This window comes from Arvicola amphibius, chromosome 6 (genome assembly GCF_903992535.2).
Source record: "Arvicola amphibius chromosome 6, mArvAmp1.2, whole genome shotgun sequence".
In the NCBI taxonomy this organism is placed as follows: domain Eukaryota; kingdom Metazoa; phylum Chordata; class Mammalia; order Rodentia; family Cricetidae; genus Arvicola; species Arvicola amphibius.
In genome coordinates this window covers 81,397,053-81,469,141 of record NC_052052.2, presented here as the reverse complement: position 1 = coordinate 81,469,141, position 72,089 = coordinate 81,397,053, and the positions used below count along the sequence as shown (strand labels likewise).

Below are 72,089 nucleotides of genomic sequence, written 5' to 3'. Positions count from 1 at the left end.
TCACATCCTAGGGTTGTCGTAACATATGCTGTAAGGTAATGATGGTAAGGATCACAGAAAGGTTGCATAAAGCTTAAACGACTTCAACTTAAGTTAGCTTCCTCAGTTTTCAAATCAAACCTCCCACAGGTCCCCAGTATTTTCTTTACTTCTGACAAAGAATCTCCATAAGCACAGATGATTATGTATTTTCTAAAAGAAACTATACTGAAACATGCAGAATAAACAGCATAAATCAAACATGCTTTATCTTTACAGAACATCTTGGAACTTTGAGTAACTTATACAATTTGTCATTAACCAACAAACATTTTGAAGGATCTAGAGATTTCTAGATGCATTATCCAAATATATGATATCTACAGACTTTAATGTTTTGTAGAATAAAGAGAAATGCTGCATTAACACATTAACCTAGGTTCACTAGGTTATTTTAAAAAATAGGTATTGAGTGCCTTTTATATGCCATCTTATGTGCTGGATGGTGAAGGTAAGGCTCTATGCTCATTTAGTTCGTATCTTAAAAACTTAGTCTGCAGTCCATAAGTATTTTAGCAGTAGATATGGAGGTAAATATTTGAAGGATACTTAGGATGTGGAGGATGCAAATGATTGAATTTTCCTTTCCAGTTGCCTGAAGGTACTGGCGTAGAGCCTATTCTATGGTAGACATTCAATAAATGTTGATAAAAGACAAGGGAGTAAGAGGAGAACAAATTGAGGTAATTAGGAAGATACCCATGGCAGTGAGGAAACTGATCAAGATCCTTTTGGGAGATTCAGTAAAATTCATTTCAACCATTATTGAAAACATCTTGAGCATTCCCACAGGAATTAGGCTAGTTCTGTCTAATAAACCCAGCTGGAAATGAAAGTGAAATCTCTTGGTTCATAAGGAGGCTTCAAGCTAGCCCCATTATAACTACATGGTCAGAGAGTTTGTCCAGTAGCTGCTAGAAAGATCTTGTGGAATCTTTTTAGTATAAACCTATTTCTCTGATCTTACCATAAGACCTGGACACTCACGTTTTATGCTGTTGTTTTGGAAGATCATGATTTGGCTAATCTGCCATCTTATCCCTTTTGATGACATCTGGAAACTAAAGTTCAATTTAGTTTAATACTCAATTGTAGCAATGGATATCTATTAGGTTCCAGATATTGCTAAATTTTCCTCTTGGCATTAATTCTAGAATATATATAATTAACTGCATACTATCAGGCTCTGTGTTAGAAATACTTAATTCTTATAAGAGTCTCTATTGATTTGAGGGAATACACTTTATACTAAGGAAAGTCACTGCCTCATGAATTTTTTAAACGTCTATTATGTACTAGGATTGTTATTTAATACACTAGGCAGATAAAAATTAGGAAGCAAAGTTTCTTTGTTATTTTAAGGATGAATTTAACACTTATCTGTTGGTAATAAATTATACCAATATAACAATGATTTCAAAAATTATTTATGGTAGATGCCTAGGAAGATATATCATTTTCACTGCAGGTCCCCTGAAATTCTTGTGGTAACTATAGCTTCATACAAGACTGATTATAAACATACCCAGCTAACATTGTAGAAAATCTATGTGAGAAAAAGACTCTGACCCAAGAGTTTAGAAATTCTTTAAAAGCTATGTTTTTGTCCACTGGCATTACTTAGTCTCCTTAGGGATCTCATTTTTAATGCATGTTTGTGAAATGTGAATGGTAAATCTAACTTTATCTATATAGCATGTTCAGAAAGTGCCTACCAAATGCCAGGTCCTACTTGAGGTAAAATGACAGCGAGATGTTTCTGAGTTTCTTCACAGGACTCTCTTTGAGGTCCCTCTGCCAATCAGTGATATAAATATATTACCTAAGTTCACAGTTTAGGAAACTCACGTTCCAATTTTTCAATTGAGTAACCACCATGACCAATCTCTGGGCAGAACCATCAAGAAATAACTGGTATTTAGCTTTGAGTTTCTTTGTTGAGATGATACCTTCACAATAGAAAGATTATACCAGGAAGTTAGAGATAAACTGACAATGGTAGTATAAACACATTCTTTTCAGAATGAAGCAAATTACCTGAGATGGGATATATGACAAGGGTTTCATGGAAATCAGAAAAGAGGATTTAGGGTGTGGATTTGACATTTTCTAACATTCGTTGTCTTCACTGTGGGAATACTCTATCAACAGCATTTCCTTGATACCTTTTTTGTACACAGGCTTGAGTTTGGCACAGAAGATGGAAAAATTCAAAGAAAATGGTAGCTAGTTTCAGACAGATACTGAGATGACAGCACTCACAAAGTCTGTATACAATCTTTATATGTTAACTGGAGGAAATGCATAGGACAAAAATCTAGGTCATGGACAAAGGCAGTGCTAACCAGAGAAAGTGGTAAACTGTAGAGCTGGGGTTTAAAGGAAGGGAAAGCATAAATGAATTAATGGAAAGTGGTTGAGATGAGTTTTATTTATTATGGAAACAAAGCACAGCATTGGAAGAGAAATAAAAAGGATAAGGGGTTGAAATTTGGCAAAGTCCCCAGTTAAGTAATACTAAAGAAAAATAAATCTATGAAAGGAGAAGGAAGCATTTATCCCTTGGCAAATGCTGTGCCGTGCCATGAAGTAGGTAAACTGCAGTGGTATACCTCATACCTCAAGACTGGATTTCAGAAAAAAAATCTGTTTTGCCTTATAAGGGCAAAAAATATCATTTTTTCACAGATGTCAACCTTTTCCCCAAGATATGCCTCAAGTACATTGGATTCCATCAATAATACTTCTTAGGAAGATGTATTAAAACTTACAGTCTTAGATATCATATTCTTGAAAAAATTTTTTATTAAGTTTATGTTAGATTTCAAGTTGCTTTAATTCAGGGTAAATCGACATCCACCCAACAGTATCCTAAACTCAACAGTCAGGTGAAGATAAGCTAAAGTTCTTTCAATTCAGTAGAGGCTTGAATCTAGTCCTGGCAATATATTGGTGATTGAGAGACTGGTAAAGATAGTGTGCATGTTTACTTTGTAAACTTTAAACTGGAGAATCATCAAAATACAAAAATGTGACAGTAAAGACAATGGGGCCAGAAAGATGATTCTGTTGGTAAAGTGCGTGCTGTACAATCATGGGGACCTGAGTCCAGATTCCCAACACTAAGTCAAAAACGAAGTGGAGTGACCTATGTTTCCAATCCCTGAGTTAGGAGATGGAAACAAGAGGGTCACCCGGGCTTGCTTCGCTGAACAAGCTAGTCAGATAGCTGAACTCCAGGTTCAATATGAGACCTCTCTATTTTTGTGGATTTTTTTTATCCACAAAAACAAATTTTGCTTTAAAATTCTGTAATGACAATTGATGCTATCCATACCAACTAAAAATTAAATTAAATAAATGATGCAGAACATAGAAGAAGACAACTGCCATTGACGTTTGTCCTCTTTAGTGGTATACATAGATTTACATACCACCTCCCACACTGCACAGATACACACAGTGAAATGAGAGATAAAAATTAAAAATAAGGCCCTAAGAAGCAGGCAACTAAAATATGGTAAATACTGAGAACAAACACCCACTCTTCCAAATAATAAGGTAGTACTATTTTGACTGAGTCATGATAGAAAGTTTGAGAGGAGGTGGTATTATATCTAAGATTTAAAAGATGAACCATGCATCTGTCTAATGGGGACGAAACATGATAACTTCAATAAAAAATGAATGGCATAATCACATGTGGAGGGTGAAAAAGACAAGAGACATTTAAGGAACAATAAGCTGATAGTAGAGAAAATAGAAATTGAAGAAAGCCTTAGGGCCAATCTAGGCCTGGTGACCACAGTGGGGTGATCATCACAGTCAGTCAAAAGATACTGTGCAAGTACATTATGGTGCTAGATGGGTGTTGTAGAAGGAAGGGAACACCACCGGCTTGTCTGATTGGTGGTGGAGACACAGACATAGGTGAAACAGGGGCAGCTCCCAAGCTTGCTGTCTGAGAAACAGAGAATGATGTGACCTGCTACTGACAGGAGACAATGAGAAGTGCCAAATACCAGAACCAGAGTCCAGTATTCAACTTTGCTCATTTTGAGTTACTGCTAAACGATGTAGTTGGAGATAGGAACAAGAAAAGTTGGAAACAAAGAACAACTATCATCGTTTGAAGAAAGTTAACAGGGATCTCAATAAGCTGAACAAAGTTGTGCCATAGTCTTTTAACTGAGGCTCCATATTCTTTCAACTGGGACCTTTTTGCTAGTTTGATATTCAGGGTCTCAGGGGAGTTTCTTCTACCACTACCTATATTTATTTCACTCTCTAACTCTACATAGTCTTTTATTCATTTCTACGATTGCAGAATATTTTTTCTTCATTTAAGATAAATGTCAATCTAAACAGATGTTATGGGATAGAAACAACTAGAAAAAGCATTTTTTAATTCAGATACATGAATTATTGACTTACTGCCCAAGGCTGCTGTATTAGGGATGATTCTGAAAAGTAAAATTAAATACTGCTAATCTCTCTCTCTCTCTCTCTCTCTCTCTCTCTCTCTCTCTCTCTCTTGTATGCATGTTTGCATGTATGCACATGCTTTCTTCTAGCAGAAAATTCAGAGTTCTAAGTAGCTAGGGAAGTGATGAAGAGAGGGCCGGATAATGAGTTGCTAAGTGAGAATACTGAACATTCTGACATTCTCAAGGTGTTAGGAAGGCTCTTTGTAGTTACAGAAACAGACTGTGTGAGGAAGACACAAACCTCCAAACCTTACTATCTGAAGTTCCTACAACACACAAGGCTAGCAGCTAACACCGATGGAGTAATCAATATGAAAGACAGAATATTCTTTCTTGTTGTAGAAAATTCCTTTGTACACTGTGAAGATTTGTTGTTGTGACTGGTTTAATAAACCAGCTACCTGGCCAATGTCTCAAAAGGATGAAGTTAGACAGGAAAGTCAAACTGAGAATGATGGGATGAAAAAGAATAGAGTCAGAGGAATCTCCAGCCAGACCTAGAATGAGTCACACATACAAAATGGGATAGAGATAAAGGCCATCACCTTCAGAGAAATACACAGATTAATAGAAAGGGATTACATTGTAAGAGCTACTTAGTAATAAGCTTGAGCTATTGGTCAAGCATTTATAATTCATATTCAATCTCTAAATCAGTTATTTGGGGCCGGGCAGATTAGATAGGAAATGTATGATTACACTTTCTCCAAGAATGTGTGTGATCAAAGAAACACACATTCACAGTAAATTCTAACATTGGAAGCTGTCATTCTCAGAAAGGGTATTAGCTGCTTTCAGAGTGTAAATGGTAGGACAAGAAGCTCTAAGTGTTACTTCAAAGGTCTGTGGATGAAGGTGCACTTTATTTAAATAAAGAATCAAACAGTTCACACTTAGGAAAAATCAAAAAGAAAGAAAGAAAGGTGATCGACCAAGCTGAGAAGGCTCCCACAGAGGGAGTTGGGAGGACCTTGGTCTTAGCATAGAGTGGGGAACCCTGATGGCTCCTTGGCCTTGAGAGGGAGGGAGGGGAGGTATGGGTGGAGGGGAGGGGAGGGAAGGGGGAGAAGGAGGGGAGAGAAAGGGGAGAAGGAGGGGAGGGAGGGGGGAGGAGGAGGGAAGGAGATGGAAATTTTTAAATATAAAAAAAAAATAAACCATGAGAAAAACAAAAAAAAAAAAGAAAGAAAGAAAGAAAGAAAGAAAGAGAAAGAAGAGAGAAAGAAAGAAAGAAAGAAGGAAGAAAGAAAGAAATCTCTAGTAAAGTTGAAAAAGAAGAAAAAAAAATTCCAGATGAAAGACAAGAACAAAATCCCAAAGACTAAGCTACAGAAAACTCAGAATGCAGAGAGACTGCAATCCAAAGTGGGAGATCAATCTAGAAAATAGAGTCCTCCAGGGACAAAATGCATAGATTTCGTTTTCATTGTTTAACCATCTCCATATTTCTGACTGTTAATTTTTTGTGTAAGATTGATTGTTCACACAGTGCTAGAGAATCAATTTCTGATTAAATGTATCCTATTATTACATCTCATTTTCTTATTGAGATACTGGATTTTTTGGTTCATATATGTTAAATGGTAGAAGCAGATATTTTCCTACTGATTTATGAGCAAGCAAACCTTATCTTCAATGAATCAGCCAGTCAATCTTGATTTCTCCCATTGGAACAAAGAACTGTAAAGCTCTGGGATCAGAAGAAAATCAGATAAAAAATAACTAACTTGGTAGTGAGCAGGAAGCTCATCCCTATGAACAAGAAGAGAAAAACTGAGTCCTAGGGACATTTGTTTTTAGCCAACAGATTAAGCCTCATTTGAGAACTGTGCTATTTCTGGACATTTGAATTACATGAGTCAGTAAACTCCCTTATGTTGTGAGCCATTTTGAATCAGATTTGCTATTCCTTGCCATTTAAAGCATTTTAAGTCCTTGAAAGGCACTCAGAGATTTCAGTTGGCAATAAAGTATTTATTAATATTTGTATCCCCCAGAGTGTCATTCTCTGGGAAGGAATTTAGATTATGGTAGCAGGCAATATAGTACAACCCTAAATCAGGGCAGCCCAAAGCAGAGATCACTGGAGTCAGCCAGCTTTTTCATCTGAGATCAGCCTAAGTTCAAGTTCACTCCCTGCTTGGCCATTGACTCCTGCCACTGTCTCCCAGCAGAGAGAAAGAAGTAATTCACTTAAATCTCTCTTTCGGAAGAGCTATCTCACTGAACCTGGGAGGCTGACATTGTGCTTCTCTCTCACACTGAAACCATAAATGTATTCATTTTACTTTAGTTATTTAATATAAACCAGATAAGCTACAAATATATAATAGCTATAGGCCATTTCAATTCAGAGGCAAGTTGAATTTGGGGGGGGGGGCAATGTTTCGAGTTTAGGGTACTATGATTTGCATGATGGAGATACTTGGGGAATTGCTTTCTCAAACATTCTTTCCAGTGTTTAGATTATGGCATATAGTCTACAAGTTTATTATTAACAATCCTCCTGAACCCTGACAGAAAGTTCCAATAAATCACATTCAAGAAGATATGTTTAACTTCCATATATATATATGAAATTCAAGAACTTGAGCAAGTGGCGTGAATTCCAAACTGTCAGCTTACAACAGTAACTTCACTTGTCAATGCAGGAACTGAGATTTGTGGCGAAAGGTTTTAATGGAAAGAACATGTTATTGAGAAACCAGAGGGTCAGCCTGATTCCTAGAATGCCTTGTTTTGGAATTTTGAAATGCCTCGCTTATGGTCCCAGGTGATCATAAAATTGGAATACTTCCAGACAACATGCCTCAGTCTTCCATCCTTCAAAGTGGGTTTACTCTTCCTATCTTATGGTATAGTATAATAAGAAATATTACTGATTATGTATATGATGTTTGAAATTTCTTCTGTTCCACCATATGTCAGATGCTATTTCACAGGCATGGCTAATTATTATTTATTTAGCTCTTCATGTGTCCTTGGGACTAAATAGTAATATGTATTAATATTTAACACACTCAATGCTTATGCCACTAGAAACATAGGACTAGTATGCTGACTATTCTGTAATAACATATTTACATACATAAATGTAAAAGTATTTACCAAAACTCATGTGAGTGAGACAGAGTTGAACATAAACTGTGCCATATTTACTTTTCTGTTACTGAACAACATAAAAAACTGGTCCCATCAATACCATTTTCAAATGAGAAATATGGTTTTCACCCTATTTCATTTCCTACTGCTGTTCCAGAAGATGTAAGACTAGGCAATTATAAAGAGGAGAAATTTATTTTTCTCAAGGTTCTGGAGGCTAAAAGTATCAAGTTCTGATATGGACATCTCAATCTCTATTAACATTATACATGGTTGAAAGACAAAAGAGGGATAAATTAAACCCTCTTCACTGGAGCAAAAGGGGGAGAAAGTGAATTTCTTCTATTATGGTGACATGGGTTTGTAGGTGACTAAACATCTCCCATTTAGGTTCCATCACCCTAGACCAGCATAGCAGGGTGTTTTCAAATTGAGTTTTGGAAACAATGAAGCATTTAGATGGTAGTGTTTTCAGAGTGTATGTCTTTCTTAGGGTCACTCAGCTCAGCTCTGTAGTAAAAACACATAAATTCCAAACGCACTCACTGTTTTAGGTATTGATGATAAGCCATGCTATTTTCTTCATCTCTTGCTGTCTCTAGTGTGCTAGTGCGGAGTGACACAAGAGTGGAATTGTCGATGATCTGTATTAAAAGCAACTTACTAATATTCCTTTCAGGGGATGCACAGCTTCGTGTAAACAAGCTATGCTAACATAATTATATGCAAATTCAAAAAATATAATGGATAATTTCATTTGAAGTTTATTATGTTTTAAAATATTTTATAATACTCATGACTAAATTAATTCTTAAAAATCATTAACTTGTTACCATGTTCCCCTCACAGAGATCATCTTTTGTTTTTATTGAGGCCAAATTTTAGTTTAGTTAGGACTTTGAGTTCTAAATTCACACCATCTGGTATTCATGGATTTCAAAGTCTTGTGTATTCTGTTGGATTTTGTCATTATACTTGGTACTGTTTCCTAAAACTCTTCTCTAAGATGAGAAATGTGTTTAGATTTCTAGATAGAATGTCAGAATGTCTAGAGTTTTATCTGCGGTTGTCACCTCATGTTCCTACCTAGGTTATCTAAAAGGAAAGATGATATGTGATGACATCATGATTTAATTTCAGAGCACAATAAAACTTCTTAGTCATGTGAAATCACCATTAGCACGAAGTGTGAACATATCAGGTCATAATGTGATCAATTGAAGGGGTGAAAGAGCACAATCATCAGCAGGAGAAGGCGTGAACCAGCTTAGCATCAGGAAGTCACATTACTTAACACAAATTTTGTGCTTCTGAGTTTGTAAAGAGTTTTTAGACACATCATTTCACTAGCTCATATTAAGCCACCCTGTGAGACAATCTTTTTTTAATATTCAAAAAATAAGGGCCAAAGACATGGCAGAACTTTTAGGGGTATACAATGAGTAAATAAGACATGGCAGAACTTCTAGGGGTATACAATGAGTAAGTCATGGCAGAACTTCTAGGGGTATACAATGAATAAATAAGACATGGCAGAACTTCTAGGGGTATACAATGAGTAAATAAGACATGGCAGAACTTCTAAGGGTATACAATGAATAAATAAGACATGGCAGAACTTCTAGGGGTATACAATGAATAAATAAGACATGGCAGAACTTCTAGGGGTATACAATGAGTAAATAAGAGGACTGGGGCTATGAACACACTGCTGAATGCAGAAGTCAAGAAACTCTCAGTAGACTGATAGGCAGGCAAGGATATGAGCAGTACAGAAATCGTTAAATCCCCATGAGTTTTCATTCTGATTGTGGAATCTACTGGACCCCAGTCAATGGCTTGGGGTTTCCTTCCTTCCTTCCTTCCTTCCTTCCTTCCTTCCTTCCTTCCTTCCTTCCTTCCTCCCTCCCTCCCTCCCTCCCTCCCTCCCTCCCTCCCTCCCTTCCTTCCTTCCTTCCTTCCTTTCTCCTTTCCTCTTCCCTCCCTCCCTCCCTCCGTCCCTCCCTCCCTCCCTCCCTCCCTCTCTCCCATCCTTCCTTTCTTTTTATAGCTTTCTTGGCCACATTTATGGGAAATGACTCCAAAATCAAACTATGAGGCCAAGACTGGTGAATGTGTCAAGGACTACCAATTCTCTTGAATCTGGACAAAGTTGTGTTTCTTGATAATTTTCTATCTACCTCTATCCTGTCCAGCATTCCTCAGGATGTTCTATTACCAGGGCTTACTTTTTTTTTCATTGTTCTTGGGCATAAAAGAATATAGACATGCCTCTATCTGGGCCAGCATTGCGTGCTTCTTTTACATGAACATTTTAAAAACAGAAAACCATTTCATTTTTTTCAAATACTTCATTCTTTTTCTCTTTCTTGCTTCCCCAGATATGGAGTTTATGTGCAGATCTTTCCTTCTTTTTTGTCTTTTATATTCACAAGTAACATGTTGGATTAGCTAGATCCCAAAACACAAATGGCCTTTGATCTTATATTTTCATTTTCCTTGGGGTCTTAGATCATGAACTTTTGATTATTTGGGACACAACTATGTCTGTTATCTAGTGCCAGTTAGACCTTTTGATTCACTTAACTTATAGGGGGAAATTGCACTTTCTTTACTATACACTGTGAATAATGATATAATTGGTGTGGAATAAACAAAGACTCCATTATGGTTCTCTCTCTCTCCCTCCCTCCCTCCCTCCCTCCCTCCCTCCCTCCCTCCCTCCCTCCCTCTCTCTCTCTCTCTCTCTCTCCTCTCTCTCTCTCCTCTCTCTCTCTCTCTCTCTCTCTGTGTGTGCATGTGTGTATGTGTGTGTCTATGTGAGCTCCAGAATCCCTCTGTGTCATCCTTATTGATTTAAAGAAAGAATCAACTTAACCTTGGTTAGTTTGTGGCCTAAGTTAACATGTTCTGCCACTTTGTAGTCTGGTATTAAAGAAGAGGTTTGAAATATTGTGATCTGAAAGCTTCCAGTGACCTCCTGTTCTTTGTTCTGTTAACCTCACTAGTCAAAACAGAAAACCAAAACATAGAACTCCTAACTCAGAGTTCTATCTTTGGCCCCAGTGTCTACCAACTGAACTACTTTTGACTGCTCTACTCTTAGTAAAACTGAGCTTCACAGTTCAGCTGGAGTACACAGCCTTCTATCTCTAAGATAACATTTACCACCTTTTCCCCTGGTGCAACTGGGAACCATCAAGCCATAGTATTCTGATTTCAGAAGTTTAGTTGTATATAGTAGAAACTTGACCTTAAAGTAAAGAGTTTTCTCTTCATTTCCTTTTTTGATTATTGAAGCAAGATTTAATGCATACTACTATAGAAGCTACTATAGTATATGATATTGAAATATGTATCTGAGAGACGTTGAAGTAAAAAGCTGAAATAATCCTGTATCTCTAACGTAAGAGAGTAGTCATATAAAATTAATATCTCCTCTATAACATGCTTTAAAATGAACAAGAGCTGATCTTTCATGTGTGAGTATAATTAGACTTGTTTCCTTCATATGAAAATGAAACCAATTCCATAGATGTTGTTGGAGGCTGCTTGTTTGTTTCCTCGCCACCCAGACTCCCAAAATAATCACATAGAATCCGTATTAATTAAATCACTGCTTGGCCTATTAGCTCTAGCTTCTTATGGGCTAGCTCTTACATCTTATTTTAACCCATTTCCATTATTTTATATTTTACCATGAGGCTCATGGCCTACCAGCAAGGTTCCAGCCTGCAGCTCGCATCTTTCCCCTCTGGCGGCTATATGGCATCTCACATCTCCACCTTCTTTTTCCCAGAATTCAGTTTAATTTTACCCACCTATCTCTACTCTACCCTATCACAGGCCAAGGCATATTTCTTTATTAACCAATGGTATTCACAGTATAAAGAAGGAAATCCCACATCACCTTCCCATTTCTGTTTAAATAAAAAGAAAATTTCAACTTTAACACAGAAAAATTACATATAACGAAACAGTAATCAAGCAAGAATTACAGTTAAAATATTTATATCTATTGTTTATATTAACTAAGGAAAACTATAATTATAACTATCTATTCTTCAACTCCATCAATGACTTCAGAAGGATATAATATTACCTAGGTAAACAGGAAGTACATTGTAAGCAATTTCCAAAACTTTAGAATTGACAGAGACATCTTGCTGCCTGGACAGTCACCCAAAGTTCTTCTGTACCATTGGGGCATCCATCTTCAGCCTACAACCCCATTGTATCTTGCAAACTTTTCCATGAAGCAGAAAATTTTAAAAATAGTTCCACCTATATTAGCAGTTTTCAGTCACTTTTTTTCTGTTTACTGCATAATGTCTGGCAGACTCTTTCATGAAGCAGAAAACTGAAAGGATCATCTTACCTTTAGGCAAGTTCAGCAGTCATTTCTCCGTGGGTCCTGCATGTCCACCTCACACAGCATAACATCAAGCAGTACAGACAAGAGCAGTTTCTTTCCCAAAAGACTAGCAAACTCCATAAGGAGCCTCTTCGATGCTCATCTTCCTCTTGAACTAATTGGTGCTTCCAGGAGCAGATGTGTCTCATTGTCATAAAGAGTCCTAAGTTATTAAAACATTTTAAATGCCATGTTCTGTAGCTCTTTGAAGTGATTGAATACCTATCTGAAATATATCTCTGCACACCTAGAAAACCTAACTAACATGTCTATAAACTTGATTATTATAGATGGCTCTCTATTAACCTATATTTATTAATGATACATTATATTTTTAAATGATCTGCACAAACACAATACCTTAATCAATAGCAGAAATATACATATGATAAAATTGACCTTAAATTTCTATCAAGCAACTGAGATCCATACCAATGCAAATCTCTATAACATAACCCCCTTTAAATGTAAACAAATGTTTATAAACAGTCATTTAGGGAATTTGGGCAGAGTTCTTTCTCAACTGCTTCCTGCTGTTTACTGGGTGAAGTAATCTTTTTTTGGGGGGGGGGGGTTCACAGTGACCTTCCAGGGAGTCTTGGTCCATGAAACCACATTAGCCTGAAAGGATTCCACAGGTTCTCATCCTCTGTAGAAAGAAAAGCAGAACCTCTTTTCCAAAGCTGCATATCCTTAGACTCAAATTCTGAAGTCAAGATACTTTTATGTTGGTTTAACTTAGCAGCACATACAATGAAATGTCTCTCTGTACTTAACTCCTTCATAGTCAAAAAATTCAAAGAAAACACAATAGTATACATAATCCAGACTTTCTGTGTATATTCCAACTTTACATAGCTTATTTTTCTAATTCTATTACTTTTTATAAACTTAATATTTATTTTATTATCTTTCCTCCTTTAATCTATGACTGTGCTCTTTCATATTACAGCTACTATCTATCTCTTTACACATTTTTATCTCTCCCAAGTCTATGTACATTTTTTAAACATACTGTGTCTCGTTTACAAGTCTTTTATGTCTGAATCCATCCTATTGTGTATCTGAAATCTTTTTCTCTGTAGAAGCACTTCTTTTTTTTCTGTCTAAATAAAAAGGAAGATTTTATTTTTAACAGAGTAAAATTACATATAACAAAACAGGTTCAAACAATAATTACAGTTACAATAGTTAGTCTATTTCTATCTGGCAAAATTGAAAAAAATATACTATCATCTATTTTATCTTTGTGAGTCTAAAGTTTCATATTCAATTCATCTTTTATCATAACCAAGAAAAACTATAACTATCTGTTTTCAACTCTTCAAAGACCCAAGAAGGATATAATATTACCTAAGTAAACAGGAAGTGCATTGTAAGCAACTTCCCAAAACTCTAGAATTGACAGAGACTTCTTGCTGTCTGGATAATCACCCAAAGTTCTTTTATAACATTGGGACATCCATCTTCAGTCAACAGGCTCATAGTATCTGGCAGACTTTTCAGTGAAGCAGTAATTTGAAAGCCTGTTCCACCTGTCTTGGCAGTTTGTCAGCCACTTTCTTCTTAAAATGCTAAGTGTCATTCATTCCTAGAACTAAAGCTGCTTTACCTTTTGACTGTACCTAGTCCAACATGTTAGAAGTCTGTTCAACATAAGCCATGCTGACAGGCCCAATTTCAGGCACACAGCAGGTCTATGTAGATATAGAGATGTAGATATATTATAGAAGGGGAAAAGGTAGGTAGATAAATATATAGATGATTGATAGATAGCTAGACAGACAGACAGATAGACAAACAAACAGAAGATAGGTCTTAGCGAATACAGTTATGATAAAGCAAACGAAATCAACAAGCATGAATTAAACCTAACAGCAGTGTATAATTAGGAATAATTTTTCATAAATATAGACTATTTGGGGATCATTAGATATCTTCACTAAATATAAGAACAATATTTTCTATTGGTGAGAGAGGAGTGTTGAAGTCTCCTACTATTAGTGTGTGTGGTTTGATGGCTGCCTTGAGTTCTAGTAATGTTTCTTTTATATTAGGGGCATAGATATTCAGGATTGAGACTTCATTCTGATGGATTTTTCCTGTTATGAGTATAAAGTGTCCCTTTCCATCTCTTCTGATTGATTTTAGTTTGAAGTCAACTTTGTTAGAAATTAGTATGGCCACACCTGCTTGTTTCTTAGGACCATTTGCTTGATAAACCTTTTCGCAACCCTTTACTCTGAGTAGATGTCTGTCTTTGTGGTTGAGGTGTGCTTCTTGTAAACAGCAGAATGATGGATCCTATTTTCGTATCCAATCTCTTAGCCTGTGCCTTTTTATAGGTGAGTCCATTGGTATTCAGTGATATTAATGACCAGTGGTTGTTAACTCCGGTCATTTTTTTTCTGGTAGTAGAGTTTGTGTGTTACCCTTCTTTGAGTTGTGCTGGTGAAGAGTCGCTAGATGTCTGAGTTATTGTGGGCATTGTTGGACTCCTTGGTTTGTGATTTTCCTTCTATTACTTTCTACAAGGCTGGATTTGTGGCTACATATTGTTTAAATCTGTTTTTGTCCTGGAATATCTTGTTTTCTCCATCGATGTTGAATGCAAGCTTTGCTGAGTATCCAAATGGATTAAAGACCTCAATATTAATCAGAACACACTGAGCCTGATAGAGGAGAAAGTGGGAAGTACTCTACAACAAATGGGCACAGGAGACCGCTTCCTATGTATAACCCCAGCAGCACAGACATTAAGGGCAACATTGAATAAATGGGGCCTCCTGAAGCTGAGCAGCTTCTGTAAAGCATAGGACACTGTCACTAAGACACAAAGGCAGCCCACTGACTGGGAAAAGATCTTCAGCAACCCTGCAACTGACAAAATTCTGATCTCCAAAATATACAAGGAACTCAAGAGACTAGACTTTATTTTTTTTTCTTTGTTTTTTTTTTTCATGGTTTATTTTTTTATATTTAAAAATTTCCATCTCCTCCCCTCCTCCTCCCCCTTCCCTCCCCTCCTTCTCCCCCTTCCCTCCCCTCCTCCTCCCCCTTCCCTCCCCTCCTTCTCTCCCTTCCCTCCCCTCCCCTCCACCCATACCTCCCCTCCCTCCCTCTCAAGGCCAAGGAGCCATCAGGGTTCCCTACTCTATGCTAAGACCAAGGTCCTCCCAGCTCCCCCCATGTCCAGGAAGGTGATCGACCAAGCTGAGAAGGCTCCCACAGAGCCCGTCCATGCAGAAGAATCAGAGCCCAGCGCCATTATCCTTTGCTTCTCAGTCAGCCCCCACTGTTGGCCACATTCAGAGAGACGGGTTTGGTTGCATGATCCATCAGTCCCATTCCAACTGGAGTTGGTGATCTCCCATTAGTTCTGTCCCACCGTCTCCATGAGTGAACGCACCCCTCACGGTCCTGACTTTCTTTCTCATGTTCTCTCTCGTTCTGCTCCTCATCAGGACCTTGGGAGCTCAGTCCAGTGCTCCAATGTGGGGCTCTGTCATTTTCTTCATCTATCGCCAGGTGGAGGTTCTATGGTGATATGCAAGAAATTCATCAGTATGGCTATAGGAACTGGCCTTTTCAGGCTCCCTCTCCTCAGCTGCCCAAGGAACTAACTGGGGGCGTCTCCCTGGAAACCTGGGAACCCCTCTAGGAGAGATGCCCAATCATACTACAAAAGCATTTGCTCATCTATGTTCATAGCAGCATTATTTGTAATAGCCAGATCCTGGAAACAACCTAGATGCCCTTCAGTGGAAGAATGGATGAAGAAACTGTGGAATATATACATGCTAGAATACTACTCAGCGGTAAAAAACAATGACATCTTGAATTTTGCAGGCAAATGGATGGAAATAGAAAACACTATTCTGAGTGAGGTAACCCAGACCCAAAATGATGAACATGGGATGTACTCACTCATAATCGGTTTCTAGCCATAATTAAAGGACATCAAGCCTATAATTTGGGATCCTTGAGAAGATAATAAGAAGGTGAACTCCCAAAAAAGATATAGTAATCCTCCTGGATATTGGAAGTAGACACAATCGCCAGGCAAAAATTGGGAACTTGAGGGTTGGGCGAGACGCGGCCAAGGGAAGATGGGGAGAGAAAAGAGTGAAAGGGAGAATGGGGGGAGCTCGGAGGAATGGGATGCTTGGGATACAGGAAGGGTGGATATGGGAGCAGGGAAGCATATATCTTAATTTAGGGAGCCACCTGAGGGTTGTCAAGAGACTAGACTTTAAAATGCTAATTAACCCAATTAAAAAATGGGGCTCTGAACTGAACAGAGAATTCTCAACAGAAGAAATCCAAATGGCCAAAAGACGCTTAAGGTCATGCTCAACCTCCTTAGCTATCAGGGAAATGCAAATCAAAACAACTTTGAGATACCATCTTACACTTGTCAGATTGGCTAAAATCAAAAACACCAATGATAGCCTGTGCTGGAGAGGTTGTGGGGTAAGGGGTACTCTCATCCATTGCTGGTGGGAATGCACACTTGTGCAACCACTTTGGAAAGCAGTGTGGAGGTTTCTCAGGAAATTCGGGATCAACCTACCTCAGGACCCAGCAATTCCACTCTTGGGAATATACCCAAGAGAAGCCCAATCATACTACAAAAACATTTGTTCAACTATGTTAATAGCAGCATTATTTGTAATAGCCAGAACCTGGAAACAACCTAGATGCCCTTTAGTGGAAGAATGGATGAAGAAACTATGGAATATATACATATTAGAGTACTACTCCACGGTAAAAAACAATGACATCTTGAATTTTACAAGCAAATGGATGGAAATAGAAAACCCTATTCTGAGTGAGGTAACCCAGACCAATAAGTTGTACATGGGATGTACTCATTCATAATCGGTTTTTAGCCATAAATAAAGGACATCGATCCTATAATTTGTGATCCTTGAGAAGACAATAAGAAGGTGAAACCAAAGAAAAACATAGTTAACCTCCTGGATATTGGAAGCAGACAAGTTTGCCGTGCAAAAATTGGGAACTTGGGGGTGGGGTGGGTTGGGGGCAAGGGGAGATGGGGAAAGAAAAGCTTGAAGGGGAGGATAGGGAGATCTTGGGGGAATGGGATGCTTGGGATATAGGAAGGGTGGATATGAGAGCAGGGAAGCATATATCCTAATTAAGGGAGCCATTTTAGGATTATTAAGAGACTTGACTCTATAGGGGTTCCCAGGTATCCAGTGAGACACTCCCAGCTAGTTTCGTGGGCAGCTGAGGAGAGGGAGTCGGAAAAGGCCAGATCCTATAGCCATACTGATGATTATCTTGCATATCACCATAGAATCTTCATCTGGCGATGGATGATGCTAGAGACAGAGCCTCATATTGGAGCACCGGACTGAGCTCCTAAGGTCCTGACGAGGAGCAGAAGGAGGGAGAACATGAGAAAGAAAGTCAGGACCGTGAGGGAACCTTCATCTGGCGATGGATGGAGATAAAGACAGAGCCACACACTGGTGCACCGAACTGAGCGCCCAAGGTCCAAATGAGGAGCAGAAGGAAGGAAAACATGAACAAGGAAGTCTGGACTGTGAGGAGTGCTCCCACCCACTGAGATGGTGGGGCTGATCCATTCGGAGCTTACCAAGCCCAGCTGGACTGGGACTGAAAAAGCATGAGATAAAACCCGTCTCCCTGAACATGGCAGACAATGAGGGCTGCTGAGAAGCCAAGGACAATGATACTAGATTTGGACCCTATTACACATACTGGCTTTGGGGGCCCTGGCCTGTTTGGATCCTCACCTTCCTAGACCTGGATCGAGGGGGGAGGAACTTCGACTTCCCACAGGGCAGGGAACCCTTAACTGCTCTCTGGACTGGAGAGGGAGGGGGAGTTGAGGAGGGAGGGGGTTAATTGGGAGGTGGGGAAGAAGCAGAAATTTCTAATAAAAAAAATCTAAAAAAAAAGAGAAGGAGATTCTTAAGGACATTCTGTTTATGTCTGAGCACTACAAAATATGACCATCTCTTAATTATCAATGTTCATTAATTGTTTTGGTCTTGATTGTGTCTATTAATAGCACATATTGTCTTTAAATATATTTGCTATTGTTCTCATTAAAAAAAGAACAATATTTTCCTGACTGTCTAGTACATCTTGAATTGATAAGGTCTATAATCAAGTCTCTGAAATTCTCACTTGCTGTTTGGCTTTGGATGAGTCCTTTTGTCGCCCAATGTCTCATGTTTAAGTCGTGGAATAAATTTAGCATGTCAATAAGTTATATTAAGCAGACTGTTTTTGTGGTAACTGAAATAAAGAAGGCATCCAAATAGTAAGAATTCCCATAAGCTCAGATATTCTCTTCAGAGCTGGGGACGTGATGTCTGGCTGTCCTGGAAATGGCTCATTGTATCCTGTTGAGAAAGCTGCTTCTACAGTCTAGCTCCATTCCCCCCTTTATTGAACATAAAAGAGGTATATTTTAGCGATTTTGCAAAGATTCTTCTAACATTAAGTGGAGTGCACATGAACCAGTAGAGCTTAGATTCTGTCTGTAGCAAACTAATTAGAAAGGTTCCTGTAGAAAGAGTTGTTGCTTTAGAGATATTGTCTGTCAGCCAGAGTTTTTGTTTTAAGGGTTTGTAAATATTTATATTTTCAAACTACTATGAAAGGAACAACAGCTATTCCACATGAATGGGTTACGTTAAATGTACCCAGAGCCTGTAATTCAAGCTGTCAAATGTGAGGAAATACCAGACTTAAGGCTGCCATTCCAATCCACTCAGAATAAATAAGGACTTTGGGCAGAGCTCTCTAACAGAATTGCTCACAGACATATGGAAGATGTTACTAGGAAAAATGACTGAGAAAAAAAAAAGAAAAAACTCATTAAATGAATTCAAGAAATACCTAGTCTTTCCTCCAGGGAGGGAAGGGACTGGGACTTGGGGGAGAAGGTTGTTGGCCTAGGAATTTCCTAGGAAATGGATTAACCTTAGCCCAAGAATGAGAGATGGCACATAGAGGCCTTTTCTGTTCCTAAAATATTTGTCTGGTTTTCATTTATTGTTTTGGGGGTCTGGTGATATGACAACATTATAGGAGTTAAAATGTGTGTTTTAACATGCCAGGTAAGAGCAGGGATTTTATTTATTATGGAGATTCTGCATTAGGACTGAGAGAGAATTTGCTGACACTCCATGGAGTCAGAAGCTGTGTTCATTTAGTTGGAAAAAAAAAAAACAATGTAATGTAAAGAGAGAACATACAGCAGATCATGTAGATCTCATTCAGTTCTCTGCATGTGTGCTGGATTCTTAGGTTCTATCAGTCAAAGGCAAGGATGCTTTAGAGCATTCTGACTTAGTAGAAAGAAGGTCAAGTTTTAGACCTTGCTCCAAGTATTATAAGGAAATTCCTTCCTCTTTCTAAAACTCAGCTGAGGGTACTAATCTTTCTTCTTTTTAATGAATACAGATTAAGTTGGGTTATTTGGATTAGGTGAGGGGCTAAATTGCATTGCTAATTCATTGATATTTTTTGCACTGTCTTCCACATGAGGGAAAGCTTAGGTGTGCTATTGAGTTCATTAATATCTGGTGTCTTCATCTGGTATATACTTCCAAACTCAGGTATGGACAGATGACTCCTCCCCAAATAGGAGGAAGCATGGAGAACATACCTAAGTGGAAGTTTCCAAGGCCAGCGAGTGGTTTACTGTTTCTGCTTTTACCCTCTCTTCTGACTGATATCCAACAGTGGTCTAGATAGATCATAACACTCTGCATCCTGGAATGGGTGTAAGCCAGAATCATGGCACACACCATAAATGAGAAGTAGAAACTTATTCTCCAAAGTTGTTGAGATGTAGTGAGAAAGGGGGCAGTCTCTTTTTGCAGCAGTTATAGCTATTCTTACTGACTTGTACTCACAGGACAAGAGAACATTCTGTTCTGCACAGTGCAGATTTTTGCTTTGGAATGTGTTGAGTAACACTGTGCGTTATATCACACTAGCTCTTTGCACAGAGTGGAAGAATGTGCAACTAGTGTTTGGGGTCTTGTTCTGAATTTTTGCAAATGCATGTGTCTATGGTGTGTACATATGTGAGTATACAAATTCACATATATGTGGGCACATGTGTGTGCAAGTGCTTTTGAAAATGTTTGTGCTTTGTGGAGGCCTAAGGTTAACCTCAGGAACCCTCCTCAACTCTCCTCCATTTCATATATCGAGGCAGGGTCTCATTTCACTGAAGAAATTTTTTTTCTAAAGATAATGAGTTGAAAATGTTAAATACTGCTTTGGTTCTAGAATCTGGTTTAGAGAGTACCATTAGTCATATGGGCCTGTCTTTTACAAGCATGTTTACTCTGTTCAAGATGCATCATAGAAGTGCCCATTTATGGCCCTTCTTGTAAGTTTGTGGGAATTTTACCAGAAGATAACATTCATGCTTCGTGGGAGGTGTCCACAGGCACGTGAAGAATCAAGGATTTGACCACATTTGTGCGTTGTTTTGAGAAATAAGGCTGTGCTGTTAGACAAATGTCTGGAGGGATTTAACAACCCTGAGTTCAAATTCTAGCACTACCATTTTCTTCCTGATTTGTTTGGAACAAGAAACTCAAACTATGGGGTTTGTCTCACATTTAAAATTGGGTATAGTAATATCTACTTATAGAAAGTGTTATGATGATCTTAGGACTTAATCATTGTAGTGTGACTGGAGCAAAGTGGACATAACAAAAGTTTGATTTTTCAATCCCTTTTGTTCCCCACATACTACTTAAGTGGTGTGGAATGTGACTGCTTCTGCAGGACACCCTTGCATGATTTTTTTTTTAAACTGGTCAGTTCACCCTTTAATTTGGGGATTCTAAAAACAATCTTTCATGGTAAATCAAAGAGATTTTTACCACAGAAGAAAACAAAAGAGCCAAACATTCTGTTTTACTTCCCACTGAAAGTAGCACGAGTTTGAAGGGCATTGTGCCTGGAGAACAAATGACTTGCATGAGTCTCTGTGCAGGGTAGGACCTGGCAACAGGATCCATTCTTACATATCATGTACTCTATTGTTGGGGAACTATGTGCTTTGTGGTCCAGACAAAAGAAGTCTGACCAACAGATCAAAGCTAGCATGAGGTATTTCTCAATTCAATTCACTGGAGCTAATAGTTCCACATTGACTTTTCAGAGGTTGTGAGTATTTGTCACCAGACACAGTCAACATGAAGTTAGGCAAACACTGGCAAATTATTGAGAAGCTGGTACTTCCACACTAATGGATGCCCATACCAGATGTATCTCAAAGCAACAAAAATGATGATAGCCTATGAATAAAAAAATAACTTGATGTAAGAATAGATTCAAAAAAGAATGCATTACTACTGTTACATACACATATTAAACTTTATTTTGTTTCATTTTAAGCAAATGTCATGACTTCACTTCTCTCAAGTATTAGTAACCTCATTCCTTGGTTTGCAAATATTAATTGTCAATTCTGTGTACAGTTTATTACAATCAATCTACTTACATAAAAATATGTAAGGAGTTTCCTTATGAAGTGGTCATGCAGGCTTGAGATTTAACAGAATCACATCTTCAATGGAAACTGAAATTAAAGGAAATAAAGTCAAAGTAAAAATAAAAAACATATTTAATAGAAGAGTGGAAGCTATACAATAAAGGTAACTTAAATATTGTAAAACTGGCTTTTAGAGCCGATTTAGACAAGAACTTGATGCCTAAATTTTGTGATCCTTTACCCTTCAACAAGTCTCAATGGCATTGACTGCAATATGGGATTGAAGTTGGAAGTTTCCAAGTTTCCTTCCTGTATCAAAAGCTATCATCATGTTAAACATAGGTTGAATATGTACTAAATGTGTCCTATGTGGGCTGTTAGACTTTCATTCTTGCAACAAATACTTGAAGAAAACAGAAAGGAAGGGAGGGGAGGGCTTGTTTTGGTTTGGTGATTTCTATCCACAGTTACCTGACTTTATTGGAGAAGGGGGATTGTAATGGGCAGAACCTCATGGTGGAAACAGTGGAAAGCTGTCTGTCTCATTACAACCAGGAAGCAAAAAGCAAAGAATGAGCTAGTGTCAGATAATCCTAGACTCTCTCTCTCTCTCTCTCTCTCTCTCTCTCTCTCTCTCTCTCTCTCTCTCTGTGTGTGTGTGAGAGAGAGAGAGACTGAGGCTCCACCTGGGGATGGTTAGGAACCCACACACCACTCACTGTTAAATAGTGCCTCCAGATAAACACAAAACAACAGGAATATATATATTATGTGTGGGGGGGTAAGGATGCTAATACTTCAAACAGCAATATGTATGGCATATAATCTGAAAACATAAGAACAGAAAGCAACAAGACAAAGTTGAAGATTTATTAACTCAGGAGTCCAAGGTCAAATTTAGTAATTGATAAAGGTGAATTATAGGAATTATAGGATTTGTAATTATCCTTACAAAAAGTATCATTTTGTAATGTTTATATACCAGTGCTTCCAAAAGCAGGTTCAGGTCCCTGCTCTTCTATTAACAGTCTAGAGTAAAATGCAAGGAACAATAAATATGGAAGATAAATGAAAAATCCAGGTGTGCTGGCATGGCTGTAAGCCCAGCCGTCAAGAGGTTAAGATGGGAAGATCACAGGTTCAAAGCCAGTCTGGGTTTTATCATGAATCTCACTTTGGAAAACAGCAAGGAAGTCAATCATGCTGCTTATAGGACTTGGCAAAAAAATGTGGAGAAGACAAAGAGTGCAGTTCCGGGTCTAAGTGGGTAGAGGTGATGAATGTTTAGTAAACCATGGTAGCATTGAGGAAGAATTAACAGTTTTGTGGCCACAAGTATTTCAGAGTTAACACTGGTATAAAATGTAGACATGGAAACATTTGAGAAATCATACCACTATATCAATTTTAAAATTATGAGTCTTTATGACACTTTGTTTTAATAATAGAACTCTTTCAAAGAGACCCAAAATTTGTGACTTCAGGTCTTACTAGAAACATCTCAATCTGAAGAGATTTACATTTTCAAATTACAAGAATTTAAAAGTTTATTCTTCTTCTCTGGTCTCTACTCTTCTCAAGCATCTACTGACTCTTCCTTTCAGGGTTTAATAGGTAAACTATAGCAAAAAAGCTTGAGTATATGTGCAGTTTGACATGGATGTGTGATCATGAATGAGATTCTTTTCACACACAAAATTATTTTACAATAAATGAGTGATGAGTGGTGGGTGGTCTGCTGTGAAGAGTTGAACTCATCAGGCAGATAAGTCTGAAAGCTGCAAGCCTCCTCCTATCTGTTCCTTGCATTATCTAGGAAAGTCCTTGCTCGAATACAGAGTTTGATTCCTTTAGGTTATTGAATTACCAGAAATCTATTTCTTTTCTTTTTCCTTTCCTTTTCTTTTTTATCTTATCATTTGTTTTCTTTTCTTCTCTCTTCTCTCATCTCTTGCATTCCTTTCCTTTCCTTTTTTTCTTTCTCTTTTTTTTTCTTTGTGGGCCCCAAGTTCTTAGTAATCTAAATTAGAATTTAGCATCTCTTCCCATAAATATGTATGTATGTTGTCACTGACATTAAATTATTGCATTTTTCTAGGTGAAGAAGAAATATGAAATTTATGACTAATTGAACTAATTATATAATATAAGATAATTTTAAAATATGAAAAATAGGTGGAGGGGAGGTAGCTGTGGTTGGTATGTAAAATGAATAAAAATATTTTTTAAAAGTAACATAAAACAAGTGGAGGAGAAGTGGATGCGGGACAGAGGGAAAGTGTGGGGAGGGACTGAGAGGAAAAGAGGGAGGGGAAACTGTGGCCTTAATGTAAGATAAATAAATAAATTTACTTATTTATTTAAAAACAAGATTTCTTCTTATCATTTATATTTAGGACTGTTTCTTACCCAAACCAACCATCACAATTGACTCATTGTCAGCTTGACATAAAACACATTTGTTATTCAGCTACAACCTTTCCTTTCTCATTTATCCCCAAAATGTCATATCAGTGTTAATATCTCAACAAACTTTGACTTTTAAAAGTCCCATAACCTTTAAAATGTTAGTCTTTTAAAAACATCCAAATTTTCTCAAAAATATCCATCACTTTAAAATATGCATGGCCTGTCTAAACTGTGGGAGCCTGTAAAATGAGAAATAAGTGAAATACTTTCTTGTTCCAAAAAGAAAGAGCGAGGCCACAGTTATATTCAAAACAATGTGATACAAGAGGTCAACAGTAAGAAGAGTTCAGTATTGGGTACCCAGAACTCACTCATGATGGACTCATGATTGAATATCATTGGACTCACCAAGAGTGTGTAGCAGCTCCAATTCCCTGGCTCCTCCAGTACCAACACAAGGCATTTGTCTCATAGATTATGACTGACTCTACTCCACATTTGCTGCTGGTTGTTCCATGATACTGACAGCTCCAATCTATTAGTGTTTCTGCTGCAGCTGAGGCAGCACACTCACCATAGCCAATCCCAGCCTCTCTTTGGGGATTCTGACCCTCCCACATAGTTCCAGATACAGTTATTCTTTGGGAGCCTTTCATGCCTTCAAATCCACTACCACTTGTGAGACTCTTAGACAGAATCAAGCTTGGCCATCAGCATAAGGTAAGTTTGGTTCCCTCTGGACCACAACTTCTTTGTTCTTACCCTGAGGAAATATTTCACAGAAGGTTTTGACTCAATGATACTTGTCTCTTTTTAATCACAAACAGACCATATACATGGTCTTACTTTGAAATATTACACAGTAGACCATTTACTTTCCTCTGAAACTTTGCAAGCCAGGCCTCTATCATCTGTATTTCTCTCAACATTCTTATCTTTCAAAGTCCTACACAACAGTGCACTGAGTTCCCAGTACTCGGTGACTTTTCAAGCCCAAAGTTTCAAAGTCCTTACACCATCATCTCCAAAACATGGTCTCTGTCATAGCAATGTCTCATAGCCTGGTACCCACTTCTGTCTTGGTTATGATTTCTCTTGCTGGGAAGAAACACCACAACCAAAAGCAACTTGGAGAGGAAAGGGTTTCTTTGGCCTACAGGTCATAGTCATTGTTAGGGAAAGCCAAGGCGGGAGCTCAGACAGGAAACTGCAGGAGTTAACTGATGTAGAAGAACATTGATTATTGGCTTGCTCCTCTTGACTTGGATAGTTTTACTTCTCATACACCTCTGAAAACACCTGCCACAGGAGTGTGACCACCCACAGTGGGATTGGTCCTCCCACTTCTACTATTAGTCAAAAAATTCCTAATAGATATGTCCACAGGTCAATACTCTGGAGGCATTTTCTCAATTATGGTTCCCTGTTCCCAGATAAGATGAGGTTTGTTTCAAGTGAACAACAAACAGCCAGTTCACATCATCTTTTCAAGACCAAAATGGTGTTTTTCTCTCTGTTAAGCTGGCCATTGAGAATCTTTCCCCCGCAAGCCTCTTTCCAATTGAAAACAATAGAAATAAAAGAATCCTTAAAAACCATCCTTCTCAAGTCTAACCCATCCAATGAGACAGTAAAGACCACATAAGGACCATGACTTTGGTTTCCAAAGCCACAAGGCAATTCAGTGCATTGTTAGGAGCAGCCACAGGTCCCCACAACCCAGACCTGCTTTATCTCCATAGTGATTTAATCTGACACCAGACCTCACAGAGAATGGATGCTTTGTTGTTCTGTTGTATTGTGTTAGTCCAGAGCACAGAAGGTTTACTCTGTAATGGAAAAGGACCACTCTTCCTAAAGAATAAGTAAAATGAAAAAGGCAGAATAATCATAGTACACCTGTAGATATTGGTATGTCAGGACACTGAGTGCATACTAAAATAACCTTCAAGGAAATTAGTTACTGTCCAAGAATACCAAATGCTTTCACTTCTTCACAAATAATAATATCGCATCAAAAATATTTAAGGTCTTCTTTGACCTGTACTATAATATTTGAAGAAAATGAGAGGTCTTAACCATACTGAATTTTTATGTGAATAGATGCCTATGGTCTGAGTAAGAGACGTAGAAACCTCTCTAGAATTATGCATTTTGGTTTTCAAGGCTATTCCACATTCTGTTTTTTTTTTAAGTGACAGGAAAGAAATTCACAAGATAAATAGGTATAAAGTTACAAAATGTTATAGCAGACGTATATAAAAAGGAATCAAGAAAACCCAGGGATGTGTGGAAATATAAAAGATATAAGCACCCATTACTGGAGAATTGGGAGACCCTCTTTGGATTTCTGGTCTTCTTACTAAAAGAATTTGGAAACAGACTCAGAAGAATGCCCAAGGAACATTTTATTAGAATATAAAGGAAAACAGGGATGGCAAGCTGCAAATCTCAGAAGTTGCCAAGAGAAGGGAGTAGAGGAAAAGTGAAAGACATGACTTTAGCAGTGGATGTTGTTACACCAAAGCATGGTAAAAGAACAGGTATTTCAGAAAAATGAAAAGCTCAGAGCATCAGAAAACATATGCCATGGCTATTGCCAGTATCCAGAAGAAAGAAGAAAAAGGAAAAATTACACTTCCACAAGTAACTCGAAATGCAAGCAAACTTCATAATGCTACATGATGAAAGCATTGTACCCTTTGTCACTAAGAGAAAGGCTCATTAAGGGGATAATTAGTTCTTCCTCCTATCCACCATGTCTTCAGAAGAATCACATTTCCTCTGCTGGTGAACTCAGCGACATAACTAACAAATCTAGTTTTATTAATTTTTATAAGGGGAAATAGTATGTAATGTTTGGGATATCTTAGAAAATCAAGGCCAGATGTACAACTTAGATAACATTCCTTTGACTAGGTGCAAGTAGATTTCTTTTAATGTGCTTCAACAAAACTCAGATACGTCTACCATTTTATATAGTAATAAAAATTCTAAAGACAAGCAAAGCTGATTTTACCCTTCTCTCTTTACCAGGAAAAGCAGAAGGTGGCGTCAAATTTCACCAAGGGTAAGTAGTTTTTCATCAATGAGCTCCAAGACTGTTAATATCTATAATAGTACTTACTTCCACTTGCCAAGGGAAAACTTTATGAATTTGCCTGCTATACTTCTAATTATCACACTGTGAACTAACCATTAAAGTCTATTACTCACAAACAATGAAGCTGAGATGTGGCAACAAAAATTTGGGTATCCATAGTTCTTCCTGCACACATAAGAGACTGGAATTCAGAGCTCTAGTACTTTTTAAATATTATGTTTTTCTTCAGTTCCTATATTATTACCACTAAAGAAATAAGGAATGTTTATTGAGAGGTTGAAACAGTTTAGACATGGTAGAAGGAAATGCTTTCTTCTCTTCAAACTAAAGATCGTCATGTTGAGGAGATTTCTATCCCATTCCTTCTTTGTATCTCAGAATGTTGAGCAAGAAACAGAGATGGATGTAATTGTTTTAAAGGAGGCTTCCTAAAGGTAAGAAATGCATAGTATCAGATCATTCTGCCCCAGAAACCACACACTTTAAATAAGTTTGGGCAAGAAGCTAAGAAAAATCCTTAGGGAACCAGGGAAGACCGAAGTCTTATATGGGACTTTTGGAGTGAGAAATCTCTAGAAAGACATCAAACTATACATTTCTATGATTGATCATGCAGTCTGTAGCACTTAGTTGCACATAAGAGGTACATTCATTCCTGTAATTTTAGGTTACTATGTTTTATCCAAATGCATATTTTTGCTAGGGGAAAAATGTCCTCGGCAGTGCTATATTATGGCTTTTGGCTGAAATTGCATGCCTAAAACGTGTGACTGAAATATGGTTTCATGGAGGAGCTCCAAGTATTTTCAGAATTATGTACTGTTTGAGAGGGGTCAACTGCAGATCCATACATCTCCAGTGTCTTCAAACATTGTGAGTTGCTGAGGTCTGCTAAAGCAATTTGGAATCTTCTGGAACAGGAGGTCCTTTTGGCTTCCTCTCCTCAAACTGTTATCTAGGAGATTAGGAACCAGAAACAATACAGACTTACTCAAAGACACCAGATTGGAAACATACTAGCATTAGCATCAGGTAGGCCCAGGAGGTCTGTCAAGTAGGTGAGATTCCTCTTTTATGCTCTGTAGCCTCCATAAAACCCAAAACTATTGGAAGTGAAAAGTCCTCAAAATATATGTTCCTCTTCTTTTTATGAAGCTGTGAATATTAAACTGAGGCTCAGAAAGGGAAAGAAAATTGTTTAAGAGAATGCAGTGAGTTTATTCCTTGGCTCGTTTGGTGATCATGGGTTTACAGAGTTCCAGAACTCGCTGCATCACTTGAACTCTTGTAATTAGTAAAAGGTTTTTATCGTACAGGAGCTTTCATTGATCAAGCAAATTTCATTGATCAAGCAAATTTTGGAACAATTGAATATGGTATTTTTGTGATGTAGACTTGAAGAGAGAACTAACAAAGTCTGACCAATAATTTATTAAGGGGTCCAATGGAAAAATAGATTCACAAATACAGAACAAGATAGATGCTGATGTTGATCTAGCTGTCATTTCCTGCCATTCTTCCCAAGGGTGATGAGGACCAACTGCAAGGTTTGCTCCTGCTCTGACCATGTAAAAGAGAGGGAGGGAGAGAGAGAGAGAAGAGAGTTCTTCAGTGGTTTTATGTGCATGTATCCAAGGAAAGCCATGCCCAGAGGGCTATTCACCCCAGATATCACTAGAAGAAAAGGATTGAATCCCCATTACATCTCCTTCTTTTTGTCTAATTAAGAAGGTCCTATTCCTGACATAAAACTGTATGCAGTAAGAACAGCTATCAAGTATTGCTCAGAAGAAAGAAAAGGTAATAACTTAAAAAATAGATCCAGTTCTCATAAGGGAGATTCGTGGCACTTATAGTCAAAGCTGTGTCGCCGAAAACAAAGTTCATTTAAATTTTCACTCTTTCCCAAACTCATTCAGTCCTACTTACATGCTGAAAACACATGATATTTGTAAAACATGGTTTAGAAGTATGAAGTTTGGGCATTCCAACTCAATGCCTGGCTTCTCTACCAGTTGAATCATCATTTAAATGTTATATTTGATGTTCACAATAACAGGATACCACCTGACTCTGCTTCCCCCCTTTCAAGTTGTAAACTATTTGAGCACATTATTGGGGTATGTCTACAATTTTATATTCCATTTAAGAAAACAAGTTACTATAATCATTGCATATTATTCAAAAGGCAAGCTTGGTACATTTCAACAAGCCTATCAGAATGACATCATATATGCTTCAGTTCCAGTGGGTTTGCTGCAACCCAGTCTATTCAGGACTAAAATCATCTCTATATAGATTATGACTCTGCAAAGGTGGAAAATGCTTATTATCTTGCTCCCCTTCTTTCATAGGACCATGTACAGATTTCATCTAGCATAATCTCCAGTCTCTTGGCAGCTAATTCTAGTTATAGCCTCAAATTTTTGTATAATTCCGTGATTACCCTACTTTGTTATGTGTTAAATTAATAGAAAAAATATATGGTTTTATGAATCTCAAGCTTGCTACTTCCCCATGAAATGTATGTGCTTCTTATATATTTCGTAAAATGAATTCCATAAAACTGTAGTGCGAAAGAAAAACTAAAATGTACTTGTAGTAAGTATATTATAACATGATGCTCATGTTATAGTGATGCTCAGTTATCCCATTGCCTTAATTTCTTCAATCTTCCTAATTTATAGATATCTACTCCAAAATGGCATAATTTATTCCTAACTTATACTTCAAATGAGAAAGAATAGAAGGCACAGCCAGCAGAAGCAATTGGGTTTTTCTGTTTCTCACCATTTCCAAAAAAACCAAGTTGCAGTTTCTCCACCTTTTATGGAACTGAATTTGAACTTCATTTTTCTGTGAATAATTCACAGATTTTCTGAGACCATTCCTCAATAAACCCTTCCACATAAAAATTCACTTCAAATCTTTTTGCAAGATGCAACACACAGAATATGAAGAAGTGCCATGAGGACCTGCGATGAGAGAATAAGGGATGAGATAGGGGATTTCACCTTCTGTAAATGAAGAAAAATTAATAACACCTTTGTTATATAGGTTTAATTCAGCACCTCTCCACACATCAATTCTTCTGTTTCCCCCCACTCCCTCCCCCGAGGATGTTGAAGTTTTGTGAACTTGTAGATATAAATAAGTGGAAATAAGCACTCACTGACATATTAGACCAGTCCTATTTGTGTCTTGAGATATAAATACCTCACCAATACAGTAGGAGACTCAAAACAGATATTTTCTGAAGTATTATGTGATTATGTATTTTGAGGTCATTTTGTGCAATTAATAAATAGTCATGATAAACTACGTGATTATTGGGAAGATATAACAGAAAGTTTGCCAGGAAAAGTCTTTAATTTCATAAATATTCCAACCTAAGTAGTATAATATATAATTATAAAAAATATGAAAATACGATGGATCCTTTCTATTAGGGAATACCTGGTATGTTCAATGCAGTAGAAAGGACTGGCCATGAGGAAGTGAGGCAAATATTCCACTAAGAATGTCCTTATTGCTGAGGAATGAAAAGTGAGCTATACCAAAAGATAAGAAAAGAGATTTCAAAAAGAAACATGAGGCACAAAATTAGACTTCAGAATGACTAATTTGAGCTATTGAAGGAAACTATTGCAAAGGTGTTCCTTTTGGTGTGGTAATTATGAAAATGGCAATGAGCATCAGAATTTTCTGAGTCAAATTTCACTTACTCCAGAATAGTATGCACTGTTAGTAAGACACATGCACCAGCATGTCTATATCACCTCCTACAAGTACAGATTGTTGTGCCACTCCAAAAACATACTAAATCAGAATCCCACCAGTTAGGGACAAAAGCATGCCTTGCAATAACCTCTCAAGTTCCAATTTTTTTGTCCAGCAATCTTGTCTACTTCCAATATACAGGAGGATAACTATATGTTTTTCTTTGGATTCACCTTCTTATTTAGCTTCTCAAGTATTTTTTACGAATTATAGGCTCGATGTCCTTTATTTATGGCTAGAAACCAATTATGAGTGAGTACATCCCATGTTCATCTTTTTGGGCCTGGGTTACCTCACTCAGAATAGGGTTTTCTATTTCCATCCATCTGAATGCAAAATTCAAGATGTCATTGTTATTTACCACTGAGTAGTACACTAATATGTATATATTCCACAGTTTCTTCAACTATTCTTCCACTAAAGGGCATCTAGGTTGTTTCCAGGTTCTGGCTATTACAAATAATGCTGCTATAAACATAGTTGAACAAATGCTTTTGTAATATGATTGGGCATCTCTTGGGTAAATTCCCAAGAGTGGGATTGCTGGGTCCTAGGGTAGGTTGATCCCAAATTTCCTGAGAAACCTCCACACTGCTTTCGAAAGCGGTTGCACAAGTTGGCATTCCCACCAGCAATGGATGAGAGTACCCCTTACTCCACAACTTCTCCAGCAAAGGTTATCATTGGTGTTTTTGATTTTAGCCAATCTGACATGTGTAAGATGGTATCTCAACGTTGTTTTGATTTGCATTTCCCTGATTGCTAAGGAGGTTAAGCATGCCCTTAAGTGTCTTTTGGCCATTCGAACTTCTTCTGTTGAGAATTCTCTGTTCAGTTCAGTGCCTCATTTTTTAATTGGGTTAATTAGCATTTTAAAGTCTAGTCTCTTGAGTTCCTTATATATTTTGGAGATCAGACCTTTGTCAGTTGCAGGGTTGGTAAAGATCTTTTCCCAGTCAGTAGGCTGCCTTTATGTCTTAGTGACAGTGTCCTTTGCTTTATAGAAGCTGCTCAGCTTCAGGAGGTCCCATTTATTCAATGTTGCCCTTAATTTCTGTGCTGCTGGGGTTATGCGTAGGAAGCGGTCTCCTGTGCCCAAATGTTGTAGAGTACTTCCCACTTTCTCCTCTAACAGGTTCAGTGTGTTCAGATTGATATTGAGGCCTTTAATCCATTTGGACTTGAGTTTTGTGCATGGTGATAGATACGGATCTACTTTCATTCTTCTACAGGTTGACAGCCAGTTATGCCAGCACCATTTGTGGAAGATGCTCTCTTTCTTCCATTGTGTACTTATGGCTCCTTTATCGAAAATCAGTTGTTCATAGGTTTATGGGTTAAGATCCGGGTCATCTATTCGATTCCATTGGTCAACTTCTCTATTTTTATGCCAGTACCAAGCTGTTTCCAATACTGTAGCTCTGTAATAGAGTTTGAAGTCAGGGATGGTAATGCCTCCAGAAGTTCCTTTATTGTATAAGATTGTGTTGGCTATCCTGGGTTTCTTGTTCTTCCATATAAAGTTGATTATTGTCCTCTCAAGATCTGTGAAGAATTTTGTTGGGACCTTGATGGGGATTGCATTGAACCTATAAATTGCCTTTGGTAGTATTGCCATTTTTACTATGTTGATCCTCCCAATCCAAGAGCAAAGGAGATGCTTCCTTTTTCTGTTATCCTCTTCAATTTCTTTCTTCAAAGACATAAAGTTCTTGTCAAATAGGTCTTTCACTTCCTTGGTTAGAGTTGCCCCAAGATATTTTATGCTATTTGTGGCTATTGTGAAAGGTGACGCTTCTCTGATTTCTTTCTCTGCTTCCTTATCCTTTGTATATAGGAGGGCAACTGATTTTTTGGAGTTGATCTTGTATCCTGCCACGATACTAAAGAAGTTTATCAGCTGTAGGAGTTCTTTGGTGGAGTTTTTCGGGTTGCTTATGTATACTATCATATCATCTGCAAATAAAAGTTTAACTTCTTCCTTTCTAATTCGAATCCCCTTGATCCCCTTGTGTTGTCTTATTGCTATTGCCAGAACTTCAAGCACCATGTTGAAGAGATAAGGAGAGAGTGGACAGCCTTGTCGTGTTCCTGAATTTAGTGGGATGGCCTTGAGTTTCTCTACATTTAATTTGATGTTAGCTGTCGGCTTGCTGTAAATAGCCTTTATTATATTAAGGTATGACCCTTGTATCCCTAATCTCTCCAAGACCTTTATCATAAAGGGGTGTTGAATTTTGTCAAATGGTTTTTCTGCATATATTGAGATGATCATATGGTTTTTATCCTTCAGTTTATTTATATGATGGATTACATTGATAGATTTTTGTATGTTGAACCAGCCCTGCATCTCTGGGATGTAGCCTACTTAATCATAGTGGATAATTTTTCTAATGTGTTCTTGGATTCGGTTTGCCAGTATTTTTATTGAGAATTTTTGCATCGATGTTCATGAGTGAGATTGGCCTGTAATTCTCTTTCTTGGTTGAGTCTTTGTGTGGTTTAGGTATCAGGGTAATTACAGCCTCATAAAAGGAATTTGGCAATGCCTGTTCTGTTTCTATATCATGAAATACCTTAAGGAGTATAGGTATTAGGTCTCCTTGTAAGTTCTGGTGGATTTCTGCATTGAAAGCATCTGGACCTGGGCTTTTTTTGGTAGGGAGGTTTCTGATAACAGTTTCAAAATCTTCATGACTAACAGGACTATTTAGATTGTTCACCTGGTCCTGGTTTAACTTTGGTATATGGTACTTATCTAAAAAAGTGTCCATTTCTTTTACATTTTCCAATTTTGTGGCATACAGGCTTTTGTAGTAAGATCTAATGATTCTCTGAATTTCCTCTGTGTCTGTGGTTATGTCCCCCTTTTCATTTCTAATCTTATTAATTCATGTGTTCTCTCTCTGCCGTTTGATTAGTTTGGCTAGGGGTTTGTCAATCTTGTTGATTTTCTCCAAGAACCAGCTTTTTTGTTTCATTGATTCTTTGGATTGTTTTCTGTGTTTCTATTTTGTTGATTTCAGCCCTCAGTTTGATTATTTCCAGTCTTCTACTCCTCCTTGGTGAGTCTGCTTCTTTCTTTTCTAGAGCTTTCAGGTATGCTGTTAAGTCTCCAATGTGTGCTTTCTGCGTTTTTTCAAGTGGGCACTTAGTGCTATGAATTTTCCTCTTAGCACTGCTTTCATAGTGTCCCATAGGTTTGAGTATGTTGTGTCTTTATTTTCATTAAATTCAAGGAAGACTTTAATTTCTTTATTTCTTCCTTGAGCCAGCTGTGGTTCAGTAGTTGACTGTTCAGTTTCCATAAGTTTGTAGGCTTTCTGGGGTTAGCATTGTTGTTGAATTATAATTTTAATCCATGGTGATCCGATAAGATGCAGGTGGTTACTAATATGTTTTTCTAACTGTGGAAGTTTGTTTTGTTACCGAGTATGTGGTCAATTTTCAAAAAGGTTCCATGAGCCACAGAGAAGAAGGTATATTCTTTCCTGTTTGGGTGGAATGTTCTATAGATGTCTGTTAAGTTTATTTGGTTCATTACCTCTATTAAGTCTCTTAATTCTCTGTTAGGTTTCTGTCTGATTGACCTGTCCATTGGTGAGAGAGGAGTGTTGAAGTCTCCTACTATCAGTGTGTTTGGTTTGATGGCTGCCTTGAGTTCTGGTAATGTTTCTTTTACATAAGTGGGTGCTTTTGTATTAGGGGCATAGATATTCAGGATTGAGACTTCATTCTGATGGATTTTTCCTGTAATGAGTATAAAGTGTCCCTTTCCATCTCTTCTGATTAATTTTAGTTTGAAGTCAACTTTGTGAGAAATTAGTGTGGCCACACCAGCTTGTTTCTTAGGTCCATTTGCTTGATAAACCTTTTCGCAACCCTTTACTCTGAGTAGATGTCTGTCTTTGTAGTTGAGGTGTGTTTCACAAGAATTCACAACAGAATGTTGAATCCTGTTTTCATATCCAATCTCTTATCCTGTGCCTTTTTATAGGTGAATTGAGTCCATTGATATTCAGTGATATTAATGACCAGTGGTTGTTAACTCCGGTTTACATTTTTTATTTGGTAGTAGAGATTGTGTGTTTCCTTTCTTTGAGATGTGCTGGTGAAGGTTTGCCAGATGTCTGAGTTGTTTTGGGCAATGCTGGACTCCTTTGTTTGTGAATTTCCTTCTATTGCTTTCTGTAAGGCTCGATTTATGGCTACATATTGTTTAAATTTGTTTTTATCTTGGAATATTTTGTTTTCTCCATTTATAGTGAACGAAAGCTTGGCTGGGTATAGTAATCTGAGCTTGCATCCATGGTCTCTTAGTTTCTGCAAAACATCTATCCAGGACCTTCTGGCTTTCATGGTTTCCATAGAGAAGTCATGTGTTAGTCTGATAGGTTTACCTTTATATGTTACTTGACCTTTTTCCTTTGCAGCTCTTAATATTCTTTCTTTATTCTGTATGTTTTGTGTTTTGATTATAATATGGCGAGGGGATGATTTTTTTTGATCCAGTCTATTTGGTGTTCTGTAAGCTTCTTGAACCTTAATAGGAATATCTTTTTTAGGTTTGGGAAGTTTTCTTCTATAATTTTATTAAATATATTTCTTGGACCATTGAGCTGTAATTCTTCTCCTTCTTCTATGCCTATTATTCTTAGGTTTGGTCTTTTTATTGTGTCCCAGATTTCCTGAATGTTTTGTGATGAGAATTTGTTGGATTTGCTGTTTTTTTTGATCAGTGCATTTATTTTCTCTATGGTATCTTCAGAATCTGAGATTCTTTCTTCTATCTCTTGTATTCTGTTGGTTATGCTTGTTTCTGTAGTCTCTGTTCATTTACATAGATTTTCCATATCCAGCTGGCCCTCAGTTTGTGTTTTCTTCCTTGCCTCCATTTCTGTTTTCAAGTCTTGCACTGTTTCCATTATCTGTTTGATTGTTTTTTTCTTGGTTTCCTAGGATATCGTTTACAGATTTACTCAATTCTTCAAACTTTTTGTTATTCTTCTCGTCCATTTCCTTAAGGGAGTTTTTCACCGCCTGTTTAAGGGACTCTATTACTTTCATAAAGTCAATTTTTTCTACTTCTTCTCGATTAGTGTGTTCAAGTCCTCCTGTTATAAGTTCGCTGGGTTCTGGTACTTTCATGTTGTTTTTCAAATTGTTGGAGGAATTCTTGCATTGGTGCCTGCCATTTCTTCCTCTGAATAATCCCCTTTGGGTCTTCTTTTAGAAGTTCAGTTCACGCCAATGAATTCAATTCACTCACCCCAATGAATGATGGATCATCTGGCAGACAGTCAGGTCTGCTTGCAGGTCAAGCAGCTCACTGACAAAGGGCCTACCTTGCTGCAGGCAGACTAATGAAACAGGGGACCTCCCACCGGCCTGGGTGCACTCAATTCCTGGTCCCGGCACCCAAACACGTTGTGCTGTGGGATTTTGTGGCCCCCAGTCAAGAAGTTTTAAAAATGAAAGCAAAGTACTATGGTTTTTGATAAGTCTCTTAGGGAAGGAAAGAGAAGCACCAGGGCAAACTGATGGTGTGAATAAGGGTCAGGAGAAGTTAGTCATAAGATGCTCTGAATGGCTTACATGTCTCTCATTTGACAGATCTTATTCATTTGATAAGATAATATGGGTTTTAAATACCAAAATTTGTATTCATCACACACCATAGAAAACTTATTCTGATAGCTTGTTCCTTTATTTTAGAGCTTTGTACTAATCTTGCCCAAACAAGATGAGATATGTACTAGGTATTCAGCCTTCCTTAAGCTCTCTGCCATATGCTTACAACACAGGCTCCAATTAGTCTTATTTCCTTTGGTTTCATTCAAAATCATGTTCTTGCTTCACAATAAATAAAAGCACACTTGGATTCAGAGGAAAATTCTCAAAGCATACAGTTGAGATGTGACTTTATTTACCTGATATTTTTGAAGAATGAAATTATATCAAACCTAAGATTTGTTTAAAAGCTCATTTGGATATTTGAGTAGTTATAGGAAGGTCAAACAATGTGGAGGTGTTCCCTATAACAAAGCTACCTATCCATAGCCACCATAGAAGAACACAATGCCATTTGGTTGCTCTTAACCTTCCTAATGTTGTGATCTTTCAATACAGTTCTTCATGTTGTGGTGACCTCAGACCTTTAAAGTTACTTTTTTGCTACTTCATAACTGTAATTTTGCAACTGAACAGTGTCTCAGTTCCTAAGATCTTTAGAATACCTGTTTTCCTATGTTTGCAATCCATAGCTTGAGAAATGCTGGGCTAGGCTTTTGCTGAGTTTACAGATGTGTTAATGTCAATCATTTCACAAGGTAGAGAAGAAAAATCATCAGAATTTTTATCAGAACTCCCAGCTTTTACCTATGCCCCCTATATGTGGCCATGTAAAGTTTGTAAGTCACTTTCCCACACTGGGTTTTTATAGTATGTATCACTGCTATTGGTTGAAAGGAATAAATGCCTTTCAAGCTCCTTTTAACCCTAAAAGGTTAAGATCATTGTATATTTTGAAATCACTTATTTGGAACTTCATCACTTTTATACCTGCTTTTACCACCTTTTATAGGTCATGAAATGCTAAGTATTAAAAATGTAATGTGATGGATGTTTATATTTTCTATTAATAAGGTTATTTATCAAAAGCAGATTCTATTAGTACATCCACAAAAATAGAACACATGCTAATTCCAATGCCTTGTGATAAAGAATGCTGATGGGCTAATGGAGAAGAAAGCAGACTATTATAAAACCCCTCACATGAAGGAGAAATGACTCATAGTGAGTAAGTGTAGGCTAAAAGATAAAGTGAAAATATCTCCAAAAAATGGAAAATGTTTTTATGTGGTGGAATGCAGGTAAGGCTTGATGGGATAGGTAGTATTCTAAATGATACCTGAAGGATAGTCAGAAATTTTATTTTCAAATACAAGAGTGTCTAAAGATACGGAAGCTGTATAGAGCATGCATGTACATACACATGGGTGTATGCAAGTGTGCACATGTGCATGTGTGTGTGTGCTTGTGTGTGTGTGTGTGTGTGTATTAAGCCTTAAAGTGAAAGTCAAGCTTCTGTTCTAGCCAGGTATTATAGGAAAATTAGCATCTACTTTGCACAATTAAGGTGAGAAGAAATCCAGTACACCCAAACTTTGTAGTAGGTTAGTTATCAAAAATTGAGTAACAGGAGGTACTGAAGGTTAGGTGAAGTCCTTTCTGAAAGACACATCTAATGGGCTCCTTTAAAATTAAATACTATTAGTTCAGTATATTTTCTTCTTTATAACAGCATAAGTCATAAGAAAACATTTGTGCTATTAAAAATTCTTGTTGTGGGTCTGAGGATGAAAGCATTTTCTGTTCTGCAGAGGGAGAGGTTGGTTTCAAGTACATGCATCAGACAGCCCAGCTCACAGCCACCTAGGATTCCAGATCCAGAGGATTTGAATCTGATTTTGGCCTTCACATGTACTTGTGTGCATGAGTGTACACACACACATACAGACACACACGAATGAATGGACAAATGAATGAATAAATAAATAACAATTTGTTAAAATAATTTGGCTTTGTCCAAATTTATTGAGATGCTCATGAGCATAAACTTTGGTGTTAAGTTTTTTCATGTAAGTAAAGAGGTAACATACAACTTACACAATATAGTATAGGTTAGAGCCATATCTAAATTAGAATATCTTAGACTCTAAGACTTAGAGGATATTCCTGTATGTGAATGGGCCCCAGGACAAATGAAAAAACTAATTGCAAATGAAAATATATTTTGTTCATGTCACATGTTGCCAACTGAGTGTGAAAGTTTGCTGTTCTAATACAGGAATCTATACTTTAACCTGTACTATGGATGATTTGATCCAATTAGTTCACCTGTTTGAGGACCTGAGTTTGAAAAAGTATTGTATAGAGGAGATAAAAAAAGCAAGAGATATGGAGGCAGGAAGGAGCACAGCATTGTAACAGAGCTGGGAAGGTGTCCTATCAGTTAAGGCAAAGAAAAAGGGGAAGATCGAGATTCAGGAATGGGTTTCATCATTACATGGAAAACAGCATGGTTAAAGAAAAAAAAATAAAAGTCATATGAAGAATGCAAATATTTCTACATACCCAGGATTGACTAAAGACACAACAAATCATCATTTTATTTTTCTGTCTCTTTTCTATTTCTGTCACCCTCTGGGACCAAGAGCTCTGGGCCTCGTGAAGTTATGAATCAGAGTGTTCTAACATGTAGCCAGTAAAGCATACGATAGTTTTAAAATTAGAAGCTTAGTTCTGGGAGTATCCATGATTTCATCCTTCATGCTAAGAATATCAGTGTCTCCTAATATGAAAGAAATGTGAAATGTTTGTAAACGTCCCTGGCTTTCTTATGATAATGCCAATATCCTTTTAAAGATTCTTTCGTCTTTCTGGTTAGACCCACTCTACCTGGGAGCCACACCGCAGTCATGAATTCCTACCAGCCTGATTCCTGAAACTCAGAAAGACTTAAGTGAGGAGGTCTCCTTGTAGATTATATATACTTATGGTAATGAAAGCAATTTAAATCTGTATACTTATTTCAAATCTCTTTACATTCAAGCAGAAAATCTATATGGCCAGGCACCATTTTTTGTCAAAAATGACTAAAGGACTGAATGAAAGAATGGAGTCTGTCCTACAGAAATGTAACTTAATTTTTGGATAAGGCGATCATTCTCAGTTTTATTTTGATTCCACAAAATACAAAGATGCAAACACAAATAATTCAATATATTTAAAAACATTAAATAAGGACCCATTAAATAGAGAACCCCTATGTCCCATAAATGATCATGTACATAAAGATGGATTCCCATCCTGGATTTGCTATACTCTATTTTTGAGGGGGAGAAAAACCAGAATCAAAATTAATCTATATCACTGAGTAATTTTTTTTACATTTATTTTGCAGAAGCCTGTGAATGTTTATTGATCACCTGATTTTCACCAGGCTTTTTGTTGGGTCCTATAACACCCAAGATTGTCTTATACAATCTTTTCTACTTTAACAAATGGACATACTGAGACTCAGAGAGGTGAAGTTATCCAATGAAGGACCCAGAGTTGAACTGTAGTGTATAATTTATGACTTTCATAATAGTAGGAAGGGAGAGGGAAAAGGTGCTCTCAGAAGTCACTAACTTCTCACCCATGACACCACAAGACACAACTTGTACAAGAGGATAAAGGAGATTCCTCCTACCAAGATCTGCATGAAGAACTATATGATTTCCATAAATTCATAAATCCTCAGAACTGCTGTGAGAATAAAATCAATATTGATTATGTTGGTTACAATGACTATTGTTCGCTGAGTGAATATCATATCCTGTAAATTCATGGTTTTACTTAAGGGTAAATGTCTATTTAGGCAGATATTATCTTATCTATTATACAAAAGAAGGAAGAGAAAATCTTAAAACTATTTAATACCAGAATCAGTGTTAACAACCAAAAAAGAGTGTATATCCCATTTGGAATACATGTTTATACACACATAAGAATAGTTTATTTCCTCAATGGTCACTAAAGCCTACTCACATGGAGAAATAAAATTGACCCAGACATTAGCATTTTATTTACAAGATTGAATAGTTCTTCATAACCAAAGTATTTCACAATTCCCTCTTGAAACAATCAGACGTTCCAAACTTGCAAGTACATATTCCAAGTTAGTATAAGTACCATCGCATATATTGTTATGTTATTAATAATTTACCCATAAAAGCTGTTCCTGCTGTTGGTAGTATGTAGTTAACAAGAACCAGACCTATAAGTTTGTGAATTCATAAGTTACATAGTGAAATTTTTTTTCAAAGTTGTTAGAACATCAAATAAGATAATGTCATAAAATATCTTGGCATGGTATTTGGAGCATAGTAAGTATTCAATAAATGTTGGTTGAATCCAGTTCTTTAATATTTATAAAGATGGACAACCCCAATCTTTTGTAAGGATGAAAAGGCTACTCAAATATGGGTAGAGGGGCCAGCAGAGAGACTTCAATTATCAACTACTTTAGGAACCACCTGGCTGTAGTGAGGAGGCGAGCAGGCCTGCTTTTGGTCCCGCTCGGCTCCCAGCGGCCTGGCTAACTTATGCCCTGAAACAACAACACACAAATTGTATTCATTTAAACACTGCCTGGCCCATTAGCTCTAGCCTCTTACTGGCTAACTTTAACCCATATTTAATAATCTGTGAAACCCCACAAGGTGGTGGCTTACCGGGAAAGATTCAGCATGTCTGACCTGGCGGCTGGCTCCACGGCATCTGTCTCAGAGAGGAGAGGCATGGCATCTGACTAACTTCCATTCTTCCCAGCATTCTGTTCTGTCTACTCCACCTATCTAAATCCTGCCCTATCAAAAAGCCAAGGCAGTTTCTTTATTAACCAATGAGAGTCCTCCATCACCTGGCCTTGATTGCAAAAACTGCTTCATTAATTTTCAGCCTTCCTGGGCATTCTGCACCCTGACAAGACATCCTGTGTGGTAGGATTTAAAGACTTGAGAAGTTTATCTTAGGTGATGCCTCAGCCTAGCTCCACTTTAGGTGGCTGAGTTGGTCAGTATATTTTTAAGCATACTTCCGCTACTATGTACCTAGAACTTACTTTTTAGTTTCATAAATGATGGTCTGTAGGAAACATTTAATTCCCAAAATTTCATATCATGGATTTCTTCAGAACATTTCCATATACATCACAGACTTGTATGTACATTAACAAGAATGTTGGGGTGTAACTAAGCAATTGAGTTTCTTTGTGAAGGTTTATGTAGGGTGCCACACAATTTTAGGCATTTTAATAGTTTTACATACATGGATTAGAGCCTGAAAACTTGGGCCAAATAACCTTCAAGGTTCACCTGGTACTGAAATTTCATGCTATTTCTCTTCTTCTACTTCTCATCACTTCCTCTAGGAATCTCCCAGCATTGTTTTTCTTTGCTTTCCCAGAGTATTTTGGTCTACAGCAGAAAGCTAGTATCCCAATGGACTGTCATTCAGCTTTGTCTGTCTGTTTTATCTAACATGGTGTTTGGATTAAAGATTATGTATTTCACATTAAAGTTACTTTTAGCTCCTGCTGCCTGGTCTGAAGTCTGGAAGGCATTAATAAATGGGTACTCAATAAATAAATTCATGAGTTAATAGATGTTTTGGCATTTCCCCGACAAGAAATTATAAAATGAATGGCACACCATAATTCTCATTCCAATCATCATTTTCTTCAAGTAATTAGAATATCATATAGTGAATATTAAGTTGTTTTCAAATTAATTACTTCAAGAGATAAACATAATGAAGGAACTGGCCCTGGAAATGAAGACATGTACAATATTTTAATCAACTGTCATAGTAAGTGCTGAAACATGAAAATGTCATTCTTTTTAACCAGAAATATCCCTTTTAAAAATGAAAATAATTTTTTTCTAATTTATTATTTTTCACAAAGAAATAGGGATTAAGGAAACTAAAAATAATAAGTGTTGAGAAATAGTTGGAATTAACTAAGGAAGTCAGAGTTAGGAAAATTTATGAAAAAATAAAAATGAAATTTATTACCTGGTTATTACATTCCAGAACTAATCTAAATATTTTGAATATATAATATTTTATTTTACAGTAAGTAAGGCGACACTCATTTCTTTTAATATTTTCTTCTTTTTTATTTTTATTAAAAATTTCCGCCTCCTCCCCGGATTCCATTTACCCCCCCCCCCCTCCACTCTCCCTCCTTCTCCTGTCCAGAGAGCAGTAAGGGTTCCCTGATTTGTGGGAAGTCCAAGTTCCTCCCCCCTACATCCAGGTCCAGGAAACTGAGCATCCAAACAGGCCAGGCCCCCCAAAGCCAGTATGCATAGAAAGATGCAAATCCAGTGACATTGTCCTTGGCTTCTCAGCAGCCCTCATTGTCTGCCATGTTCAGAGAGTCTGGTTTTATCACATAATTTTCAGTCCCAGTCCAGCTGGGCTTGGTAAGCTCCGAATAGATCAGCCCCACCATCTCAGTGGATAGGAGCACTCCTCGCAGTCCAGACTTCCTTGCTCATGTTTTTCCTCCTTCTGCTCCTCATTTGGACCTTGGGCACTCAGTCCGGTGCACCAGTGTGTGGCTCTGTCTCTATCTCCATCCATCACCAGATGAAGGTTCCCTCACGGTCCTGACTTTCTTTCTAATGTTCTCCCTCATTCTGCTCCTCGTCAGGACCTTGGGAACTCAGTCCAGTGCTCCAATGTGGGGCTCTGTCCCTATCTCCATCCATCGCCAGATGAAGGTTCTATGGCGATATGCAAGATATTCATCAGTATGGCTATAGGATCTGGCCTTTTCCGACTCCCTCTCCTCAGCTGCCCACAGCACTAGCTGGGGTCATCTCCCTGGATACCTGAGAACCCCTCTAGAGTCAAGTCTCTTAATAATCCTAAAATGGCTCCCTTAATTAGGATATATGCTTCCCTGTTCCCATATACACCCTTCCTATATCCCAAGCATCCCATTTACCCAAGCTCTCCCTATCCTCCCCTTCATGAATTTCTTTCCCCATCTCCCCTCGCCCCCAACCCACCCCAGCCCCAAGTTCCCAATTTTTGCCCGGCAAACTTGTCTACTTCCAATATCCAGGAGGATAACTATATGTTTTTCTTTGGTTTCACCTTCTTATTGTCTTCTCAAGGATCATGAATTATAGGCTCGATGTCTTTTATTTATGGCTAAAAACCGATTATGAGTGAGTACATCCCATGTACATCTTTTTGGGTCTGGGTTACCTCACTCAGAATAGTGTTTTCTATTTCCATCCATTTGCATGCAAAATTAAAGATGTCATTGTTTTTTACCACTGAGTAGTACTCTAATATGTATATATTCCACAGTTTCTTCATCCATTCTTCCACTAAAGGGCATCTAGGTTGTTTCCAGGTTCTAGCTATTACAAATAATGTTGTTATAAACATAGGTGAACAAATGCTTTTGTAATATGATTGGGCATCTCTTGGGTAAATTCCCAAGAGTGGGATTGCTGGGTCCTGTGGTAGGTTGATCCGGAATTTCCTGAGAAACCTCCACACTGCTTTCCAAAGTGGTTGCAAAGTTGGCATTCCCACCAGCAATGGATGAGTGTACCCCTTACTCTACAACTGCTAGAGCAAAGGCTATCATTGGTGTTTTTTACTTTAGCCAATCTGACAGGTGTAAGATGGTATCTCAAAGTTGTTTTGATTTGCATTTCCCTGATAGCTAAAGAGGTTGAGCATGCCCTTAAGTGTCTTTTGGCCATTTGAACTTCTTTTTTTTTTCTTCTTCTTTTTTTTTCTTATTTTTTTTTCTATTTTTTTTTCCTCATGGTTTATTTTTTTTTATATTTAAAAATTTACATCTCCTTCCCTTCTCCTCCCCCCTCCCTCCCCTCCTCCTCCCCCTTCCCTCCCCTCCTTCTCCCCCTTCCCTCCCCTCCCCTCCACCCATACCTCCCCTCCCTCCCTCTCCAGGCCAAGGAGCCATCAGGGTTCCCCACTCTATGCTAAGACCAAGGTCCTCCCAGCTCCCCCCAGGTCCAGGAAGGTGATCGACCAAGCTGAGAAGGCTCCCACAGAGCCCGTCCATGCAGAAAAATCAGAGCCCAGAGCCATTGTCCTTTGCTTCTCGGTCAGCCCCCGCTGTTGGCCACATTCAGAGAGACGGGTTTGGTCGCATGATCCATCAGTCCCATTCCAACTAGAGTTGGTGATCTCCCATTAGTTCTGTCCCACCGTCTCCATGAGAGAACGCACCCCTCTTGTTCCTGACTTTCTCCCTCATGTTCTCGCTCCTTCTGCTCCTCATCAGGACCTTGGGAGCTCAGTCCAGTGCTCCAATGTGGGGCTCAGTCACCTTCCCCATCTGTCGCCAGCTGGAGGTTCCCTCACGGTCCTGACTTTCTTTCTCATGTTCTCTCTCCTTCTGCTCCTCATCAGGACCTTGGGAGCTCATTCCGGTGCTCCAATGTGGAGCTCTGTCATTTTCTTCATCTATCGTCAGGTGGAGGTTCTATGGTGATATGCAAGAAATTCATCAGTATGGCTATAGGAACTGGCCTTTTCAGGCTCCCTCTCCTCAGCTGCCCAAGGAACTAACTGGGGGCATCTCCCTGGAAACCTGGGAACCCCTCTAGGGTCGAGTCTCTTGACAACCCTCAGGTAGCTCCTTAAATTAAGATATATGCTTCCCTGCTCCCATATCCACCCTTCCTATATCCCAAGCACCCCATTCCTCCGAACTCCCCCCGTTCTCCCCTTCACACTTTTCTCTCTCCATCTTCCCTTGGCCCAGTCTTGCCCAACCCTCAAGTTCCCAATTTTGCCTGGCGATCGTGTCTACTTCCAATATCCAGGAGGATTACTATATCTTTTTTAGGGAGTTTACCTTCTTATTATCTTCTCAAGGATCCCAAATTTATAGGCTCGATGTTCTTTAATTATGGCTAGAAACCGATTATGAGTGAGTACATCCCATGTTCATCTTTTTGGGTCTGGGTTACCTCACTCAGAATAGTGTTTTCTATTTCCATCCATTTGCCTGCAAAATTCAAGATGTCATTGTTTTTTACCGCTGAGTAGTATTCTAGCATGTATATATTCCACAGTTTCTTCATCCATTCTTCCACTGAAGGGCATCTAGGTTGTTTCCAGGATCTGGCTATTACAAATAATGCTGCTATGAACATAGATGAGCATATGCTTTTGTTGTATGATTGGGCATCTCTTGGGTAGATTCCCAATAGTGGAATTGCTGGGTCCTGGGGTAGGTTGATCCCGAATTTCCTGAGAAACCGCCACACTGCTTTCCAAAGTGGTTGCACAAGTTTGCATTCCCACCAGCAATGGATGAGTGTACCCCTCACCCCACAACCTCTCCAGCAAAGGTTATTATTGGTGGTTTGGATTTTAGCCAATCTGACAGGTTTAAGATGATATCTCAAAGTTGTTTTGATTTGCATTTCCCTGATAGCTAGGGAGGTTGAGCATGACCTTAAGTGTCTTTTGGCCATTCGAACTTCTTCTGTTGAGAATTCTCTGTTCAGTTCAGCGCCCCATTTTTTAATTGGGTTAATTGGCATTTTACCGTCTAGTCTCTTGAGTTCCTTATATATTTTAGAGATCAGACCTTTGTCAGTTGCAGGGTTGGTGAAGATCTTTTCCCAGTCAGTAGGCTGCCTTTGTGTCTTAGTGACAATGTCCTTTGCTTTACAGAAGCTGCTCAACTTCAGGAGGTCCCATTTATTCAATGTTGCCCTTAAAGTCTGTGCAGCTGGGGTTATGCATAGGTAACGGTTCCCTGTGCCCATTTGTTGTAGAGTATTTCCCACTTTCTCCTCTATCAAACTCAATGTGTTCAAATTAATATTGAGGTCTTTAATCCATTTGGACTTGAGTTTTGTGCATGGTGATAGATATGGATCTACTTTCATTCTTCTACAGGTTGACATCCAGTTATGCCAGCACCATTTGTTGAAGATGCCCTCTTTCTTCCACTGTGTACTTTTGGCTCCTTTATCAAAAATCAGGTGTTCATAGGTTTGTGGTTTAAGATCCGGGTCTTCTATACGATTCCATTGGTCAACTTCTCTGTTTTTATGCCAATACCAAGCTGTTTTCAATACTGTAGCTTTGTAATAGAGTTTGAAGTCAGGGATGGTAATGCCTCCAGAAGAACCTTTATTGTATAAGATTTTTTTGGCTATCCTGGGTTTCTTGTTTTTCCATATAAAGTTGATTATTGTCCTCTCAATCTCTGTGAAGAATTTTAATGGGACCTTGATTGGGATTGCATTGAATCTATAGATTGCTTTTGGTAGAATTGCCATTTTTACTATGTTGATCCTCCCAATCCACGAGCAGGGGAGATCCTTCCATTTTCTGGTATCCTCTTCAATTTCTTTCTTCAAAGACTTAAAGTTCTTGTCAAATAGATCCTTCACTTCCTTGGTTAGAGATACTCCCAGATATCTTATGCTATTTGTGGCTATTGTGAAAGGTGATACTTCTCTGATTTCCCTCTCTGCTTCCTTCTCCTTTGTGTATAAAAGGGCGACTGATTTTTTGGAGTTGATCTTGTAACCTGCCACGTTACTGAAGGAGTTTATCAGCTGTAGGAGTTCTTTTGTGGAGTTTTAGGGGTCGCTTATGTATACTATCATATCATCTGCAAATAATGAAAGTTTAACTTCTTCCTTTCCAAATTGAATCCCCTTGATTCCCTTATGTTGTCTTATTGCTATTGCTAGAACTTCAAGCACTATATTGAAGAGATAAGGAGAGAGTGGACAGCCTTGTCGTGTTCCTGAATTTAGTGGGATAGCCTTGAGTTTCTCTCCGTTTAATTTGATGTTAGCTGTCAGCTTGCTGTAAATAGCTTTTATTATATTAAGGAAAGACCCTTGTATCCCTAATCTCTCCAAGACCTTTATCATAAAAGGGTGCTGAATTTTGTCAAATGCTTTTTCAGCATCTAATGAGATGACCATATGGTTTTTTTCCTTCAGTTTATTTATATGATGGATTACATTGATAGATTTTCGTATGTTGAACCAGCCCTGCATGTCTGGGATGAAGCCTACTTGATCGTAATGGATAATTTTTCTAATGTGTTCTTGGATTCGGTTTGCCAGTATTTTATTGAGAATTTTTGCGTCAATCTTCATGAGTGAGATTGGCCTGTAATTCTCTTTCTTGGTTGAGTCTTTGTGTGGTTTAGGTATCAGGGTAACTGTAGCTTCATAGAAGGAATTTGGCAGTGACTCTTGTGTTTCTATATTATGAAATACCTTAAGGAGTATAGGTATTAGGTCTTCTTGGAAGTTCTGGTAGAACTCCGCATTGGAACCATCTGGTCCTGGGCTCTTTTTGGTAGGGAGGTTTCTGATAACAGTTTCTAATTCTTCGCGACTAACAGGACGATTTAGAGCATTTACCTGGTCCTGGTTTAACTTTGGTATATGGTATTTATCTAAAAAACTGTCCATTTCTTTTACATTTTCCAATTTTGTGGCATACAGGCTTTTGTAGTAAGATCTAATGATTCTCTGAATTTCCTCTGTGTCTGTGGTTATGTCCCCCTTTTCATTTCTGATCTTATTAATTTGCGTGTTCTCCCTCTGCCGTTTGATTAGTTTGGCTAAGGGTTTGTCAATCTTGTTGATTTTCTCCAAGAACCAGCTTCTTGTTTCATTGATTCTTTGGATTGTTTTCTGTGTTTCTATTTTGTTGATTTCTGCCCTCAATTTGATTATTTCCAGTCTTCTACTTCTCCTAGGTGACTCTGCTTCTTTTTTTTCCAGAGCTTTCAGGTGTGCTGTTAAGTCACCAATGAGCGCTTTCTCCGTTTTCTTTAAGTGGGCACTTAGTGCTATGAACTTTCCTCTTAGCACTGCTTTCATTGTGTCCCATAGTTTTGAGTATGTTGTGTCTTTGTTTTCATTAAATTCAAGAAAGACTTTAATTTCTTTCTTTATTTCTTCCTTGACCCAGGTGTGGGTCAGTAGTTGACTGTTCAGTTTCCATGAGTTTGTGGGCTTTCTGGGGGTAGCATTGTTGTTGAATTATAATTTTAATCCATGGTGATCCGATAAGACACAGGTGGTTACTAATATTTTTTTGTAACTGTGGAAGTTTGCTTTGTTACCAAGTATATGGTCAATTTTCGAAAAGGTTCCATGAGCCGCAGAGAAGAAGGTATATTCTTTCCTATTTGGGTGGAATGTTCTATAGATGTCTTTTAAGTCCATTTGGTTCATTACCTCCATTAAGTCTTTCAATTCTCTGTTAGGTTTCTGTCTGATTGACCTGTCCATTGGTGAGAGAGGAGTGTTGAAGTCTCCAACTATTAGTGTGTGTGGTTTGATGGCTGCCTTGAGTTCTAGAAGTGTTTCTTTTACATAAGTGGGAGCTTTTATATTAGGGGCATAGATATTCAGGATTGAGACTTCATTCTGATGGATTTTTCCTGTTATGAGTATAAAGTGTCCCTTTCCATCTCTTCTGATTGATTTTAGTTTGAAGTCAACTTTGTTGGAAATTAGTATGGCCACACCTGCTTGTTTCTTAGGGCCATTTGCTTGATAAACCTTTTCCCAACCCTTTACTCTGAGTAGGTGTCTGTCTTTGTGGTTGAGGTGTGTTTCTTGTAAACAGCAAAATGTTGGATTCTGTTTTCGTATCCAGTCTCTTAGCCTGTGCCTTTTTATAGGTGAATTGAGTCCATTGATATTAAGTGATATTAATGACCAGTGGTTGTTAACTTCAGTCATTTTTAGTAGTAGAGTTTGTGTGTTTCCCTTCTTCTAGTTGTGCTGGTGAAGGGTCGCTAGATGCCTGAGTTATTGTGGGCGTTGTTGGACTCCTTGGTTTGTGATTTTCCTTCTATTACTTTCTGCAAGGCTGGATTTGTGGCTGCGTATTGTTTAAATCTGTTTTTGTCCTGGAATATCTTGTTTTCTCCATCAATGGTGAATGCAAGCTTTGCTGGGTATAATAGTCTAGGCTTGCATCCATGTTCCCTTAGTGTCTGTAGCACATCTATCCAAGCTCTTCTGGCTTTCATGGTTTCCATTGAGAAATCAGGTGTAATTCTGATAGGTTTCCCTTTATATGTTACTTGACCTTTTTCCTTTGCAGCTCTTAATATCTGTTCTTTATTCTGTATGTTTTGTGTTTTGATTATTATATGGCATGGGGATGCTTTCTTTTGATCCAGTCTATTTGGTGTTCTGTAGGCTTCTTGTACCTTCATAGGAACATCCTTCTTTAGGTTGGGGAAGTTTTCTTCTATAATTTTGTTGAATATGTTTTCTGGGCCTTTGAGTTGTAATTCTTCTCCTTCTTCTACCCCAATTATTCTTAGGTTTGGTCTTTTCATGGTGTCCCAGATTTCCTGAATGTTTTGTGTTAAGAATTTGTTAGATTTGTTTAGATCTTTAATCTGTGAGTTTATTTCCTCTATAGTATCTTCAGAGTCCGAGATTCTTTCTTCCATCTCTTGTATTCGGTTGGAAATACTTGTCTCTGAAGTTTCTGTTCGTTTACTCAGAGTTTCCATTTCCAGTCGTCCCTCAGATTGTGTTTTCTTCAATACCTCCATTTCATTTATCAGGTCTTGTACTGTTTCCTTTACCTGTTTGATTGCTTTTTCTTGTTTTTCTTGTTTTTCTTGGGTATCTTTGAGAGATTTATTTATTTTGTCTACCTTTTTGTTTGTCATCTCCATTTCTTTATGGCAGTTTTTTACCTCCTGTTTAAGGTCCTCTATTATTTTCATAAAGTACTGTTTAAGGTCGGTTTCTTCTATATCTTCTGGGGTAGGGTGTTCAATTCTTGTTGTTTCGGGATGTCTGGCTTGTGGTGATGTCATGTTGCCTTTCATGTTGTTGGGGGAGCTCCTGCGTTGGCGCCTGCCCATCTCTTCCTTCAAAAGGAGCCCGGAGGCGTTTGGTGTCCTAGACCAATCTTTGCTGTGACTGAAACTGGTTGGATCTCCCCAGTGCCAGAGGAGGACCTATTCCTTGAGTCACAATCTGAAGAAGCCCACACTCCCTTGCAGGAATCCTCAGACCTGCCTGGAGTCCAGAGTCTGACTCCTCTGGGTGGATGGCCTTAGAACAGGAGCAGGACTCCTGAGAACACTAGGGAAAACTTGGGAGACACAGGGACGGGAGAAACCAACATAAGCCTGCAGAGGGAAGTGGGGGTAGGGGGTCTGTGCTCTCTTCCAGGGCAGGTTGCCCCAGGGTCCGCATTCACTCACCAGTTCAGATGGAATGTCAGGGCACAGGATCAGGGATTCCAGGCAGCCCAGGGTCGCAGGGAAGTGGGGGTAGGGGGTATGTGCTCTCTTACAGGGCAGGTTGCCCCAGGGTCCGCATTCACTCACCAGTTCAGATGGAATGTCAGGGCACAGGATAAGGGATTCCAGGCAGCCCAGGGTCGCAGCCCAGACCAAAGGGCCAAGGTGGGGGCAGGGCGGGATGGAATACCACACAGCGAACCTGGCAGCACAATCTGAAGGAGCCCGCACCCCTCCTCAGGAATCCTCAGACCTGCCTGGAGGCCAGAGTCTGACCCCTTTGGGTGGACGGCCTTAGAACAGGAGCAGGACACCTGAGAGCACTAGGGAAAACTTGGGAGACACCTTGAACTTCTTCTGTTGAGAATTCTCTGTTCAGTTCAGAGCCCCATTTTTTAAATGAGTTAATTAGCATTTTAAAGTCTAGTCTCTTGAGTTCCTTATATATTTTAGAGATCAGACCTTTGTCAGTTGCAGGGTTGGTAAAGATCTTTTCCCAGTCAGTGGTCTGCCTTTGTGTCTTAGTGACAGTGTCCTTTGCTTTACAGAAGCTGCTCAGCTTCAGGAGGTCCCATTTATTCAATGTTGCCCTTAATCTCTGTGCTGCTGGGGTTATACGTAGGAAACGGTCTCTTGTGCCAGTATGTTGTAGAGTCCTTCCCACTTTCTCCTCTATCAGGCTCAGTGTGTTCTGATTAATATTGAGGTCTTTAATCCATTTGGACTTGAGTTTTGTGCATGGTGATAGATATGGATCTACTTTCATTCTTCTACAGGTTGATAGCCAGTTATGCCAGCACCATTTGTTGAAGATGCCCTCTTTCTTCCATTGTGTACTTATGGCTCCTTTATCAAAAATCAGGTGTTCATAGGTTTGTGGATTAAGATCCAGGTCTTCTGTTCAATTCCATTGGTCAACTTCTCTGTTTTTATGCCAATACCAAGCTGTGTTCAATACTGTGGCTCTGTAATAGAGTTTGAAGTCAGGGATGGTAATGCCTCCAGAAGAACCTTTATTGTATAAGATTTTTTTGGCTATCCTGGGTTTCTTCTTCTTCTTCCATATAAAGTTGATTATTGTCCTCTCAAGGTCTGTGAAGAATTTTGTTAGGACCTTGATTGGGATTGCATTGAATCTATAGATTGCTTTTGGTAGAATTGCCATTTTTACTATGTTGATCCTCCCAATCCATGAGCAGGGGAGATCCTTCCATTTTCTTCAATTTCTTTCTTCAAAGACTTAAAGTTCTTGTCAAATAGACCCTTCACTTCCTTGGTTAGAATTACCCCAAGATATTTTATGCTATTTGTGGCTAACGTGAAAGGTGACACTTCTCTGATTTCTTTCTCTGCTTCCTTATCCTTTGTATATAGGAGGGCAACTGATTTTTTAGAGTTGTTCTTGTATCCCACTACGATACTAAAGGAGTTTATCAGCTGTAGGAGTTCTTTGGTGGAGTTTTTGGGGTCGCTTATATACACTATCATATCATCTGCAAATAACAAAAGTTTAACTTCTTCCTTTTCAATTCGAATCCCCTTAATCCCCTTATGTTGTCTTATTGCTATTGCTAGAACGTCAAGCACCATGTTGAAGAGATAAGGAGAGAGTGAACAGCCTTGTCGTGTTCCTGAATTTAGTGGGATGGCCTTGAGTTTCTCTACATTTAATTTGATGTTAGCTGTCGGCTTGCTGTAAATAGCCTTTATTATATTAAGGAAAGACCCTTGTATCCCTAATCTCCCCAAGACCTTTATCATAAAGGGGTGTTGAATTTTGTCAAATGCTTTTTCTGCATATATTGAGATGATCATATGGTTTTTTTTTTCCTTCAGTGTATTTATATGATGGATTACATTGATAGATTTTTGTATGTTGAACCAGCCCTGCATCACTGGGTTGAAGCCTACTTGATCATAGTAGATAATTTTTCTAATGTGTTCTTGGATTCTGTTTGCCAGTATTTTATTGAGAATTTTTGCATCAATGTTCATGAGTGAGATTGGCCTGTAATTCTCTTTCTTGGTTGAGTCTTTGTGTGGATTAGGTATCAGGATAACTGTAGCCTCATAAAAGGAATTTGGCAATAACTATTCTGTTTCTATATTATGAAATTCCTTAAGGAGTATAGGTATTAGGTCTCCTTGGAAGTTCTGGTAGAATTCTGCTTTGAAACCATCTGGTCCTGGGCTTTTTGGGGTAGGGGGGGGTTTTGATAACAGTTTCTAATTCTTCGTGACTAACAGGACTATTTAGATTGTTCACCTGGTCCTGGTTTAACTTTGGTATATGGTACTTATCTAAAAAAATGTCCATTTCTTTTACATTTTCCAATTTTGTGGCATACAGGCTTTTGTAGTAAGATCTAATGATTCTCTAAATTTCCTCTGTGTCTGTGGTTATGTCCCCTTTTTCATTTCTGATCTTATTAATTTGTGTGTTCTCTCTCTGCCATTTGATTAGTTTGGCTAGGGGTTTGTCAATCTTGTTGATTTTCTCCAAGAACCAGCTCTTTGTTTCATTGATTCTTTGGATTGTTTTCTGTGTTTCTATTTTGTTCATTTCTGCCCTCAGTTTGATTATTTCCAGTCTTCTACTCCTCCTAGGTGAATCTGCTTCTTTTTTTCTAGAGCTTTCAGGTATGCTGTTAAGTCTCCAATGAGTGCTTTCTCCTTTTTCTTTAAGTGGGTACTTAGTGCTATGAACTTTCCTCTTAGCACTGCTTTCATTGTGTCCCATTGGTTTGAGTATGTTGTGTCTTTGTTTTCATTAAATTCAAGAAAGACTTTAATTTCTTTCTTTATTTCTTCCTTGAGCCAGCTGTGGTTCAGTAGTTGACTGTTCAGTTTCCATGAGTTTGTAGGCTTTCTGGGGTTAGCATTGTTGTTGAATTATAATTTTAATCCATGGTGATCCGATAAGACACAGGTGGTTACTAATATTTTTTTGTAAGTGTGGAAGTTTGCTTTGTTTCCGAGTATATGGTCAATTTTCGAAAAGGTTCCATGAGCCACAGAGAAGAAGGTATATTCTTTCCTGTTTTGGCTGGAATGTTCTATAGATGTCTGTTAAGTCCATTTGTTTCATTACCTCCATTAAGTCTCTTAATTCTCTGTTAGGTTTCTGTCTGATTCACCTGTCCATTGGTGAGAGAGGAATGTTGAAGTCTCCTACTATTAATGTGTGTGGTTTGATGGCTGCCTCGAGTTCTAGTAATGTTTCTTTTACATAAGTGGTTGCTTTTATATTAGGGCCATAGATATTCAGGATTGAGACTTCTTTTTGATGGATTTTTCCTGTAATGAGTATAAAGTGTCCCTTTCCATCTCTTCTGATTGATTTTAATTTGAAGTCAACTTTGTTAGAAATTAGTATGGTTACACCCACTTGTTTCTTAGGACCATTTGCTTGATAAAAATTTTTCCCAACCCTTTACTTGAGTAGATATGTTTCTTTGTAGTTGAGGTGCATTTCTTGTAAACAGCAGAATGTTGGATCCTGTTTTCGTATCCAATCTCTTAGCCTGTGCCTTTTTATAGGTGAATTGAGTCCATTGATATTCAGTGATATTAATGACCAGTGGTTTTTAACTCCTGTCATTTTTTTTCTGCTAGTAGATTTTGTGTGTTACCCTTCTTTTAGTTGTGCTGGTGAAGGGTTGCTAGATGTCTGAGTTATTGTGGGCATTATTGGACTCCTTGGTTTGTGATTTTCCTTCTATTACTTTCTACAAGGCGGGATTTGTGGCTACATATTGTTTAGAATTGTTTTTGTCCTGGAATATCTTGTTTTCTCCATCGATGGTGAATGCAAGCTTTGCTGGGTATAGCAGTCTAGGCTTTCATCCATGATCCCTTAGTGTTTGTAGCACATCTATCCAAGACCTTCTGGCTTTCATGGTTTCTATTTAGAAGTCAGGTGTAATTCTTATAGGTTTTCCTTTATATGTTACTTGACCTTTTTCCTTTGCAGCTCTTAATATCTGTTCTTTATTCTGTATGTTTTGTGGTTTTATTAGTATATGGCATGAGGATGCTTTCTTTTGATCCAGTCTATTTGATGTTCTGTAGGCTTCTTGTACCTTCATAGGAATATCCTTCCTTAAGTTGGGGAAGTTTTCTTCTATAATTTTGTTGAGTATATTTTCTGGGCCTTTGAGTTGTAATTCTTCTCCTTCTTCTACCCCAATTATTCTTAGATTTGGTCTTTTCATGGTGTCCCAGATTTCCTGGATGTTTTGTGTTAAGTATTTGTTGGATTTGTTTTGTTCTTTAATCTAAGTTTATTTCCTCTGTAGTATCTTCAGAGTCAGAGGTTCTTTCTTCCATCTCTTGTATTCGGTTGGAAACACTTGTCTCTGTAGTTTCTGTTTGTTTACTCAGAATTTCCATTTCCAGTCTTCCCTCGGATTGTGTTTTCTTCATTACCTACATTTCATTTATCAGGTCTTGTACTGTTTCCCTTACCTGTTTGTTTGATTGCTTTTTCTTGTTTTTCTTGGGTATCTTTGAAAGATTTATTTATTTCATCTACCTTTTTTTTATTATCTCCATTTCTTTATGGCAGTTTTTTACCTCCTGTTTAAGATCCTCTATTATTTTCATAAAGTACTGTTTAAGGTCGATTTCTTCTATTTTTTTCTGGAGTAGGGTGTTGAATTCTTGTTGTTTCGGGATGTCTGGATTCTGGTGATGTCATGTTGCCTTTCATGTTGTTGGAGGAGTTCTTGCATTGGTGCCTGCCCATCTTTTCCTTCAAATGGAGCCAGGAGGAACTTGGTGTCTTAGACCAATCTTTGCTGTGACTGAATCTGGTTGGATCTACTCAGTGCCGAAACAGGAGCTATTCCTTGCAGCACAATTTGAAGGAGCCCACACTCCCCTGTCGGAATCTTCAAACCTGCCTGGAGGGCAGCCTCTTACCCCTTTGGGTAGATGGCCTTAGTGCAGGAGCAGGACACTTGAATACACTAGGGAAGGCTTGGGAGAGGCAGGGACGTGAATACAAAAGACAATCCTGAACCAGGAGCTGGGGGAGGGAGGCTGTGCTCTCTTCCAGGGCAGGTCGCCCCAGGGTCACACACACTCACCCATCCAGATGGAACTCCACTGCACCGAATCAGGGATTCCTGGTTGCCCAGGGATGCCGCAGGGACAAGAGGGCAAAGGTGGGGGCAGGGCCGTGTGGAGTATCACACAGCGAACCTCACAGCACAATACCATATTTTCTTCTTAATCCTATAAAAATGGTTAGAGCTTTGGAAGTAAAACCTCAGACATACTGACTACAATGAAAAACTGTCTCAACAATTAAACAAAGAATAAAACTTGATCATAACCAATATATCAAGTCATCAATGGTGGCCAGGATAGATTTCAAAGGGGTAAAAAATGGAGAGACAGACAAACATAGAGACAGAGGGAATACAGATAGCACAAAATCATATATTGTTTAGTAAATAAGAAGTTCTAGACTAAACAGGAAGATGGGCACCATGGCAAAGCCTATTTCCTGCCCATGAGGAACTTCTGGTATATAGTTCAAAAAATATAAATACATTTAAAAGTAAGTTGATGTAGCTATAGAGATGACTCAAGCAGTAAAGTGCTTGCTCTACAAGCATGGAAACCTGAACTTGAATCTGCAACATGCATGTAAAATCTCAGCATCCAGCTTATGTCTATAATCCCAAAGTAAGTGGAAGATCAGAGACAGGAGAATTCCTAGAACTTATCTGTCAGCCAGACTGTCCAGTTCATGCTTCAAGTTTGGCGAGAAACCCTGCCTAAAAAAAATAAGGTGGAGAAATGATTGAGGTGGACAGTGGACAACTATGTCTTCTCTACACATGTGTGCCACCATGAATACACACATGGCAAATTAACTACCCAAGACAATAAAAAAGTGATGTGCACACTCCACAGTAAGTTCTGAGCTAAAAGCCTGTTAAATAGGAGTCAGAAAGACCACAAGGATGGTTTCTTTCTACTACTATTAATCTGATAATGGATGCAAATGATGCTCTGTTTCCCCATCTATCTTAGTTGGGGGTTAATGTTGCCAATATGAAACAACATGAGCAAAAAACTTAGGAAGGAAAGTGTTATTTGACTTACACCTCCATATCGTAGTTCATCATCCAAAGAAATCAGAACAAGAACTCAAATAAGGCAGAAACTTGAAGTCAGGAGTTGATGCAGTGGTCATGGAGGAGTGCTGCTTATTGGCTTACTCAGCCTGCTTCCTTATAAAATCAGGACCATTAGGGTAGGGGTGACCCCACCCACAATAGGCTGGGCCCTCCCCCACCAATTGCTAATTAAGAAGATGTTCTACAGACAGATCTTATGTAGGCATTTTATCAATTGAGGTTGTATTTTTTTCAGATAGCTGTGGCTTGTGGTAAGATGACATAAAACTAGTCAACAAACCATTTTTTTCCTGTTATCTTTTCTTTCGGGGTCTTGTAACCAATTCTTCATATGATTTTTAGAGCAGATATTCTGAAAATAGATCACACTTACAACACTCCGTAACTTAGCCATTCACTAATCCAAGGAAGATTATCATTCTATAAAACTCTAGGTTTACCTTTTTTTTTTACCTGTTTACTAGTAAAACCATTATTTATTTATTATGAGAGAAAAAATCATAATAAAGAAAATAATATCCAGGATGTCCCATTTCAGAGACTAGTGTGTATCTTGCTCTGGAAACTGACCTTAATTTTTCTAAAAATATACGTTGATATGAATGTTTGAGTCATGTTGAAGTTACATGTCACTATATGCATGCATCCCATAAGCGTTTTTAAAGATGGGATATATAAATTGTTATGAAGGAATCCTAGAAATAATTAACCCATGATTGCGATTCATTTCAAGTAAAGGCTTGTCCAGGAGAAAGGCTTTTTCATTAGGCACAAAAGAAAAATGCAAGGTTATTTTAAAGGTGGAAGCTGTTCCAAGGGAGGGAGCACAGAAAAACCAATTCTGTCTGAAGATTCTGCATGTGGTTGTGTAATATCGATACACAGGTTTGTGTAATATAGATGCACAGGTTTGATTTCTTCTGCAGAGAAGGAATGCAGCATTGTGACATTTCTGAAATTCTAAACCAAACAGGGATCGAAGGGAGTCATTAGAGTCTGAGCACATAGGCCAAGGTTTGCTTTATGAATGCGAGAGCTGAAAGGCTTGCTCTTAAGGATGTTTGTAGTTCTCTTTCCTGGCCACCCTGCATCTGGCAGTTCTGAGAAGGGTCCCCTTTGGAAAATAAAGTCAGTGATTCCTCCCCCAGTGAACTCACAAAGCAGGAACAGATGTGACACAAGTGACCTCTACTTTATGCATACCTCAGAGAAAAATGACACGGACTGAAGCAGGGATCTGGCTCCCAGCCAGAGAGAAGGACAATTGGAGTTTGGGCTTCTAATGGAACAGTTCATGTCAACTTGCTCTTTTGTGCTTGAATCGGGGGTGTAGGTAGAATAAGCTATGTCTACTTATTACAAGAACAAATACAATACTTGAAAAAAAGCTGGCATTTTTCTCAGCTGTATGTTAACACTGACACAGAATACCTATGCTATCTTATTCAACCATCTTTATTTATTCATTATTTTTGAAAAGTACACATATCCGAAGAAGAATAATCACATTCAAGCCTCAATTTCCATCCCTTATCTGCCCTTCTTAATTCTCACTGTCCCAAATAGTCCCACTTCTACCACCATGTCCCTGTTTTGTGTAGATATATCGCCTCATACAGGGAGTTGTATTTACTGTGTGCCCGTGGTTGTGATGTCTAGAAGACAGAATTTCATGGCTTTCCTTTCCACCCTCAAATTCAGTCCTCTATCCTGGCTGCTTTCCCATGATGTGCTCAGGGCCTTGAATGGTTTAATGTACATACTCGTTTAAAGTGAAGCAATCAACAGTCTTTTATTCTTAGTGCATTGACCAGCTGTGAGTCTCCATTTTTCCAGTCACCTGCTGTAAAAAGAAGCTTCCATGACTTAAGCTAAGAGCTCATAACCCATGGGAGAAATAATCAATGTGGTTATGATTGGGTTTTGCATTCTGACAGCTGAGATAGAAATCTGTCTTTGCAGCTTTAAAACACACACACACACACACACACAATTTTCTTTATATAATTTTGATTCCTCATATCCATGCCTGTTTCCTTTTCTGTTATAAACCACCATTTTTTTTCAAAATTGGTTAGCTATTATTAACAAGCCATAATAATGCCTAATATGTATTAATAAGTGTTTAACTAATGGAAAATGCATTGTGATTACTGAGAATCATTTGCTATCAAAGTTTATAGTGTTTGAGCTTATTTTTCATCATTTTTATCTGATAATAAGTTTTATGACTGCAGAATGTATGGCGAATTCACCTTAATGTAGTCACTGTATCAACTATTTTTTTCCAGCACACTGAAAAATGTTCAAAAATCACTTCTTTAAACTAGGAACTTTGCATTTACATGTTTGCCTATTTCTGTGGTGTAAATATTCTCAACTGTCATTATCAAGGTACCAACGTGGTACAACTGACTAACAAAATTCTTCAAAATGTAGTATTGGTCTCTTGTAAAGCAATACAAATTAGGTTCATCATAGCACTAAAGGCTTCCACATAGGAAAGAAGAGGAATAATACACATTGAAAACTAATGATTCCCATCAAAGCATCTCCAGTCTCAACATTAGGAAGGAAACAGCATGCTCCTGTGTACTGGGATCTTGAACCCCTCATCTAAAACTGTCTGAAAGGACTATTTACTGAACTTTCTATGGTACAAAGACTCTCTGTTTTTCTCCAAGGAGAGAATTTTCATCCTCAGATTTTAACTACTACCACATGCAAGTTTCCTGTGAAAATTCATAATGTACAACAGTGAGTTAAAAACAATTAGAAATTGTATAATAAAGAAATCATATTTATATATACATATATATGTATATATATACACATATATATGTGTGTATATACATACACACACACACACACACACACACACACACACACACACATATATATATATATATATATATATATATATATATATACACACACACACACACACACATATACAGGAGATAGAACCAAGGAGAGGCTATTTAAAACAGGCCTAAAGGCATTGGTGACAGTTGGAAAAGAGCCATTTCCCACAATTTATGTGGATTCACAAAAGGAAAATGAGAGGTGTATTGTCATTTCTAAGTCACAGATGAAGAACATTAAAAAGATGTGGCACAGAGAACAGATGAAAAATGACTGTCAGGAGAAGAAAGAGACAGAAGATAACTTATGAAAACTAAAGAACCTGGAGAAAGCAAAGAAAATTATCATTAAAAATAACCCAAGCCTGAGAGAGCCGGCCTATGTAAAGATTTGTGCACTAGAATAATATAGAAGCCAAAGAGTATTTGGCTGAGTCCACAGGTTGTGTAGGCAAGGAAAGAATTTGATGTTTCTGGTGTTGCGGGACAGTACAGGCTATCTGCAGTGTGTCTTGTCGGATGACTTGTGCCAGTATTGCAATGGAGTAGTCTTGTCCGTTGAGACCCTGTGGCAGTATACGCAACACTTAACCTAACTCCAAAGGGCAAGTAGGATCCGGGAGGCCACGAGCTGAGCTGTGACTTCTGGGAACTTGTGGGGCTGGCCCCAGCTGGAGGGGCTGATAACGTGATCAATGAGGAGTCTGATGTAGATGTCCAGCTCAACAACTGACACATGATGATCCCAGGAAAGAACATGTCCAAAATCTTGAAAGCACGGTCCATGATCACCAGGTGCCTTAGGGATCACTTCTTCGACAGGGGCTTCTGTGAAGTTACTACCCCAACGCTGGTGCAATCGCAGGTGGAAGGTAGGGATAGTCTTTTCAAGCTTGATAATTTTGGGGAGGAAGCATCTTTGACCCAGACCTTGCAGTTTTACCTGGAGACCTGCCTTCCAGCCCTGGGCGATGTTTTTGTATCACCCAGTCCTACAGGACTGAACAGTCCAGAACACGAAGGAACCTGGCTAAATTCATGCGTGTGGAAGCCATGTGCCCCTTCCTGACCTTTGAGCACCTCCTGAATCGTTTGGAGGACCTAGTGTGCGATGTGGTAGACAGAGTCTTGAAGTCACCAGTGGCAAGCATAGTGTATGACCTCAACCCGAACGTTAAACCTCCTAAACGGCCTTTCAGAAGAATGAACTGTTCAGATGCTATTGAGTGGCCGAGAGAGCACAATGTAAAGAAAGAAGACACGATGCTCTATGAATTTGGAGATGATATTCCTGAAGCTCCTGAGATACTGATGACTGACACCATTGATGAATAAATCCTGTTGTGTCGATTTCCAGTGGAGATCAAGTCTTTCTATATACAGCAGTGTCCTGAGGATCCTCAAGTCACTGAATCTGTTGATGTGTGAACGCCCAATGTTGGTTAAATTGTTGGCTTCTCGATGTGCTCTTGGGATAGTAAAAAAAATTCTGAAAGGCTATAAAAGGGAAGGAATTGACCCCGTTCCTTATTGCTGATATACATATCATAGAAAATATGGTACATGTCCTCATGGAGGCTATGACTTGGGCCTGGAAAGATTCCTAAGTTGGATTCTGAACAGATATCACATCTGAAAGGTGTGCTTGTACCCTTGATTCCTCCAATGCTGCAGGCCATAACCAAGTGGCCCTGAAGCATGAAGGAAGGGAAAATGTTCATGAAAAGATAAGACTGCTTTTGCAAAAGAACAAAACTCCAAAGCCATCCCTTGCTTTCCTGTTGGGTGAAGTAGCTGTGTTCCTGTCTTTATGTGTTTTCTTCCCTTTTAGAGCCTTCCAGGATCTCTTTACTATCATAATCACTGTATTAAATAAGCCATATATGATTGTTTAGTTTTTTTAAAAAAGAAATTTAGCTTGTGTACACCTGTGTCCTCGTCTTTTCTCTATTAATCTAAAAACAAAAAGACCATCACAAGAAAAGAACACATTCTAAAACAGAGTAGTTATTTATATTTATAAACTACATTCTCTCTACACATGTTCACTCTTTATCTGTAACCTTATATAATCCTTTCTCTCTACTGTATGTCTAGAGTTTGAATATGCTTGCCTAGGTTCACTTTAGTTAGAATGATTGTTCTATCCTTCTTCTTCCATTCTCTTCTTTTTTATTTATACATTATTTCTCTTTTTCAACCATGCCTTTGGAAAATCTCATCTCCAACAACTTGTTAGTATCCCCTTTTCCAGGTACTCTTCAAATCTTTTCAGTTAGATTTCTACCTCCGCCCCAATGAAGATCTCTCAAGATCTTCAATAATCTTATATTAAAATAACTTTTGTTTTCTTTGTAAAATATTCTATTCATTTTGGTTCACAAAACTCATTTGTTTTACTTTTCTTCTGTATATCTAAGGACTCTTTCTGAACCCCATGGAGGCTTCTCTTCTGTTGTCTTCTCTATGTTAAAGAGAGAGATTCATCTCAGGCACATCTCAATGGTTGCCCCCTTGAGAGATCTTATCACTGAATGGGTTCATTTACAGCTATTATGTCATCCTAGACCTATACCCAGTCTAAAAGATCTCATAGTTTCAAATTCCCATCCTAATTCTCACATAAAATTTCAACTCTGGTGATCTACAAGTAGCTCAAATTTACAACTATTAGTAATTTACCCTCAACTTGTTCTGCCATAGTATACGCATTCTTCCTTGAAATTAAATGTTGTTCAGTCTTCTAAGTCAAAAATATGAATGAAATAATTTTAAACACTTGTCTTTGTAAGGGTCCATATTAATTCATGTATAAGTCTTTTGGATTCCTGTACTTAATGCGACTAAAATCTATCCATTCGTCCCCAATATGACATAACCTACTATATGTCAATAAATTCCTTGCACTGATAGTAACCTCTTATAGAAGCTACCAGGTCCCATCATGTCTCTGCATGATTCATCCAGATTTTAGTGTCAGTAATGTATCTCATACATTAAAGTCTTCAACATGCTCCAGTGTGTCTCTTTACTCTCTATCTCTACTTAACATACTGCAGTTATTCCAAATGTACTGTTTTCAGAAACACAATTTTCCCTTGTAACTCTATACAACAAATCTGATGAGTACACACACACACACACACACACACACACACACACACAAACGTGCACCACACACAACAATCCAGCTACTTTGATTAATTCTCATTTATCTTCTGTCTTAAATCAAATGTCTTTTCTGGAAAGCTTCCTTCAGTTCCCATAGATTCCTTTCTAATGGTCCCCAGATATCCCAAATTTCAACTTGCATGATATCCATAAACCATTTCTATACCACCATGAACTTGGTACTTCATATGTTTGAGTTATATGTTTTCAAAAAAGTTCATGAAACTTCCTGCATAAAACACTTTCCTATTGAAAAAAAATCCAGTAAAGTAGCAAGTTTCTTAAATTCCATTGCATTCTTGAAAAGGTGCCTTTATATCAGCCTACATTTAGCACTATTTTTAAAATAGTACTTATGATGGTTTGAAAGAAAATATGACCCCCAAAAGGAGTGGTACTATTACAAGATGTAGCTTTGTTAGAGTGTGTATGGCCTTGTTGGAGAAAGTGTGTCACTGTGAGGGAGAGTTTTGAAGTTTCTGATGCTCAGTATACTGGCCAGTCTCTCCATTGACTTCCTGTTGCCTCTGAGTCAAGATGTAAGGACTCTCAGCTCCAGCCCCACATCTGCCTACACACCACCATGCTCCCCATCATGATGATAATGGACTGAACCTTTGAAACTCTAAGCAAGTCTCAATTTAATGTTTCTATTATAAGAGTTGCCATTGTCATGGTTCTCTTCAAAGTGATAATATCCATGTAACTGACATTATGAAACTTTATGATATGGCATATAAAACAGAAAAAAAATGTGCTTAAAGTGGCTATCTTTCTTTCGTATTTAGCATTTTATTGATTCTTTGTAGATTTCACATCATGTATCTCAATCATACTCATCTGCCCCTCCCTTTACATCTTCCCCCTACCCTTGCAATGCCCCCCCCCAGGAAAAAAAATTAAAGAAAAGAAAAAAAGAGCTCATCATGGAAGTGTAGTGTAGCACAATGAGTCACACAGTATATCCTTAGTCCATACATTTCTATTAGCAAATGTTCATTGTAATGAATCAATAGACTGTTTCAAGGCCTTTAGTTTCACTATCAATAATAGGACCTCACTGGGACTCCTTTTGGATTCCCTGTTGTTACGTTGTATGGTTCAGATTATGCAGTTTTGGGACTTGTAGGACCAGTCCCTTCACATGCTCCAGTAGATCATAGGTGGGCTAGAATAGGGAAAGGTCAACTCATAGCCCTAGTTCTGGGCTTTACTTGTTCTTGACTCTCCCTCATCAGACCGTAAGAGTGAGCATTCTAGTATTGCCTGGGGTTGGTTCACCCTATCCAGTAAGAAGCAAGGGCCTGGGCCAGTTCTCCACTCTCATGCTCTCTGGGTGGCTCATTCACACCTATACCACCAGGGCCAGTTCTATTGTGATGTCCAAACAAGGTTGAGGGCCTGCTCTCTAGAGTACTGCAGTTAGTGAGGGGCCAGGCCATTTCTTCCATTTGACCTCATAGCCAACTTTCCCACCTGTAATGTGGTTATTTTAAAATGTGTTTTTCTGAATTTTCTTTTTGGTAACTGCCATAAAAATGGTAATAGTGAAATTAAAATGTATGAATTCACAGAGGTGAAGAAACCCAGTAGCAAGATGAACTGGAAAAAGAAAATAACTAGCAAATTCTCGGGAGAAGGAAAGCAAATAAGTTAGGAAAAATAGAGCTAATAGGCTAGGAAAATGCTGAAAGTTAATTGTCTCCCAAAAGCGATTCTAATAAATACCCAATCCTATTTGCATCATAGAATGCTAGAAAGCCAAAATGAAGGTTAAAGATTTATGAGATCTGAAGAAAACCCAGAGAATCACACCAAAATGAAAATAAAATGTCCTTGGTATCTTGGAAAGTTGTATACACTGACAGCTAGTCAATCGTAGCAGATGTTCATGCATGCTACAAAGCTAGCTAACTTACACTTTAATATTGATAAATAATAACATAGAGTTTTCTGTGTTAAACACAGTGGTAACATTTATATTGTTCTTGTGAATATTTTTAGGCTTAAAAATGATGGGGAGAAAAAAGTGTGAGATAAATAAATAAATAAATAAATAAATAAATAAATAAATATAATCCTTGAAAAGGAATTATTATTATCTTAATTGCAAAGGAAGACAAATAAATAAAATGAAAGAGAAAAATTACGTCACATTTCAGGGCTCTGTTCTGAAAATGTTTACATAGTCTAATAATTTAAAGAATGAATGTTGACTTAGTTTTTGAAATATGACAGGACTTTCCTGAGAAGCTCAGAAAATGAAAATATTTGTGCTTCGGTTTTGGAATGAGGATGGGCATGGGGTACAACACAAGTCAGCAACTAACATTCACCAGACCCAGATAAAATGTAATAAAAAATCCTCAGCTAAGACAAAATGTATATGATTGAATGTATATATACATAACTGTGTTGTAGGAGAGGCTTGTTTGTTTCCTGGCCACCCAGACTCCTAAAATAACCACACATAAACTGTATTAATTAAACCACTGCTTGACCTATTAACTCTAACTGCTAATTGGCTATCTTTTAAATTTTAATTTAACCCATTTCCATTATTTACTATTTTACCACGAGGTTTGTGCCCTACTGGCAAGGTTCTGGTGTGTCTGTCTCTGGTGGCGGCTCCATTGCTTCTCTATGAATATGCCTTCTTTCTTCTAGAATTCAGTTTAGTTTTTTTGCACCTAACTCTACCCTGACCTATGAACAGGCCAAAGCAGTTTCTTTATTCATCAGTGGTATTCACAGCACAGAGGGGGTGAATCCCATATCATAACTGTATGAAACAATGTTTACTTTGGTTATGAATTCATCTTGTATAAAGTATCTTCTTGAGAAAAATATAAAACAAACATTTCAAAATATTACAGTTTGGTGCTTTGTGAAAGTAGGAATAAATGAGGGGGCAAATGGTGTTTACTTTTCTTAACTCCTCTAATGCCATTAAACTTTAATAAAACAGCTTCAGTTATTTCTTTAATGAACGATAAAGCAAGGAGAAGACCATAATCATGATCATACTGTTGATTTGGGTGCTAAACCCTAAAATGTTCTTTGTATTTTGTGTTTTGTAACATGAAGCTTAAATATATTATTTAGTATGCATCAAATCCATAAAATGTTTAATATTTATTTATTTATTTTTCTTTATTTTATTTTCAATATTACATATATTTTCTTTTTTTCATGGTTTATTTTTTTATATTTACAAATTTCCATCTCCTCCCCTCCTCCTCCCCCTTCCCTCCCCTCCTTCTCCCCCTTCCCTCCCCTCCCTCCCTCTCAAGGCCAAGGAGCCATCAGGGTTCCCTACTCTATGCTAAGACCAAGGTCCTCCCAACTCCCCCCAGGTCCAGGAAGGTGATCGACCAAGCTGAGAAGGCTCCCACAGAGCCCGTCCATGCAGAAGAATCAGAGCCCAGCGCCATTGTCCTTTGCTTCTCAGTCAGCCCCCACTGTTGGCCACATTCAGAGAGACGGGTTTGGTCGCATGATCCATCAGTCCCATTCCAACTGGAGTTGGTGATCTCCCATTAGCTCTGTCTCACCGTCTCCATGAGTGAACGCACCCCTCATGTTCCTGACTTTCTTTCTCATGTTCTCTCTCCTTCTGCTCCTCATCAGGACCTTGGGAGCTCAGTCCAGTGCTCCAATGTGGGGCTCTGTCATTTTCTTCATCTATCGCCAGGTGGAGGTTCTATGGTGATATGCAAGAAATTCATCAGTATGGCTATAGGAACTGGCCTTTTCAGGCTCCCTTTCCTCAGCTGCCCAAGGAACTAACTGGGGGGCGTCTCCCTGGAAACCTGGGAACCCCTCTAGGGTCAAGTCTCTTGACAACCCTCAGGTGGCTCCCTAAATTAAGATATATGCTTCCCTGCTCCCATATCCACCCTTCCTGTATCCCAAGCATGCCATTCCTCCGAGCTCCCCCCATTCTCCCCTTCACGCTTTTCTCTCCCCATCTTCCCTTGGCCGCGTCTCGCCCAACCCTCAAGTTCCCAATTTTTGCCTGGCAATCGTGTCTACTTCCAATATCCAGGAGGATTACTATATCTTCTTTTGGGAGTTCACCTTCTTATTATCTTCTCAAGGATCCCAAATTATAGGCTCGATTTCCTTTAATTATGGCTAGAAACCAGTTATGAGTGAGTACATCCCATGTTCATCTTTTTGGGTCTGGGTTACCTCACTCAGAATAGTGTTTTCTATTTCCATCCATTTGCATGCAAAATTCAAGATACCATTGTTTTTTACCGCTGAGTAGTATTCTAGCATGTATATATTCCACAGTTTCTTCATCCATTCTTCCACTGAAGGGCATCTAGGTTGTTTCCAGGATCTGGCTATTACAAATAATGCTGCTATGAACATAGATGAGCAAATGCTTTTGTAGTATGATTGGGCATCTCTTGGGTAGATTCCCAATAGTGGAATTGCTGGGTCCTGAGGTAGGTTGATCCCGAATTTCCTGAGAAACCGCCACACTGCTTTCCAAAGTGGTTGCACAAGTTTGCATTCCCAGCAGCAATGGATGAGTGTACCCCTTACCCCACAACCTCTCCAGCAAAGGTTATTATTGGTGGTTTGGATTTTAGCCAATCTGACAGGTTTAAGATGATATCTCAAAGTTGTTTTGATTTGCATTTCCCTGATAGCTAGGGAGGTTAAGCATGACCTTAAGTGTCTTTTGGCCATTTGAACTTCTTCTGTTGAGAATTCTCTGTTCAGTTCAGCGCCCCATTTTTTAATTGGGTTAATTGGCATTTTACCGTCTAGTCTCTTGAGTTCCTTATATATTTTAGAGATCAGACCTTTGTCAGTTGCAGGGTTGGTGAAGATCTTTTCCCAGTCAGTAGGCTGCCTTTGTGTCTTAGTGACAATGTCCTTTGCTTTACAGAAGCTGCTCAGCTTCAGGAGGTCCCATTTATTCAATGTTGCCCTTAATGTCTGTGCAGCTGGGGTTATGCGTAGGAAACGGTTCCCTGTGCCCATTTGTTGTAGAGTACTTCCCACTTTCTCCTCTATCAAGCTCAATGTTTTCAGATTAATATTGAGGTCTTTAATCCATTTGGACATGAGTTTTGTGCATGGTGATAGATATGGATCTACTTTCATTCTTCTACAGGTTGACATCCAGTTATGCCAGCACCATTTGTTTAATATTTAAATGTTAGATAAAATCCTAGAAGAAAATCTTGAGACTAAGAGAACTAACTCATCAGTGTAATTTGAGATCTGAATTTTGAGACGGGTCAGATATGGTAGTGATAACTATCTATTGCACCTGTATTCCTGGTGACCCAGCATCTGAAGAGGATGGATCATGCAAGCTTCAGAACTCATGAATAGCTTGGGAAACATTGTAAGACCTTACTGTGCGTAATGAGAACAAACATGGAAGGAAAACTGGGGGAGGAAAATAGATTTTGCCAAACATCTAACAATTGCTAATTGTACTCACCCATATTCGATTTGAAAAAAAGAAAGGTTAATCAGACAATTTGGAATGTTTGGATAAATGTTCACAGATGGGTAGCTGTTGACTGTGTATGTTGAAAGATTCCCTGATGTGAGGCCAGTAAATAGAGTCAGCAAGAAGAGGAAGGAGAGTCTCCACTGCATTTGAGGGCTGCATTGCACAGCTTGGAGTTTACTGAGAAGAAAAGTGGGGCTGTAGATATATACATCAACCTTTTCAACTTTTAACAGATCTGAAAAGGGGTGGGGCTTGTACTTAACTAGTTGCTGGTCTACAAATTCCATGTCACTGTTTACTCTGTTGTTTGTCACACCATAGGAGCTAAATAAAGAAATCACAAATTAATGGATGATTCAACTATTAGTTACTGATTCACTTTTACTATTGAATAGACTACTAAAAATCCCTTAAATTATAGCCAAGACCTTTAAAAAAGGTTTGTTTATCTGTTTCCTTCTAATGAAGCAAAAGCACTAAATTTAAAGTCAGAAGATTCCAGTGTAAATCTTGGCATGGTCCCTTATTGAGTCTTTATTTTGAACATCCCTCTGTGGCTTTTGAGCCTAAATTCTTTCATTCATAAATGTTGATAATAAGATACTCCTTATAAGATTGTTATAAGAAAGGAATGACCCAATAAGCAGGTACTTTATAGACTGTAAAATAACATAAAAATGACAGTTGTATCTTTGATTGCAGTCCCCTTGATATATATTTTTTCATGTATTGTGACAATTTGTCCTCTCCATTTCTTTTTGTTAAAAATGGATTTTCAAATGGGAAGTTGTAGCACAGGCTAGCAGGTATGGATTTATATTAAGAATCATTTATGCAGAAATTGTCACAGGTATTCATATCTGTCTCCTTGGGTCATAAAAACTCAAATGGGTGAATAATCTGTATTCATTCAAGGGACTTGTCCTTTAATTTCTTAATGAATTTACAAAATTAATTAATACTATTGTAATTAGCCATTAAGATAGAAGAATATTGAACCATCTTTCTCTTTTTTAATTATCTGTTTTGAAAAAGAATGAGCCACATAAAGATGCAGATATAGTTCAATTGATTTTACCCATCAAGATAACTATTACTATTGAATCACAATTAGTTCATTATTAGATTCACATATATTAAGAGACAATATAAAAGTCTGGGTAGATTTTGATGTTACTTTTTAATAAGAAACTGTGTAGAAATTAGCAAAATGTAAGGTTTTATAACAATGTGCCCTGAAGTTAAATTCAGTTATTGAATCTCAAGAGTGACAACTCTTTACAGTGTACAAAACCATTATCCCACAGCAGAGAAACCTGCCAGACAAGAGCCTTTGGATATGCATGTCTGACATTAAAACACACAGACAGCTTCAGTGTCCTTGGATTTGGGTGCAGAGCACTTGGAAGATGGAGAGGGTGAGAGAAAAGTAGAAGAGGCAAACCTGAGCAACAGAGATCCTTGTGACAGCACATGCCTGTCATCCTTTCAGAGGAGCCTCTCACATGTGCGGTCCAGTTCACCAGTTATGGGGTGGACCTAACAATTTCACTGTCACTGTCATAGAAATTTAAGGAGAAATAATGCCTAAAGCCATGCAGTGATGAGGAGGTGCTGAGTCCTGAGCCCAATGCCAGCATATTACATCCCAAGGAAATCTGTGTGTGTGTCTCTGTGTGTGTCTGTGTGTATATGTATATGTACTACCCACTCTCATCTTGTCTAGGAGATTCTTAGTCAACTTTGAGGTTATCTACAAAGTGTGTGTTGTTTACTAAAAGGGTTTGAAGGTGGACAACATTGCCTGAGATCCAGTAGCTAAGTGTACGAAGGGCTGACACAGTAACCTAAGTCTGTCAATCACCCAAGCACAGCAGTATGTTACCATGAGTTATGATTACTATTGATTATAAATATGACAGGCCTTACAATCATCAAAGAGATGGGCATGGCTGAAAAAGATTACCTGGATTAGGTTAACTGAGGTAAGAAAACCCATTTTCAATGAAGATAGCATCACATCGTTCTTTGGAGTAAAGTGTGTACTGAATGAAAAAGACAAATCTCACTAAACACAGGTATTGAAATGTTTGTTTTCCTGGCTGTTCTCACTAAACATGGGTATTGAAATGTCTGTTTTCCTGACTGTAGAGGCATTGTGGTCAGTAGCCTTACCCTTCTTATCCATGCCTTTCCCACCATCTTAGATTTTGCCTCAGATTATAAACTAAAATAAATCATTTCTTCCTTAAGTCACTTTGGTTAGGTCTGTTTTATTTTTCCAGTATGATTAAAAGTAACTAATACACTAGGTTACTTAAGACCACTCTGTGGGCCATCTATAATGGGGTGGCTGCCTTACAAACTGAATTAAAGGTTCTGGACACAGCAAACAATTGAGATTCAGCTGTGTATATTTTGATTCTTTAAGTTTAAAGACAAAAGACTAACTGTCTATAGTTTTGGAAATTTCACCAGACAGTTTAAATTGGAATTCATGCTAAAAATATCCAAAGTATTTCAGTTTCTTACCATACTTATGTTAGCTTTGGTCTTTGCGGGAGTTCTATAGAAAAAGAAGCCTCCAGGGCAAGAGGGATGGTTCAGTGATTAAGAATGTCTGCTGTGGCTTCAGAGGGCCTGGATTTGGTTCCCAGAACCCTTGTCAGCATCTCACAACTATTCATAACTTTAGCTCTAAAGAATCTACCATCTTAACCTGTTCTCAGTAGGCATATACACACAAGTTATACACACAAACATATGTGCGCACATGCACTCACACACACTCATTCACTCATACACACACACACACACACACACACAGAGAGAGAGAGAGAGAGAGAGAGAGAGAGAGAGAGAGAGAGAGAGAGAGAGCAAAATAAAATAAAAAAGAAAGACAAGCCTTGAAATCTTGGCCTTAGTAAATGTGTGGGTAGAATCCAAATTCTCTAGAATTGACATCTACCATGAATGCATATAAACACAAACTAAACATTAATAATTCGAAGGGCACAGTGACAAAAATGATTTAAACAAAGACCTTTTCTTTGTACATAAACTCGCTAGAAAGCCTAGCAACTCTTCCATAATTTTCTGAAGATACCAATTTTAAAAAGTAAGAATTACTACCCTTATGTGGACAAACGGAAACCTAAAGCCATAAGCAGGAAATGATTTGAGTAATTCTACAGGAATCCTAAATAGAAACCAGGATCAAAATGCAGTTCTATTGCATTAATAAGAAAGACAACACATTTGGTAAACAACACTTTTCTTTTTGGAGTGTGTGTGCATTTCAGGAGATGCTCTTAAGTTTGTAAAAACAGGACAAACTTGTGTGTAATAAGAAGAATTCCACTAAAGCTCATTCCCAGCCACTATTGTGTAATCTTCAGTCCTTACATGGGAAGGTTGCCCAAGAAGGATGCTAAGCTCACCTAGTACTTCTTTTTCCTCTTAGAAACTACTTGAAAATATGGAAAAATCCCAAAGGTTCTGAAAAGCAGCTATCATGGGACAGGATTCAATTCTCATTCAGGCAAGGATTATGGTCTAAGGGTGGAGGATCCAACTTGGAAAATACATAGCAAAACTACTTGAGATAAGTTTCATTCAATATTCTTTACTGGATCCAATAAGACTGATAATATCTGTATTGCTATGATTTGCCAACTGTGGTCC

At 38.2% G+C, this 72,089-nt stretch overlaps 1 pseudogene; it reads left to right on the top strand.

Annotated features, from left to right (window-relative positions):
- Positions 1–26,408: 26,408 nt before the first annotated feature.
- LOC119817293 lies at positions 26,409–61,430 on the top strand (annotated as a pseudogene).
- The last annotated feature ends 10,659 nt before the right edge of the window (positions 61,431–72,089 follow it).